The sequence below is a fragment of the Melitaea cinxia genome, chromosome 22 (genome assembly GCF_905220565.1).
Source record: "Melitaea cinxia chromosome 22, ilMelCinx1.1, whole genome shotgun sequence".
Taxonomy (NCBI): Eukaryota; Metazoa; Arthropoda; class Insecta; order Lepidoptera; family Nymphalidae; genus Melitaea; species Melitaea cinxia.
This window is the reverse complement of record NC_059415.1, coordinates 1,086,356-1,150,179: the sequence shown is the minus strand read 5'-3', so window position 1 is coordinate 1,150,179 and position 63,824 is coordinate 1,086,356. Positions and strand designations below refer to the sequence as shown.

Below are 63,824 nucleotides of genomic sequence, written 5' to 3'. Positions count from 1 at the left end.
TGTTAATTGCTTCTGTTAACGTTATAGGTAACGAAATTATTACGCTCGTATAATGTATGAAAGAGACAGATTCGATTTGTAATTTTCTTTATTGGTTTTTGAATTATTAGAGAATACGCCATATAATGTTTGTTTAGTGTGCACATATGTGATCTATTTTTTAAACAATGATCAAAACAATGATGGAATATGAAATAAGCTGTTCGTTGTGTATTATTATTTTTAACAAACTTGAAAAAAATAAGATATTCTCAATTCGATTGAATTTTTTGTAATGTGTGTTACTTCATAATTTATTTTTATTGGGTGGACCGATTTCGATAATTCTTTTTTTAATCAAAAGGTGGTGCTTGTTACATAGTCCCATTTAGATTTGATCAACTACTTTTCTTCTACTTTCGATTAAAGGTAAGACTCGCCTACTTTCTTTTGCGATTATCTCGAAACTATATTTTTTGACCTGGTACCTTCGAAATCTCGGAGACTAGCCGTCCGATTGCTTTCAAATTTTCACCGAATATTCTCAGATACATTATCTACAATGTTACGTAGGGTTTTTTCGATAACTTGATTAGTTTTTTTCTTATTAATGCTTTTGCTTGAAAACTATCGGTAAGAAATGATAATTTTTGTATTTGCGACTCCCATAATTTTTCTAACGTTCGAAAAACAAAACGGCTACGCTACATTGTAGTCACACTACATTGTAAGAACCTGAATTTTTTTGTTGTTTTTCAGATGTACCATAACCAAGTTCCAGGTGGGACAAGGACCGCGCGTATCGTGTGGAGGACCCCCGCGGCAACTAACGTCACGGCATCATTTTTAAATATTTTCCAATAAAATTTTATGATGTTACTCTTGAAACTCTTTATGATAATGACCTAAATAATAAAAATATTCCGACCGATAGTTTCAGATTTATTAATTAAAAAATAAAAAAGTGCATTTCTCGGTTCGCCAGGGTGGCCAGACCCCTTGAGCAGCGCGGGGAGTTCAGCGCGTTAAGTCGAAGATTTTCTGCACGGAGCGGCAACGTCGTAGAGGTATCGATAAAAATTTCGTTAATTCTTGATATTAGAGGTAACGTTATCAGTATCGTTAAAATCCCATTTAACGGTAAATTTTAACGTTAAAAAACGTTTTCGTTACCGAATTACCGTTAAAAGTTTTAACGGTAAAATAGGTATCTGTTAAAATTAACGCTATTTACCGTTACTTTATAATGGTAATTGGTAACGGTAACAAGTCCTGGCTGAGTAGACGTTTTGCAATTGATTTATAAAAAAACCCAAGATGCAGTTTCAAATAAAAGTGACGCTTAAAACTGTCTTTAAATAAACTATGGTCATGAGATAAACATACTTTATTGGAAATTCAACCTTACGCGCATAATTTAAAGTTGTTTTTACCTTATTAACCATTCTTAGTTTAATTTTATTTTACTCTCAAACTCAACGACCTTATTAGGTATACAAAGTTTACAAGTTTTAATATATCATAGCTCAAACTGTTAAATAATATAGCACTCTTTAGTTGTTAAGTGTAAAAACTTCTAAATCGCTTTTAGTTTTTAATTGGATTTCTAATTTGTTATGTATAGCTGTAAGTTTTTCTAAATAAATAAAATAGATATTATATTTAGTAAAAAGTAAAACAATAACTACTCTAGTATCTACTCATAAGTTGTATTCAGTTTTCTTTCATAATTTGTTTCATTGACTATTAAGTTGAATACTGTTATTATTCTGTTATTGTTTTGACATATCTAATAATATTTTTTGTACTTGTTTGTTGTGTGTGTGTTGTTTGTATTTGTTATTGTAGTCAGGTTGTTGTAGTATTTACTTGGCACCAACTTCAAAATTATAAAATATTTATTTAATCATTTCTGATTAACTAAATCAAAATACGAATTACTTTGTACGAAGTAAATTTATTTTTCACTTTTTAATTTACTTTTTGAAGTCGTTTTTTTTTTGTTAAAAATTATTTTATTTTACAATTTTTAGTGATGGGTAGACCTAACAAGGATGCTTTTTCTCTTATGTCGGGGGTTCGGAAACATACACAATACACAAGCACAAACACCCAGATCATGACAAACATCTATATGGCCAATACAAATGTCTGTCGTGCGCGGGAATTGAACCCACTAACGCCAGCGCAACAGCCGGTGCTGTGACCGCTGCGCCAACGCGTCGACATACTATAAGTAAAGTTCGCTATCAGGTGTACGTAATAACAACCGGGACTGACAGCCTAGCGTTTTCTCCAAGGCTAGGTTGGGAGAACCACAAGGATTAACAACTAGACCGAAAATAAATATTTGTATAAACATAAATATCCACTCCGAGCTGGAATAGAACCCGCGACCGTCGGTGTTTAGGCGCCGCCGACACGGCACATGCACCATTATATCAAAGCGGTCGTCAAACAGCAAAAGGTAACTGCTGTAAATTGTTGAGAAACTCCCTCGAGTGTTTATGGGCTCCATCATCAAACTTGGTCCTGCGACACAGATGATCACACAGCAGGTAATTGCTATAAATCGTTGAAAAGTTCCCTCGACTATCTTTCGTCTCCATCATCAGATTGTAATGGCACTTGTAACTCATATAATAATAATATAATAATAATAATAATATCTTTATTCATGAAATCTGTTTACAATATAAGTTACACTGAGTCTTCCCAATAAGTTATCGTAGATACTTGTTGTGGGAATGACTCGCAACTTCCCAAGTCTTTAACTAAGATTTCATACAAACGGCAACAATATGACACGAATTTTATAAAAAACAGAATTTTGTTAGAAATTAAAGTGCGCTTTATAAGTAAGTGAATGTGATCAAGAAACAATAAAATAAAAATAAAGAAATATAGGTGCAAAGTTCTCATCAATAGAAATGAATTAAGTTCAAACAGCAGGTAATTGATATAAGTCGTTGAAGAGTTCCCTCGACTATCTTTCGTCTCCATCATCAGACTGAAATGGCACTTATAACTCATACATATGCAAAGTTCTTATCAAAAGAAACGAATTAAGTTCAAAAACCAGGCAATTGCTATAAATTGTTGAAGAGTTCCCTCGACTATCTTTCTTCTCCATCATCAGGTCGACTCCAGACCTTTATTAAATAGTAGTGTTTTATAGTACTTAATGAAAACATGATTAAATGTACTAGTAACCCTTAAGATTTTTGAAAGTTTCCCTCGATTTCTCTGGGATCCCATCATCAGATCCTGGTTTTCTTATCATGGTACCAAACTATGAATATCTCCTTTCCAACAAAAAAAGAATTATCAAAATCGGTTCATAAACGAAGAAGTTATCTCCGAACATACATTAAAAAAAATATATATACGGTCGAATTGAGTAACCTCCTCCTTTTTTTTGAAGTCGGTTAATAAAATTTGATAATATATTTCCGATGCACATTTGGTAGTAAAAAATTGATTTTTATGTCGCAGAACCAACTTTGATGAATTTTTGTATAAAGATAGATATTGAGAAGATAATAAGCTACTCAAAGTACTACACACCGACGAAGTCGCGGGTACCAGCAGGTACATATATAAATATATACTGGTGGAGGATTACGCCCCGGCGGGGAGATCAAACGGCTGGGGGTTAGGGCTGTAGGCTGAGAAAAGTTGATTTTTTTTAAATTAAATAAATTTAATAGATATTATTTTATAGATACTATTTTTAACCGACTTCCAAAAAAGGAGGAGGTTCTCAATTCGACTTTATTTTTTAACCGACTTCCAAAAAAGGAAGAGGTTCTCAATTCGACTGTATTTTTTAACCGACTTCCAAAAAAGGAGGAGGTTCTCAATCCGACTGTATTTCTTTTTTTTTATGTATGTTACATCAGAACTTTTGACTGGGTGGAGCGATTTCGACAAATTTTCTTTTAATCGAAAGGTGGTGTATGCCAATTGGTCCCATTTAAATTTATTTGAGATCTAACAACTACTTTTCGAGCTATATCTAATAATGCATTTTTACTTGACGCTTTTTTCGTCGACCTACGTTGTATTATACCGCATAACTTTCTACTGGATGTACCGATTTTGATAATTCTTTTTTTGTTAGAAAGGGGATATCCCTAGTTTAGTACCATGATAAGGAAACCAGGATCTGATGATGGGATCTCAGAGAAATCGAGGGAAACTCTCGAAAATCCCCAATAACTTTTTACTGGGTGTACCGATTTTGATAATTCTTTTTTTGTTGGAAAGAAGATATCCCTAGTTTAGTACCATGATAAGAAAATCAGGATCTGATGATGGGATCCCAGAGAAATCGAGGGAAACTCTAAAAAATCCGCAATAACTTTTTACTGGGTGAACCGATTTTAATAATTTTTAATTTAATCGAAAGCTGATGTTTGTCATGTGGTCACATATAAATTTTATTAAGATCTGATAACTACTTTTGAGTAATCTTTGATAACGCTTAGTTACTTGACTATTTTTTCGTCGATCTACGTTGTATTACTCTTCGATGTAATTGAAGTCGGTTTTTTTTTTCGTTTGCGAGCAAACACAATTATTTTTATGTATGTAACATCAGAACTTTTGACCGGGTGGACCGATTTCGACAATTTTTTTTTAATCGAAAGGTGGTGTGTGTCAATTGGTCCAATTTAAATTTATTTGAGATCTAACTACTACTTTTCGAGTTATATCTAATAATGCATTTTTACTTGACGCTTTTTTCGTTAACGTACGTTGTATTATACTACATAACTTTTTACTGGATGTACCGATTTTGATAATTCTTTTTTTGTTGGAAAGGAGATATCCCTAGTTTTGTACCATGATAAGGAATCCGCATTACTTTTTACTGGGTGTACCGATTTTGATAATTTTTAATTTAATCAAAAGCTGATGTTTATCATGTGGTCATATTTAAATATTATCGAGATCTGATAACTACTTTTTGAGTAATCTTTGATAACGCGTAGTTACTTGACTATTTTTTCGTCGATCTACCTTGTATTACTTGTCGATGTAATTGAAGTCGGTTTTTTTTTTCGTTTGCCTGTAAACACTATTATTTAAATAAATAATAATTTAAATAATTTTAATTGTTATTGTTATTATCATTATATAATAAATTAAAATTTTAGTGTTAAAACAACATTTATAAAGTACAGTAATAATATGTAGTTTCTGGTAATTATTCTATTTATGTAAATATTGGGAATTTGGATTATCTATAATTGTGCAATGGTGGTATTTATTGCATAGTTATTAAAAGAAATAAGATAAACCTCATTAATTCCAAATAACGCATTAGAAAACAAATTAATTTCTTTTCAATAACTTTAGCTTAATGTGGTTCCCTTTTCGATTGAGATTTCAGCTTTTCTGTTGTTGTTTTTTTCAGTTTAATACATAAATTTGAGTCTAATTGAAATCTTTTCTTTAAAACCTTTAACGCATTACCTATTTAGTAAAATATTTTTTTTTTAACAAATCTTGAATTTTTCTTCCTTAAATTATGGATGACTTTATTCCTTCTAATTAACTTTTTGCGGCAGGTATGAAGTTGAACGCACACACGCACGCAAGCACGCACGCACGCACGCACACACGCACACACACGCGCACACACATACACACACACACACACATCACAGAATGAAAGAATCACATATCAACACGTGGTAAGAAATAGTGAGAAACTAAACAAACGTTAAAAATGCACATTTCCGCTTAAATGTTATTTTTAGTTTTAAATTTTTATAATATTAACTCTTTTTTGTGTCATTAAATTAATAATATTTAATTCCTAAGGGCATAAGTTGTTGTTAGATGTAATCAACGGGAGGATACTGGTATCTCTAACACAGTACTAGGTACTAGGTACTAGTGCAGGAGTCGGAGTAATCTATTTATTGTATGAATTATTATTGTGTCCAATAAAGATTATTATTATTATCACTGAATGTCACTCCGCCCGCCCAATACATAATAGATACATATATTATAATAACTACTTATATAAATAATATAGTAAATTTACTTATACTTACATATATAAATATAAGCGGGTGGAGGAATACGCCCCGGCAGGGAGATCAAACGGCCGGGGGTTAGGGCTGTAGGCTGAGAAACCGGCGGACAATCCTAGCCGAGTCAAGTAACACCGCCTTCTGCATCCTGGCTGCGAGTGAACCGTCCCGGATCCCCAGTTGCCTCAGATGGTGAGCGAGGCTAACCGGGATCAAACCGTTGGCAGATATTATGATAGGGATTATTTCAGCAGACCCCACACCCCACATGTCGACAATCTCGTGCGCCAGATCCAGATATTTACGTTTTTTCTCAGTCTCGGCTTTCACAAGGTTCTCGTCATGCGGGACGGTGATGTCCACTAAAAATACCCTCGACCGTGCCCTGTCCATCACCACGATATCAGGCTTGTTCGCCAGTATCGTCCTGTCTGTGGCGATAGGCAGGTCCCAGTAGAGCCGGACTCCGTCGCGTTCGAGTACTGGCACCGGTGAGTATTGGTAATACGGCATCCTCTGTTCCAGGAGACCGTACATAAGAGCAAGCTCTTGGTGGAGAATCTTGGCCACTTGGTTGTGTCTGTGCAAGTACTCAGTATTAGCAAGCGCGGAACAACCCGAAAGCACATGCCTGAGTGACTCACCGGGATGACGACAGGCTCGACAGAAGTCGGGAGTGCCATCCTTCAGGACGTGCTTTCGGTAGTTGTTCGTCTTGACCACCTGATCTTGTATTGCACAGACAAAACCTTCGGTTTCCCCAAAGAGGTCGCCGAATCGCAGCCACTGCACGGAGGCCTTACTATCCACGTGTGGTGCGTGAAGCGCCTTGTAGAACCGTCCATGCAGTTCCTTCTCCATCCATACGGTCTCCCGGTCAGAGGTGCTCAGTACGACCGGTTTCTGCCAGTTCTCTTTGGCCAAGGCTAGGGGGGTTAGTCCTTTGTCACACATTGAAACGTCACCATGCAAAGCGCTGTCCCGTCTCGTTTCAAAGTAGGCCTTGAGGCTGCACACCTCGCGGTTATGCATGGTCTTAGCGCTTAACATGCCTCGACCACCACACTTCCGCGGGATGTACAGTCTCATGACCGACGACTTAGGGTGATGCATGCGATGGTACGTCATAGTTGTGCGGACTCTTCTGTCCAGGGCGTCAAGTTCGGTCTGAGTCCATCTGAGTATGCCAAAGGTGTACAAGAGAGTGGGCATGACCCAAGCGTTATAGGCTCGGACCTTGTTGGCTCCAGACAAGTAGCTCCGAAGAACTTTTGTCAGCCGTCCAAAAAAGATTTCACAAACTGCCTGTTTCATGTCAACTTCCTTCACCCCTATGCATTGTGACATACCCAGATACCGGTAAGATTCAGCTTCGGAAAGGGTCTTGAATGATGTTAATTCGAGACTAAGCTGCGACGATTGAGTCACCTGACCCCTGTCCACATGCACGACCGCACACTTATCCACTCCAATCTGCATCCTGATGGAACTGCTGAACTCCGTAGTGATTTTCAGCAGTTCCTGCAGGCGTGCAGCGTTAGGTGCCAGAAATTTAAGGTCGTCCATGTAGAGAAGGTGGGAGACTTTAGTATCTCCTCTCCGAAACCGAAAGCCTGTCCCCGAACGCTCCAGCAGGGTGCTTAGAGGGTTCAAGGACAAGCAGAACCATAGTGGACTCAGGAAATCACCCTGGAAAATACCCCTCCGTATCCTGATTGGGTCATCCACACCCGTCATTCGCTCGCCCTGGAGACATAGGATCGTGCTCCATTGCCCCATACATACTCCGAGGAAGTCTCGAACTGCCTGGTCAACCTTGTACAGCTCGAGGACCCTCAGGAGCCATGAATGAGGTACCGAGTCGAAAGCCTTTTTGTAGTCGATCCAGGCGGCCGAAAAGTTCCGACGGTTGCGTCTGATAAGCTGGCCCGCCACAGAGTCGATGAGAAGGAGCTCCTTTGTACCGCGACCGCCTCCACGACATCCGTTCTGAGCTGCAGACAAGATATTAAACTCACCAATATGTCGTGAGATCTTACAGCTCAGAACGGACGTCAGTGTCTTGTAGATGGAGGTCTGACACGTTATGGGGCGGTAGTTGGTGGGATCTGCGGTGTTGGTGGACTTAGGAGCTAAGTGAGTGATCCCGGTAGTGAAAAGGTTCGGGAGTGTCTTCCGATCTATTGCCTCTTGGTATTGTCGAGCCAAGGTCGCATGGCAGACCGAGAGCCCTTTCAGCCAGTAGTGATGCAGACCGTCGGCCCCCGGACTTTTCCAGTTCGGAGCCCGCCGGACCGCACCACTGACGTCCTCCGTAGAGATGGCGATTGGGTTCATCGGTTCGATTTTAGCACATGCGTCCTGAACCGCCGCAATCCAAGGGCCCTCCTCGTGCTCCACCTCCCCTGACCATATGTTGCGCCAGGAGGCGACGAGGTCAACTGTACTCGGTTTTAGGGAAGCAGAGCTCGATATCGGGTTCTCCAGCTTTCTATAGAACCTTTTCTGATCACTCACGAAGAGGCGATTTTGTCGAAAGCGCTCAACTCTCTCAGAGTACCTGCGAATGCGCTTTCCCCATGCCGCGATTCTCTGCTTCAGGCCGTCGATGCGCTCCGTTAGTTTATCGGCTATGTCAGGCTGCAACAGAGCGCACAATCCTTGGTCTTGTGTTGCCCGACCTGAAAGCTAGCAGCCTACCAATGAGAGCCCTGGCCAGGTTGATACGGCGTTCTATTCTCCTCTTCCAGGCTGGTACGTCGCTATTCTTATGAGTAGCGCGTCCAGACTCCTGGGTCTTGGCTCCGACAAGGCAGTGCATCGCTAGAGCGGCGCCGAAGAGAATAGAACCCGTATCCTCCAAGCTGAGGCTGCCTTCCAAATAGGGCGGCAACAGTCTGTTGGCTGCCTCAATGGCATTCCGCGTCGCGGCATTGAGGGGGAGGCGAGAGAGTCGCGGTCTCATTTCCAGAGGAGCGCCTTGAGTCTCGGAAATCGCCTCTTGCAAGATCCCTCTCATCTGTTCTACTTTTTGGGCGACTGCTCCCTCAGTGATCACCTCCACAGGCGCTTCGCTACGAACGCCTTCTTGTTGCGTTGACACTTCGTTGCGCACCGTGGACACGGGTTCGACTTCAGGAGCAGCCTCACGTCGAAATCGTTCGAGCTCGGCGGCGTCAAATATGCCCTTTCGTTGGATGTACCGAGCTCGACCTGCCAGGTTCTGTTCCGTAACAGTTAGCGTAGGCTCAAGCAGTAGGAACTCGGGGTGCATTACTGCCCGGTAGCCAGTCCGCCCGGTTTCACGTCCTACAGCCCTATAGTACGCACGCATGATACTCTCGTTCATTTTCGGTGTCCATCTCATGCGACGTACTCCACCAGCGGTGGACAACGAATGCTGAGTCCCTTTGGACTCTGTCGTCGCCAAGCCAACTAGTGGGGATGGTGGATAACCCGACCGGTCAGGTGGTGGTGCCGGTCGGCGGGGTTGGCTGGCACGTCCAGCGCCAGCTCCAGACGCGCCCTGGCGTCCCCCAGGCAGCGGCCCTATGCGCCTTTCCAAATCGTCCTCCATCATTTTAGTTTTTTGAGTGCTAATATACTCACTTGGAGAGGCACTCACGCTCTCCGAGGAGGCTGCGTAGGTGTTATGCAGCTTTTGTTGCCCTTAGTCGCCTTTTACGACAGCCTAGGTGTAGGAAGGGGTGGTCCTATTCTACTCTGCCGGGAACCACACGGCTTTTATTATTATTCTATTCCTCATTTAACGCACATCAGCACAACGTGGACTTTTTAAGGTAAAAATTATTTTTTCAACCATCCACCTAGTATCCTCAAGGCTAGATTGATGTATTTATACCCACCTTCTCGGAGTCACAGTCCTGGATGAAGGTGGTCATTGAATTGCATTTGAAATGCCTCAAGTTTTTTGCTGAAGATGTATTCAAAGCTGTAAAGTTCTTCAGGGAATATTATCAAACTAAGACTGATTTTTAAACAACTCTAGCTATAGATTTAATAAAGTATATAGGTACTTCAATATTTATTTAGAAAATTTAACCTAAATCCTGAAATGACAGTCTTTATAAAACTACAATATGTAAATGCATATTTTATATTATCAATATATATATCATGCATATTTTATATTATCAATATATATTTTACATTTATACACGTATATTAATACTATTTTGATTATTTATGTATGGATATTTGTACTTATATGTGTATTTGTATGAATTAATGAATCTATCATACACTATTTTTATTCATCCTTAAGAATATTGTACACTTCCTATCCGTCACTACTATATCATGTCCTGTGCCCAAAGGTTATCTGGAAGAAATCGCTCTTCAGCGATAAGATCGCCTTTGTACATCTTTTATTTTGTAATTACTACTGTTTGTTTATATTTTGGTGTACAATAAAGAATATATTATTATTATTATTATTATTAAATCTATTATGTTGTGAATCAAAATCGAAAAATTAAAATAAAAAATTGCTTTATTTAAATAAGCTTCAAGAACATTTTAATTTATTAACTAATTCTTATTATTGTGCAGCAGTGCAGTTCAATTTTAATGACAAGAATCGATGACCTTGTTTCTCTTTCGAGGTCTAAGTACAATTCATTAACAGATAATATATTAATTACAACAAAATTATATAAAAGTAAGACAATATACAGTTTTAGATGAAATATCCAAAATTAATTTAGAAGGTTTTCATTTTGTTATTAGGTATTATTAAATTTTGTAAGCTGGTAGCACTACGTTGACAGTCAATCTGTCAAGTGTCATGTAAATGGTTTAGTTTTAGCTGCGCCGGCGCAGCGTTTAGTTCGTATTTAGTTATGAAAATCTTGTAAACTGGTTTTTAAGGTAAGACAATATGTAATTTAATATTTCTGGTAATAGGTAAAGGTAATTATGCTAGTATTATGTATTTGCTTCTAATTCCATAGTTTTTGCTGATTTTAAACAAGTTATATTCTTTAATATAAAATAAATTGAGTATAATTATAAACGATAATTTCGAAGTTACTTGATAGTAGTTCATACAGATATGACTCTTAATGTTCTGATTTGAAGCTGTGATAAACATTGAGGTGCTTATAATTATTAATTCTTTTTTTTTTTCTTAAGTGACTAGTATAAAATTATATTTTTTTATTTGCGTTTATTTTGTACCTAATATTTAGATATTTACCCGGGTCTACCAGTTTCTCTAATTATATAAAGACGTAAAACATATTTTTAATGATTATTTTTTATTAATTTGAATTTTACGATATAATAACTACTTGCAGAAATACTCTTGTTATACTTTTATTTTATTAAGAACCATTAGTTTCTTTTGAATATATAAAAAATTCATCATCGGATCATCACCATTATACGTGACCTATGTACACTTAAAAAGGTCAACTTGGCTTTGAAACAAGGATACGGATATTTCTGCGGTTTCCTTGATTTTTTTTCCTTATTTTTGGAATTATGTTCCGATTTGATAAATTTGCAAACACCTCTACAAATAGCACTACTTTATTAAAAAATTAAAGGTTATTAATTCACATTTGACGGTGAAATTGCGTCGTAAAAAAAAACCTAAAACAACAGAAATTTTTAGTCTGATAGAAACGTTAAAGTCTGATAAAGACGTTGGTCCCGTCTTTTTATATTCTCTCGGGCATGACGAGAAGACTAACGTTACATTCATGTTTTTAGAAGTTCAGTTTTGTTTACATAAGTTTAAAATTAATATTAATTAAGGCCATTTCACCAGTTGTGGATAATATTCTTTGAAGGATGATCATATCCAACAGATAAAAGCTTTTGGTTATTCGTTTTCACCAACGAATTTCACTGTACATCATTAATTAACAAAAGTAAGTTATTTGTAGGATAACTATATCCACAACTTGTGAACTGGTTAATCTATATAAATAAAAATGCATGGGTGAAATATATGTACGCGCTAACTTCCAAACGTCTACACTGAATTGGATATATAATTATTTTTTTGTTATTTTATTCGCGTTGTTCTTTATTGCCAGGACAAGGTTTTTATAAAAAAAAAATGTCGCTACAGATAATTAAAAATAAAATCAGCGATTGACAGATTACAAAAATATTGCAGTATGAACTTCTACATAAAACTATGATAACTAAGCCATACGAGCCGAGTACAAACACTTGGAACACAACGAAATATTTATTCAAATGTTAGTTTCTGCTCTAAATGTTTGTTTGATACTCGTTTAGACATAGAATCAAGCCCACGACCTTCACATAGACTAAATTATAATTCATTATGCATACATATGGTACCCGCAAATTTACGAAGCGTAAGATTACCAGTTTGAATCAATTTTTAACATCATCACTTTTATAATAACGTGCACTGACTTGTATCCGAGACTAAACCATTAAGACGAAAGGATACCGGCTTTTTCTCCATATAAACGTAGTCGACTGTTTCCTGTCTGAATAATGACACTAGATAAAATATTTTTGTAACATAAAACCATTACAGTCTTGCCTTTTTTTTCATATTCTTATTATCATAGGGAGTAGGAGTCCTCAAAAACTAAAATAAAACCTAATTTTTTTACATTTTGACTCATTAAAAAAATTTCGCATATTTACAAAAAAGGGGCATAGCTGAAGGTTTTTTTAGTAACATAAAAAAAATTGTCGTGTTTTTGGGAGGAAACAGTCTACTGACGAATACGAATATTAATTTGGTCAATATATCTATCTAAAACGATCTGAGCTGCAGTTCTCCCTTTCTTGGTTCGGGGCGTAGCGGCGGCATACAGCCAGATTGGAACATTTTATTCAAATAGGTACCTATATTTCAAGTCTTTCAGGAACCCTTTCCTCTTAAAGCGTAACGTGTAAGAAAACCAACGATAAGTGCTTTACATGTATTCAAATAAATATTACTAAGAAACTTGTTTAAAATGTTTGTACAATTTACGCTAACCTGCTGTGATGAAATAAATAAATAAATTTCATGTGTCATTAATAAATTTCATCAGTCCAGGATGTCATTACCTACAGAATAGAGACTAAACAATCCCATAAGACAAAGTACACTGTATTCATATCTGCTTATCTATTTGACTCTTTGAATCTCTCGCTTCTGTGCAATGGTTATTGCATACAATATATCAGGATTATTTCTTTAAAAGCCACTGATAATACTAAATAATCCATTTCACTGTAGCCTACCGCAGTCCACTGCTGTACATAGGCCTCCACAAGTTCACGCTAAAAATGGCAAAACTCGTGTGTTGCCCATAGTCACCACGTTGGGCAGGCGGGTTGGAGACCGCAAGCCTGACTCTCGCACCGAAGACGCTGCTGCCCGTCTTTGGCCTGTGTATTTCAAAGCCAGCAGTTGGATGGTTATCCCACCATCGGTCGACTTTTTTCCAAGGTGATAGTGGAACTGCGTTATCCCTTAGTCGCCCCTTACGACATTCACGTGAAGAGAGGGGTGGCTATATTATTTACTGTCCTAGCCACAGCGGATTATACAAAATAATAATACTAAAGACTAATAGTAACCACTTTATTTTACAGATGGGGAAGCTAGCAGTTTTTGTAGTCTTGGTTGCTATCATAGGTACAGCCACATGGTTTGCTCTGCCATCTATCTTACCAGCATCTCCTCCAAAACTTGATCCCAATGAATGGTGGGGACCTAGTGATTTGAAGGGAAAAGTGGACGCCAGCATCAAACCATTTCAAGTCAAATTTACTGATGAGGTGTGTACTTGGATAAAATTTACAGCACATTGCAAGACCTTATCTATCTCTTCTATTGTATAGTTGATGTATCAATATACGCGCGAAAGTTAATAAAGATTTATGTATCGGAGCATATTTCTAGAGCCGTCCGTTTCCGTCGGGTAATAAATAGTAAATAAACGCTTCACACTCAACGGACCCCAATAGGATTTTTTCCTGTGTCTGCAGACGTCAATAGTTTACAGTAATCGCTTACCGTCAGGTAAGCCGTAGGCTTGCTTGCCGACCTAGTTGTAAAAAAAAGAATATTTATCTATTACTACAAGGTTTATACACCAAATTTGAACAAAAATTTGATTTTATTCTACCTCAGACGACCGCTACGGTGTAATGGCGCGTGTGCCGTGTCGGCGGCGCCTAAACACTAACGGTCGCGGGTTCGATTCCCACTCGGAGTGGATATTTGTGTTTATACAAATATTTATTTCGAGTCTGATTGTTAGTTGTGGTTCTCCCCACCGTGCCTCGGAGAGCACGTTAAGCTGTCGGTCCCGGTTGTTATAATGTACACCTCATAGCTATCGTTACGATATTACAGGCTGAATGCTACCTCAGATAAGTTTTATACCAATGTCGCATAAAAATCTCTTGTCAAATGTCTTCAATGGACTGACCCTATCTGTTTTTTTTTCTCTTAGTAACATTTAATACAAATATTTAAACATTATCTATTTTTGTCCCAGTTATCTGCACTCAGTTACAAATCTTTACTCACCTCTAATTGACTTTCATATAAACATAATAAACTACACTTATATTACATTTAAACAATTCAGATAATTATTATTTTTTTTTTAGATTAATTCAGAATCATTATTTTCGATTTAATTAGATTTTTATTTTAGGGGTTTGATTGCGTATAACATAAATAACTTTTCTAGTGTTTACGGGAATTCTGTATGATAATATAGGAAATTAGTTCGAATTACTGAAAAAACCTAAAAACGTCTTGAGAACCCTAAGAGAAGACGTTTATGGCGCGTTTGTTCCAAGAAGCGTGAATGAGAGCGAGCTTTGGGAGCAGTCTGGTAGTTCTAGCGCACGAAAGGTGATACATTAATATGATACAAAAGTTCTTGAATTGCCTACTTTAGTTCCTTTGTGTAAATATTATATACTAGCTTCATCGTCCACGTGGAACAGTTTCTTTGGGCTAGCTTGGGAAGCTCTCAAAAGGAATAAAACTCCGATTATGAAATATTCTTCATTTGTGCTCCGCTTCAATTAGGCTTAGCGTGATGACATATATAGCCTATACCTATTTATATTTTCAGATGATAAGAGACCTCAAGACACGCTTACAAAAACACAAGAATTTTGTACCGCCCTTAGAAGATGTTGGTTTTGAATATGGCTTCAACACGAAACAAATGGACGCGTGGATCAAATACTGGTCTGACGAATACAAATTTGCAGAAAGAGAGAAGTTCTTTAATCAGTTCCCTCAATATAAGACCAACATACAAGGTCTGGACATACATTTCATCAGAGTTAAGCCCCAGGTAAGTTAATGTGAACAGTATTTGTAAACATAATTTGAAATTAACTTCATATGACATCAGCAGGAAATTTCCTGCGTAAAATATGGAGCACACCTCGGGTAGTACCTTGACCTTACAGAAGATCACAGCTAAATAAATCTGTTATCAAGCAGTGTTGTGTTCCTGCTAGGGAGTAAGGTGACCAGAGCTCCTGGGGGGATTGGGAATAGGGTCGGCAACGCGCTTGCGATGCTTCTGGTGTTGCAGGCGTCTATAAACTACGGTAATCGCTTAAGCTCATAAATATATAATTTTCATTATTCTCGAAGAAAAAAATTCTGACTTGAATTTACATCGACAAGTATAGTACAATCGAAACTACTCATTATATTTCAAATCTCAAATCCAAATGGAACAAGCACTAGCGTTCGAATAAAAAAAGAATTATCAAAATCTGTGCGCCTCGTAAAAAGATATACATAAAAAATACAGTCAAATTGAGAACCTCCTTCTTTTTAAAAGCCTGTTATATAGTTCCTTCTTAATATACAAGAGTTACAATTGCTTAAAAATGAATCTTCTAATTTTATATTTTTTTATTTGGAGTAAAGTTTTTAATTTATACTATTATATTAAAAATATCGCATCCCTTGTCAAAACCAATGAAAATTTAAATAAGGATTTTTTTGTCGCGATATTCAAAGGTCAACCAGTTATAGAATTTTATACTCGTGTTAGTTGATTACAATAGCACTTTGCATAAGATTCTGTTAATGAACTATAGACCTTGCTATTAAAATTTTCCGATATTTACAACGTGTGGATATTATTATTATGTCAACGCACACAATATTTGCACACATGTTTCCATTTGTCGAAAAAACTATTATGTATTTCTACATAAACTATTTTAAAATACTTCAAGAACGTTGTTTTTATTTATATTCGATTAATTTGATTTCATATTTGTTATCATCGCACACATTTTTAACTAGGTATATTCCAAGTATATTTAAAATAAAGAAAAACAAATTTTAAAATGATATTCACTCGCGAGATTAATTTCCAGGTTAAACCCGGTGTCACTGTTGTTCCTATTCTCCTCATGCACGGCTGGCCAGGTTCAGTGAGAGAATTCTACGAAGCCATACCTTTACTCACTAAACAGGCTTCTGGATACGACTTTGCCTTTGAAGTAGTCGTTCCAAGCTTGCCGGGCTATGGTTTTTCTGATGTGAGTATAATACTTTGACTGGATTAAAATTGCCTAATTTTATTGTTGGGACGATTTTATACCTTATCCAAATTCGTTTATTGCATACGAACCAAGAGTACTTCGAAATATATCTTTACTTTCGTGTAAAAAATAAGTTGCTAAAATCTTATAATGACATTAACATTTTTTTAAAATAGCCAATCATTCAAAGTTAATTAGCCAATCAACATAAAAAAGACCAATGTGCCTGAAATGGGACACCAAAAACATAATTATTTTTTATATGTTGGATAAATAATTGAGTTTGCTCGCAAACGAAAAAAAAAACAACTTCAATTATATCGACAAGTAATACAACGTAAAAAGACGAAAAAAATTAACAAACGCACTTGTCGTAACTACGATTTTCGAGGGTTTCCCTCGATTTTTCTCGGATCCCATCATCAGATCCTGGTTTCCTTATCACGGTACCGCACTTGGGATATCTCATTTCCAACAAAAAAGAATTATCAAAATCAGTTTATATATGACGAAGTTATCCTCGAACATACATAATATATCGACGATGGAAAGGCAAAATGTATTATCCGCCATCTAGTAAAATGTTCAAGAGAGACGATTAAAGTTTTAAAAACTTCATAACTCTTAAAGTATTGGAGATATCTCTATGAAATTAAGTGAAATAGTAATAAAATTTATTACAAATGTATACATTTAATAAAAAATAACGTATGTCCAATATTTGTATTATTTTATGGAGTTAATACAAAATACCATAAAATCTCAGATAGGTAAAATTAGTTTATATCCAAATATTAGATCCATAAAATGTGAAGCAAAGTGTTTTATATTCAGAATATAATTTAATATTTTCAAGTAAATTGTTTTATATCCAAATAAATGTGATATTGCTATCGCGTAAAATGACTTAAAAACAAATCCAATCATGACCAGAGAGAGGTAAACACTTTTATGTAACATTTTCATATCTATGCGAACCTGGTAAAACAGTTGTACAGACATCAGTGTATTCGAACAAAGAGGGTCAAGTAGCTTAACCATACACTTAACTACCATTTAAGCCACAAACCAAACTTTAAAACAAAACAAAAAAAAATGAAAAATAAATGTTTAACTCCAATATATTTATCATGAAGTTACAATTAAAAAACTGAATTAAACTTTCATATTGACGTTTACAAACATACTATATATATAACATATAATTATATTATTAAACTTAAATTAATACTTGATAAAAAAAAATAAGCTACAATGTGTTCTTTGTACAGTTTTAATATTTTCAGTATTTTTAAAAGATTTACAAAAAATAACTCAAAATCTTAACACCTAACTATTAAAAAACTTTTCAGTCCACCATAACGAGTGGTTTAATGAAACTTCTTAGGTAATACTCAGTTATCATCTATCTCAACATTAGGAATGTCTTCAAAATCTGAGTCTGGTAGAACATCTACCTTACTGGCGGAGGTACGAAGATTCAAATACTCACTATGATATCTTTGAGGAATGACAAATGGTCAGTTTAAATGCAGATTTTATTTGTAAAAAAAAAACCAAGTAAATTTGTTTTATTGTATTAAAATAGATTCTAGAAAGAACAGAAAAACGACTCAACGCATAATGTTACCTTATTTTGGATAGGTAAAATGTATTATCTTGGAAACAATGGCATTTTAGAGTAGAGTAAAATGTATTTAACTTACAATGACTAACATTTAAAACAGAGTAAAATGTTTTAATTCTACTGATCAAGAAAAGTCAAGTTGGGTATAATGTATCAATTACAAAAATGATAATATTATAATTTTGTAAATTGTTTAAACATTTAAATCTGGTTAAAGTCAAGCAAGGCAAAGTAGCATAAGATAAAATTTTTAGTCATGAGGTGTTTTAATGACAAAATCCACTATTTACTATAGAGTTAAAACACGAGAAAATATGAAAAACTTCAAAATCACTGGTGTATTAACGACCATAAAAGTCGTCAGATCGAGCTGAAACCAGGACCATTCGAAAGAGTTCATTCTCCCGATTCCAACGGTATATATAACTCGATATAGCCAAAAATGGCGGTTAATACATTATGCCTTTCCACCATCGATATACATAATTAAATATACATAATAAATATTCTTTTGCAGCTTGGGTGGCTTTTTGTACAACAAAATCAATAGATTTCTGCCTATATACAACCTCACTAAAAATAGGTGTAAACGGAAATTAACTGACTGGTTACAGAAATTGAACTATGATGACACGGAAGCGATTCTTTCTGCCCTTACTTAGAGTACTTCTAACATACTAGCACCCACACCCACACAACACACACACACACACACACACACACACACACACACACACACACACACACACACACACACACACACACACACACACACACACACACACACACACACACACACACACACACACACACACACACACACACACACACACACACACACACACACACACACACACACACACACCACCTAACCCATATCTTACCACGAATAACATAAAATATACTAACCTTAGTTAAACAAAGTTACTATCTCATATAATATTGTTTACAACAAAATTGTTAATGCCCGTATGATGAGAATTGAAATGTACTTTTTTAAGGGGTGGAGACCTGGTGTCCTGAAACACAGGCCTCGAGCCTAGCTTAGGCACCGGTCTCCCACAATATTAGTGCTCATGTTATTATGTACCTATCTAATGTCCTGTTAGCAATATTGTGGTGAGAAAATAAATAAATCTTATTATTATTATTATAAATTCAGACATTATGTACATCTATAGGCTGCAGTACGCCCAGGTCTCGGCGTTACACAAGTAGCAGTAATATTCAAGAATCTAATGAATAGACTGGGGCACAAGAAGTTTTACATCCAAGGAGGCGACTGGGGCTCGGTCATCGGTAGCAGCATGGCTACCTTGTTCCAGAATGAAGTATTAGGATTTCATTCCAATATGTTATTTGTACAGGTAATTAGATTTCACACAAGTTTTACCTCGAACGACAAATTATATTACCATAAAATAATAAAACTTACGGCTCCTGCTCCTTGATCGTATACCTTATTGGGTCGATAATACGTCCAAATTTTAATTTTTGGTAATTTTAAAGAAGTTAAGCCACGTTGGCGCTGCGTTTACAGCCACGGATTGTACCTGTTGCGCTGGCGGTTGCGGGTTCGATCCCCGCACATGATAAACATTTGTATTGGTCATACAGGTATTTGCCGTGGTCTGGGTGTTTGTGCAGTCCTTGTGGGTCTCCCCACCGTGCCTCGGAGAGCACGTTAAGCCGTCGGTCCCGGTTGTTATCATGTACACCTGATAGCGATCGTTACTCATAGTAGGGAATATATCCGCCAACCCGCATTGAAGCAGCGTGGTGGATTAAGCTCTGATTCTTCTCCTACATGAGGAAAGAGGCCTATACCCAGTAGTGGGATATTACAGGCTGAAGCGAAAGAAGTACCACTTATATTTTTCAAATACTATAGTAGTAAAATTATTTTGGTTTCAGAACAACTGTTCAACTTTAAGAACCATACTCGGCGCTCTCTTCCCGTCACTCATAGTCGAACCGCACCTGGCCGACAGAATGTATCCTCTGTCGAAATACTTCGCTTACCTAATGGAAGAATTTGGATACTTTCATATACAAGCCACTAAACCCGATACCGTTGGTAAGACTTTGAAATTTTTATCTTGGGTGTCAAATTATTTAATATTAACCCAGAGTAAACTGAATATTTTGTCTTCTACATATGTTGGTGGAATAAAATCGTCAAATTTATAGCTTTTAACCTCTCCAGCTCAACTTATATATTTTGTAAATTTCCAGGTGTAGCCTTATCGGATTCTCCTTCTGGTCTTCTGTCTTACATCTTGGAGAAGTTTTCAACATGGACTAACTTCGACAATCGCGCCTTACCTGATGGAGGATTGTCCTCTCGCTTCAGCAAGGACCAACTCCTAGACAACCTCATGGTCTACTGGTCGACCAACTCCATAACAACTTCTATGAGACTCTACGCTGAAACTATGAGCAATAAAAACCGAGCCTTGGGCATAGATACGTATGTTAAACAATTTCAATAGAGATTTAAATTAAAAAAAAATACAACGAACAATTTTAATAGATTAAAAAAAAATTGCAACATGTTGTGTTTTGAAAGTTTCCTCTTAACGACATACCTAAAAACGTCGTGCTTCTGTGCGATATTAATGATATGTTCATGGTTAAAGAATGTTCGTAATTGCAAAATGTACATTGATAAGTAACATACATTTACGGATATTTTTAGCTGTGTGGCTACGGTAATAAAGAATAGAGCCACCCCCTCTCTTCCCGTGGGTGTTAAGAGTGGGGTTTAAGAGTCCCCTCTTAACGGACTAAGGGATAACAGTTCCACTACCACCTTGGAACTTAAAAAGCCGACCGATGGTGGGATAACCATCCAACTGCTGGCTTTGAAATACACAGGCCGAAGACGGGCAGCAGCGTCTTCGGTGCGACAAAGCCAGTACTGCGGTCACCAACCCGCCTGCCCAGCGTGGTGACTATGGGCAACACACATGAGTTCACGCTATTTTTGGCGCGAACTTGTGGAGGCCTATGTCCAGCAGTGGACCTTTATAGTTTTACTTCAGTTTAACTTAGGATTGTGACTGATGTGAACAAGAGATTAAATACGCTATTGCATGCTCTGTTTGTGTACATGTTTTTTACATTACACTTTACTAATTGTAAAGATACCCTTGACTTTGCCATAACAATAAATTATATTGTCTTCTCATTTGTCAGATTATCCACATCAGTACCAACGTGGGCGCTTCAAGGTAAGAACGAACTGTTCTACCAACCACCCAATATCCTGAAGACAAAGTATCCCAACCTTCAGGGCGTCACAGTACTAGACGAAGGGGGACATTTCATAGCATTTGAACTGCCGCAAGTTTTCGCTGATGATGTCTTCAAATCTGTCAAAATCTTCAGAGAGTGGCACAAGACAAAGACTGAACTGTGAAGTTATTTAGTTTGTTTAAATATATTTTATATTGTTGAGGTTGATAGGTTTGGTTTTTGAAGTTATTGTCAGTTAAATCATTAAAATTGTTGTATTTTAAGATATATTTTTTAAAAAAGTTTTGTATAATATAAGCCTAATCAAATAGTGTGTTATTTATTTTTATTTTTATATGATTGAAATTTTCGTATAGAAAACATTCTGATTCGTCTCTAATCCTAAAATCATCAGTAAAAAAATTGTGAGGTAAAAAAAAATTAAAAATTGAAATCGAATTGTGAACCTCCTTTTTGGCAGTCGATTAAAAAGTTATTTTAAAATAATGTAAGTATGATACAGATAGATGGTTATAAAGAACGGAGTAATGTTACTTATTGAGCTTAGGGATACCAGGGTGTATCTTGTACAAAATCTGAAGCGGCATGGGTATGGCATGGTGGGCAGTGTGTGGCGTACAGGGCGTAGGCCCTCTGTACACGGGGAACTACCATGCAGAAGATCACCGCAAAATAATACGGCCCTCAAGTAGAGTATTGTTCCTGTGATGAGTAAGGTGGTCAAAGCTCCTGGGGCGGATCGGAGATAAGGATAGGGTCAGCAACGCGCTTGCGATGCTTCCGATTTTACAGATGTTTATATTGGCTACGGTAACCACTGACTATCAGGTGAGCTGAACGCCTGATTGCCAATCTAGTATGTAGTATATAAAGTTTTTAGATTGCATGGTTGCTCTATATATGTATTGTTATTAACCGTCTGAATTAAGTTAAAAAAAGAGAGGTAGAAATTATTATCTTAAGAATGCTATCTTTAGTAGACACTAGCGTGGACAAGCGTGTAGTTGCGCGCACAACAGCCTCATATCTTGAGATCGCTTCCCGGTTGCATGAGCCGTGTCAATACACCGATTGTATCTCCGTAAAATATCCTTTAAAATAACCGCATCCATCATCAATGCCAGCAAACATACATATAGAGCAATGGTCACTGACAGTGGTATTGCACACGGCGTTTCCGATAGCGTCGGATATCCGGAACACAACACCTGGTAAACCCAATCATTACATATAATAAAAATGTAACAGATCGCTGTATGTACATGAAAGATACGTGAGAAAAAATATTATTAGGACCTTTAAAAACGCAAATAGAACCCAAAACAATGATTGTTAGAATTTTTGTCTGTTTGTCTCTGCGTTTGTACACACTATTACTACTATATTGTGGCAAGCTTAGCTTAACATTTAGTGTATGTTTCATGTCAATCGGTTCATAAATAAAAAAGTTATGCCAATTTAAAGAATCGCGTTGAACATGTAAAGTCACTATTACACGCGGACGAAGTCGCGAGCACAGCTAGTTTGAAATATAAATCATATATAATAAGACTTTTGTATTTTATTTAAAAAAAAGAATAGGTAGTTTATAAAATAAACATATTAAATATATTAATATAATAATTAGAACTAGAAATAAAAAACAATTTAAATGTCTTGAAACTTTTATTAATATCAAATTATATATGAATAACAAATTTATGACTAGTATCACAATAACAGCCTCCGATGATGAAGTGATATAAAAATATACAAAAATATTTCGATATTTTTTGCTTTGAATCAACTTACAAACTAACATTTTTAATATTTATCATACAACGATATTTCTATGACAAACGAAGAATAATTAGCGTTATTTATATAACTTTAATATCACATACATATACCTACTTGTAACATACTAACTTTGAAAAATTGACAAATTTTCCACGGAAATTTTTTGATGTAAAAAAAATTAATACCGGAAAAAACTCTGTCATTCAATTATATCAATAAAATATTGCTATCAAGATTGTGTTATACTATGATTATGGCTTAAACAAACTTTAACAACTACTTACATAAGTTTTATTAAATATTTCTCATACACGGAAATTGAGAAGATTGAGATGAACAATTAAATCTTAATCTAAAGACGAACATTTAGCTACCATAATTATTTTCTATCCCTAACCAGTTCGAGAGTTTCGGTGCCCTAAATTAATAATCAATGAATCCCTAAAATTGTTGTGAAATGTTCATTTGTCTATAAAAATATTATAGATCAATGTGAAGGTTTCCTTAACACGTTTTCTAAAACTATAATACTGTGACGTTTATATCAGAACGCACCCATTAAAATAGCAGCAACACAGTCGCCCGCCTAAACCGCTGTCAATAACAAGTCAATAAAGATTTTAGAACATTAAGTAATATTTGTTGGTACGTAAATGTTATTAGGGATCGTTGAATTGTGGCTACTTATTGTTTAGGGCTACGCTATTTAAAGTGTGTTCTGAATTTCTTTATTTTTCCAATATGAAAAAACACAACCAGCGTCCATAGAGTTGCTAAATATTCATCTCTCACTTATTATTTATCATTGTATTCGATTTATCTCTAAGAGATTGTCAATTATAACAAAAACTTTTTACTTATAACAAAAAATTTATAATCACAACTACTTTTCAATACAGCTATAAATTTAACTAATTATTGATTTATTTAACTGAGTCTTATTAACAAAAAAAAAATAATACATATATCAAAATATTTATTCCTATTTAATTCGTAATGGAATTATAACAATAAATCAAATGCAGCGATTGCGATAATTAGCAATCAGTAAGCAATAACATACAATTGCAGATTGTTAAAATAATACAACTAATGCCTATCTACTAAATAAATGTTCAATTAATTATAATGAAGTGTTCAAGTGTAGAGTTAAATGTTATGTAACTAACAATAAATTGGTCGAAATTTCGCGCGGTTAAGAAGTAAGTTTATTATATACCTAAATTTTTATGTAGGTACCTATAGTTCATCCTAGTTTTTGTGAAATATTTACGGTCGTCTTTTCAGTCATTGTCTTTGGGTTTTAAGTAAGTTATTTTTGGGTATTAGGTCTTTGGGGAAGCAATGTAATGACGTATCATGCATATGTAGGTATATATTACATCTTATATGTAAAACCATGTAGGAACCCAAAACAAAAATTATAGATATATTTATACCTTACCAATGATAGAATATCTATGTATATTTTATACAAATTAAAAACAAAACGTAGTAAAGTTTAGTTGTTTCACATGATTGTATGAGGAAAATATTTCCGTGTAATCCAGGTCTCAGAAATTCTTAACAATTTACCATTTATAAAGATTTCATGAAATATCAAGAAAATACTTGTTGATATGATCAGTTCATTAGCTATACTTTTACATTATTTTGGTAATAATAATTCGAGCATTTAAGTAAATACATATTTAAAACAGTACAAAACTATGAATATGTATAGAGAAATTTGTCCACTTGTATTGTTAATGTCATTTTATGATTACTGTGTCAAAAAGACAGATTTAGGCTTACAAGTGGTCGCCCAGTGATCGAAATTCGACCATAATTAATTTAAATTATAAGTTTAAACATTATTAAGGTGTACAACAGTCAAAAACTATACTTCTATAATAATAACAAAAGAGTAGGTATATACGCGCGTGTGTGTCAAATACATGGCAGTGTGTGTAATTTTTTTTTATTGATTTCATGTATTTTTTATGCATTATTTAAAAAAAATATTAGCTCTAGCTTATTCTGCTCTCCTTCTATATATATAAACTATAAGTGTGCATTTAACACTCCTCCGTCCACGCAATTTTCTTAAAAAGGTTACAAAATTTTCGCTTCTCGTATTAATATATAGATAAATGCATCAGCTTTTCTCGTAGCTTAAATGCAATGGGCCGTATCCTAGTTGTAATTTTTTTAATAAATTCTGATTGCAATTAAATCTTCTGTTTAAAAATATTCTCTCAATTTTTTTTTAATACATAGCGCTGTCCCATATGTATTTTGTGCTTACATATACTTGACTAAGATTTCTTTGATATACAATATTGTAATTTATTATTTCCTTTGGTGTTACTAATTCAACTTTATATAAAAAAGAAAAACAGACTAAATGTTATCTTATAAATGTGATGAAAATACCTAAATAATTTTTTCTGTATTTAGTTATTTACATATAAACGGACCAATGGCTTTCTATCTCATTCTATCACATTTAACAAACATATGAACGAAAGAGATGATAATAAGGCACCATTAGTCATAGTTAATGATTTTTTCAGCATTTTACTAGTCCTTAACATTAATAGCAATTTATAATAATCATATCATTAATCATATGAAAATAGAAGATCAATATGCAATTAAATATAACGTAAATTATCATTTACCTAGAATTTAAACGAATCCCGTTCTCTTGGACATCTCAAGACTGCTAGCTTTCGAGAATGTTCCTAAATGTTCCAAATTTTTCGACAATGTTCCTTTCATTGGAATCCAAATGCCAAAATCAGTATTGGAACGGCAATAACACAAACAAGATACACAGATGTACGAGGCTCACATTCTGATAATATCACAAATTGTTCGTTCCATAAAGAATCGTTGTTACGCAGTGGAAGCTCCAAAACTACCTGAAAATGAAACATATTTTTGGTTATTTATTTTGTTTTTCATCAGTATTTCATCATTATCATTTCAGCTTATTGCAGTCCACTGCTTGACATAGGTATCTACAAGTTCGCGCCAAGAATGGCGTGAACTCATGTGTGTTGTCCATAGTCACCACGCTGGGCAGGCGGGTTGGTGACTCATGGAGAGGTTTCGAGACCATCAGCTTCAGTTCCAACCGTCCATAGTCTACGGTAACCGCTTACCACCAAGCCATAAGTTTGTTTGCTACTATTGCCTTACAAATAAACGAGTGAGCCTTAGACCACACGACTGAAGTAAAACTTCTTTAGCAATAGGCCTGCACCTTAGACATACAAAACGTAACTGGCTATGAGAGAAAGAGAGAAATAAAATGTGTTTTCGCACCTCTCCTTCTTGTTTCGTTCGCCTCACCCGATCACACTTATCGTAACGCTCACTTCACGCTTTTACCAGCTTACTCCACAAGTCAGGGGTGCAAAGAAGTTTTACTTCAAAAATAAGAAGTCAGAATTCATTTCTACCTTTTGGCTGGAAAATATGTCGAGTGGCAAGTCGCATCTTTCAGTACTGTTAGTACACTCTCTAAGAGCAGTCCTGGCTACGTCGTAGCGCGTCTTCTGCAAGTCGAAGCGGGCGCGAATGAAGTTCCTCTGAACCTCGTTCTCGGAGTTGAACACGAAGAAGTAGTAGCCGTTCGCTGGAACTCTTTTATTTTACAAAAATAAAATTATATTAATTAATTTTTGGCATCATACCAAAATATTTAGGGTGTACCAAAAAAATATTTAAAAATAATTTTTATACTAGAAGTGACAAAAACAAAAGAAAAAATAATTGCACGCCTCCAAGGGGGCTTTACTCTCACATAATGAAAAATAAGGAAAGCGAAATAGTGAGAAAAGAATCGATTAAATAAATATTATGTCAACATTTTGGATGTACGGATGATAGCAAAATCACTTGACAAAATAAGCGGTTTTTAACCAACTTCAAAAAAGGAGGAGGTTACTCAATTCGACCGTGTGTATAAATATAATTTACATTGTAATATAAATTTAATTTGATTGATAATTTAAATTGTATGTATAAAATAATCTACATTGTAAGAAAAATCACTTAAACCTATTTAAAGAAACGACAATTTATGTTTATTATTTATGATTCTTACTGTATTAATTATATTTTAATATTATTATCCGTTTTCATCAGCCACCATATTTTTCTAATTTAATTATTTTTCCATGTCATCTCACAATGACACTTCAAAATACTAAATTTAAATATTTAAAGAGAGGATACTCTTTATTTTATATTTTAATTAAGAGATTATATATTATTTGAATTAAGAAAGACAATAATGATTACAATATAGTCAAGAACATACCTATAAGTCAAAGCATTCGCTCTAGAAGCAGCGAGAGTTTCCTGATCCGAAGAACCAGGCTGGCATGAGGAGTGAGGAGTTAAAGGTAAGTTCAGGATAAGTCCAGCACATTCCAGCAACGCTTCCTCACTGCTACTGAACGATGACCAGAACTCGGAGTTTGACATGTCGTAGGGTGTGGTCTCATTGATTTGGTCATGATGTTCTGCAAAGCCATCTGGTTCAAGTCCCTAAAAATGTGATAAATTATTTTGTTAAGAAATTAGTTACTGATTTAATAATAAAATTATTTCATCGAAGTAACGTCTTAATTGTTTTATTTTTAATATATATTTTTCGATTAAATGCAGTAGAACAGAAAAAATATTTACTGGTAGCCTCCCCACCTTAAAAAAAAATCAGCTTCAATGTTTTTAAAAAGTATTTTAATCAGGTTTTCTTGGTTGACGGTCATCACAGAAGTAAAACACCAAAATAGTTTCCAAAGCTTAGTTTATTTAACTGACAGTCAGTCAGTCAGTAACAATGTCACATTTTTTTTAGATTTGAATTTTTTTTAATTATGTGATATATCCACAGGCTTATTATGCCCGGATGCTTTTGTTATTCCATATATTATTATTATTATTTTTAACATGCATCGGTACTTCACCGCAACTTTAGAATCTAGAAGCCTTCATAACTAGTCTTGAAATTTCTAAAAGTCGACGCGAGTCCACTGACCAAGACTATTCTACATATTGCTTTTGTATATTTTTATATAGTAATTATTTTTATCTACACTAATGTTGTAACATTCTACTTATGTTTCCAATACTTGACTTATAATTACTACTGTTATAGCGCAGACAACAAAACACTCAATTTAAGCAATTTCACATGATGGTATAATATCCACATCGATATCGTAAAATCTCATTATAACATCGCGCGCATGCGCGCAGCTGCGCTCTCATTGGTTAGATTTTAATGGCGGCAAAATCACTGTGACAATACACGTACGCGTGAATTTAATTTAATAAATTAAAAGTTAAAAATGGATAGCGACGATGATATTTGTACGCCTCCGGATATTCTAGAATTGGCAACAAAATTAACTCACAATCTTTTGCCAGAAAAATCTAGAAAATTATATGAAAATTAACATTAACTTTCAGAATTGTACCATCCAAAATTTGAACAATTATTATAAATAAACTATTGTCAGCTTTTACTCTTGTTGTTTGATTAATTGCATTAGTGAAGATAAAGTAGTGTATGCAACTGCATATAACACGGGTATTAAAACACTCGTTACTATTATGAAACTCGCTGCGCTCGTTTCATAAACTCACACTCGTGTTTTAATACCCTTCATTATATGACAGTTGCATAAACTACTATTATTATATTTACACTTATTTGCTAACTACAATATATGTACACTTATTTTCTAACTACAATATATTTACACTTATTTGCTACTTACAATGTACACTTAACCTATGTTATTGTTAGTAGTTAGGTCCTTTTTTTGTGCTTAGAAATCGTTCTATCTATTTAAATTTCTTTTTTTTTTTATTTTTATTAATATATTATATGACTAATCCTATCTTATTAAGTAAATATATAAAGCCTTATCATTATAATTACATTATTCTATTCCTATACTATTACATTTAGATTTGATTAGTGCTGTTGGTCTTATCGGCCTTGACAGCGTCGCCGGAAGGGTGGCCGGTCATGTAACACACTGAGTGTGGCCCTATTTACACTTCATTGCACATAGGTACATGACCACTCCGACGACGTTCTAAGCCGAGGTGGATCTCGCTAGGACTTTTTTTTTTTTTTTTTTAATTACGATATGGGCTTACTCTTGACCTCAGTCTAGCTCTAGAGCACAGATGAGGTCGAAGATGGAGCGAGTTCGCCCAGAAGAAGCCTGTTCACTCGCGCTTTAAACATGTTCGGGTTATATGAACTGACGGACGAGGACTGATGACTGATGATGAGGACGGGCGTTTCTCCCCGAGCCCTCCCAGAGGGCTCCTCTTCTTTCTTCGCGACCGCTGTCTATAGTACCCGATCCCTCACTCCGGTGACGCTGTAAAGTCCTATAGGGCCAACCATTCTCGATTCGACAACTCTCAACTCGACAACACTCGACAATTCGAAAAAAAAGTAGGTATATGTGTACGTTAAGTATTCACACAAGCTTCTTCACCAGTCGGGCTGCTCCAAATTTTTAGCATGATATTTCTTGTTATGTCGTATCGTAACATAAAATAAATATGCCTTCTATGCTCAGATCAGCTTTATAAAACTTACCTCTTCAGCGGCGTAGTCTCGAGCTTCGTCGTCTTCATTCAGCTGTTTCTGTAACTCTAAACGTCCAAGCATCAGTTCTCTCTTCTGTCTTGCATCCTCTCTTGCTTCACGACGTTTTTCTGTACAATTTTCAATTATTCATTATTACGAAATTTGATTTAATTATACGTTTTAACTGACTTCAAAAAACGAGGACGTTTCTAATTTTACTGTATATTTTTTTATGTTCGTTACCTCATACCCATAACTTCGTGTACTAATTTTGATTATTCTTATTTATTTGAAAATGGTGATTGTATAACTTGTTTTTGAATTTATTTTTTATTACCTTGTCTCTGTGCCTTAGTTTTCTCCTCGTCGATAGCTTCGACAAGAATGTTACTCAGGTGATCAATTTCTTCTTCACTTCCAGTCAATGTGATTGTTTTATCTGTCATCTGAAATTAAACGGAATTTATGCTATTAGAAATCTTTCGAAATTTAAAAAAAATAAGGAATTTGTCAGCGTTCGCTAAAACTTTCAATTCCGTTCGCAATTTTTTTTTCATATACTCAATTAGAAATAAAGTAATTTTTATCTACTAAACATCTGTTTAGTAGATAAAAGACAAGTTTGTTTTTATACTAAAACATTTTAAATGTAAACTGTATCAAGTTAATATTAATAATCTAACTTAATCTGGATACAACACTAAATTATCTTTGATATCTGTACAAACATTTACACAATTTGTGGTTTGTATATTTTTATATGGTTGATGTTTTAATTATAATCCCATGACATACTTGTGTATACGCTTCAGCCTGTAATATCCCACTGCTAGGCAAAGGCCTCTCTCCATTTATGAGAATGATCAGAGATTAGCATAGGCCTGTTTCTCATGTAGGGGAAGGATCAGAGCTTAATCTACCATGCTGCTCCAATGCGGGTTGGCGGATATATTCCCTACTACGTAACGATCACTATCAGGTATCTATGATAACAACAGGAGCTTAACGTGCTTTCCGAGGCACGGTGGGGAGACCCCCAGGACTTGTGTGTGTGTTATTAGTTTTTTATTGGGATTTGTGTCTCACCTTAGTATCCTCTGTCACTCTCATACTTTCATGTAACCTCGTCAAAACTCTTTTCCCTCTATCTCCTAATGATTGTAGCTGTTTCAACACTTTTTCGTATACTTCCTTAGAACTGATTTCTTCATTGGGTTTCTGAAACTGATATCTAATTTGTATTTTTACTTTATAATTTTTGTTATTCTATTTAGGCAAACATCTTTCAAAATATATATCTACGGGCTGTGACCGATTTATTTTTCGACCGATTAATTTTTACTTAAAATAACACAACTGAAACTGAGGACACAGCAGATAAGGCGACCAGAGCCTCCCGGGGGGATTAGGGATAGGGTCAACAACGCGCTTACGATGCATCAAGTATTGCAGGCGTCTATAAGCTATGCTAATTGCTTACCATCAGGTGAGCTGTACGCTTGTTTGCCGATTTAGTTATATGAAGAAAAACCAGAAAATTTTATAACATAAATTAATTTAATTAATATTGGTAAAATGCATTAAATATTTATATATAAATTTATCTAAAATTACCTGAAACAATTGTAATTGTGGACAAGGCCGAACACACTAAAGCTACAATAAATTTTATTTATTACTAGCTGCAGGTACCCTGCGCGCGTTGCTATGCTTTTTATTTTTTAATTCTCTAAAGGATATACAGACAAAGATTCATTTTTATCTATATAGATTGCAAAGACTATGGGACCGTTGTAATATTTTGTTGCAGACTATTTTGCCATCCCCTTTCCAGTTTTGATAAATGTGTCTTAAATTATTTTTATATCTTTTAATTTATTTCATATATTAGAGTTTGTAATCAGCATTCAAATATAACAAAATCTGTTAAATTATATAATTTATTATCTTACGATCATTATCATCATTTCAGCCTATCACAGTCCACTGCTGGACACAGGCCTCCACAAGTTCACGCCAAAAATGGCGTGAACTCATGTGTGTTGCCCATAGTCACCACGCTGGGCAGGCGGGTTGGTGACCGCAGTGCTGGCTTTGTCGCACCGAAGACGCTGCTGCCCGGCTTCGGCCTGTGTATTTCATTGCCAGTAGTTGGATGGTTATCCCGCCATCGGTCGGCTTTTTAAGTTCCAAGGTGGTAGTGGAACTGTGTTCTTATCTTACGATATATTTTTTTTATTTATCTAATTTATATCGACCAGATGAATCATAATAATTAATGACACAAGTTGACACATTCTTATAAATAGCACAAAATAAAATAGTTTTTTTACAAGAATTATCAGTAGACGATTCTCTAATATAGATAATTCCCATAGAAACAATAGTTTTATAATATCCACAACTCATAGCCTTAAAGTAACCGTTATCACGATATTGTCAACCATGAATTACACCTAATCTTATAAGCTTGAAATTATTATAACGCTTTGTTTTAAATCTCTGATAAGAATGATAGTGTTATGTTAGACAAATTTTCCATTGTTAGGAATTTATTATATTTTTTATCTGTAGGATCTAGAAACAACGGAGTGTAATCTTAATATGCAGATCAATATGTGTGAATTGAAACTGTACGAAATGATGTTTATATTTAATCTATATTTGAAACATTAAATAACAATCTTCTTCTTCTTCTTAAAATGGCTTTCAATAGTGCCAAACGAGCACAGATGATTTCGCCAATGTCACGTAGAAATTAAATAACAAGTTATGAAGATTTATACTTATAATAAAACTGTCATTTGTCTAATTTTGTATTTAAATGATATCTTTATTTTTTTCATGTATTCAGTAATTGATACAGTACAACTATCGTTTTACATTTCACGTTTGGTTACGAATCCTACCAAACCTCCTACCGAACCTTATTCTTGCAGTTTAATTTTTTTTTTTTTATACAAATAGAGCGGCAAACAAGCGCGGGGCCCTTCTGATGGTTAGCGGTTATCGTCGCCTATAGACGTCTGCAACACCAGAAGCATCGAAATCTCTTAAGGAGCTCCGGCCTTAATTACCACAGAAACACAACATTTTATGAGATTTTTTTTTAAATTTAATTAAGGGCTTACTCTTGACCCCAGTCTAGCTCTAGAGCAGAGACGAGGTCGAAGATGGAGTGAGCTCGCCCTGAAGAAGCCTGTTCACTCGCGCTTAAAACATATTCGAGTTGTATGAACTCGGAAACACAGACGCCGGCAGAGAATTCCTTGACCGTGCGCATTAAAAAAGATGACTCAAAGCGCTTTGTACGTATGAAGGGTATATCAATATATTATATATTGAGATCGATGTTATTTAGCTGTGATCTTCTGTAAGTTCGAGGTACTTCCCTAGTCGGGGTACTCCAGACTTTGAGCAGGATAAATTCTGCTGTACCCTACCCCGATAATGAAACCAAACATGATATGAGTTAAAACACTTCAAGCGTACTTCAAGTGATGTTGATGATCATTTCAAGTAAATTTATTACACTGAAGAAAACTTATATGAAATGTGCCAGTTCGCTGTTGAATTAATCGAAGAAAAATTCTTCTGGTACTAATGTGTCATGAGTTTTGAGCATCGTTAATGGTACGGGGATATATTTTAAATCGCAACTATATAATATATATTTTTATTTAACGGCAAAACAAGCTTGCTTAAACATAGACTGCCTGACTTCATATTTCTCTTTATCAATAGATAAATATTTATGAGTAATATATATAAAAATATAATATTTGCACACATCAATTTTATCTTGATCGTTTACGTAATGTTACAAAATATATCTTGTAACAAACTTAATCGGGAATATTACAATAAGATTAAAAACTATTATATGGCAAGCAGAAGAGTGTTGATGAAGTCATAACATAATTGGCACAAGTTCTTTCAAATTTCCAAATTGAAATAACGTACTACATTTTTATTATAATTATAAAGGTGTTATTAAATTGGTACATTTCTATTTCACTTAAACAGTAATAAAGGGATGGATAAAATTCAGTGATGAAAATTTAGATTATTTTGCAAATTTACAAAATCATAATTAGATACTTACGACTCCTTGATTAGTTTTGTTTTCTGTAACTTTATCTTCTACTTTTCTTTCTACAGCTTTGCTCTTATTAAGTTCATTGTTGTCAGATTTAGTATTTAAAGTATTAATAACACTAGTTTTACTGCTTATATTACTATGGGCTTTTACTTGCTCTTCGGGTATTGTATTAGGTTTCAATATTTGTTTTTCTGTTGTTGGAACTGGTTCGGTGATGTTACCATCTATGTCTGTGAAAAAAAGGGATATAATCTATTATCAATGTTAAAGCTGTTTCGTACTACAATATGCTTCAGCAAATCAGCAAGTTTTCTAGTAATTTCTTCCATCGGAAGTATCTTTACTATAGTGCAGAGGGTGGGTGCAACTGTCCACCGGATTTTTCTGGGCACCGTGCCCTACCGCAATGAAGAAATCAATTGTTTGAATCTCTTAGTATTATTTTATTCTGAAATCTATCAGCCAGCAAATGCAAATCCTAAGATAAGGTATATAACATACAAGATGGATAATATTTCTTATTATTTGCGGTGAGATATTATTACCAAAAAGTCATTTAAACGATACTGCTTAATCGGCAAGTATTCTTATCATATATTCGCAAGATCTTTTTATCGTGTAACGCGTATATATTTTATACTTTGTATTACGAGGCTTGAGGATTTCACTTATTGATTATATAACCTTTAGTTATATAACTGTTCATCCTTAAAACAAAATATCTTAACTTATTACACATTCTTCGAAAATTAACGGTGAGTCAGAATTTAAAAGACTTCTTTTAGGTTTATTCAAAAAGCTAGATCTAGCCTTATCTTTCCCAGGTTTTAGACTACGACTACTTCCAATTTTAAATTAATCGCAATCGCCTAAAATGTTTGGTTGTGAACGCTAATATGACTAGAAAAATCTTGCAACTGTACTAAAAAATCGGTTTTAATTATATCATTATCGTCAGCATTGTCATTGTTTCGTTTTCAAATGTTTGTGTTTAATGAGAATCCTGTGTAGTCTACAATGATATCTATGAAATTTTCCATTGAGACATAATGAACTTATCAGTCACATCGGAAATACACCAGAGAAGCAGCAACGTTTCGTCTATTATTTTACAGACTGCATACGTAATAAAGTGTGGGATAGACAAGATAAGACTATTGTCAATTTAAGACGAAATGTGTTTATTCTGGAAAAAGACTATTTTTTTTCATATCATCTTTCAAAGATTAGTAAAACATGCGATTTAAAAACATAATTTTTGTACACTAGCCTCCAGCTCCAGCTTCGCACGGGTATTTAACAAAAATTTCAAAATAATTTTTCGTTTCCCTTTTTTTTGAAATTGTAATATGCCGCTTCACCCACGGATAGTGTAGCTTCCCAACAGTGGAATTTTTTTAAAATCGGTCCAGTAGTTTCGGAGCCAATTCAATGCAAACAAAACCAACAATAAAATCTTTCCTCTATAACATTAGTATAGATAACATTGCATTGCCTTCAACAACTTTCTTTGGAAAGTGTAGCCATTCACTTAAGTCAGGACGTTTGTAGTATTACTTCAAAAATACTCAAATATCTTTGTTTAATAGGTATAATTTTTAATTTTACTGTTATGATAAAACTCATATGTCGTAGCATTATTTCGTTTTATAACGGGTTATAGGCGTTGCAAAAGTAGCAATAGGATTAAGATTTACAAGCATTTATATCTTAAAATTTTACCCCAATAAAATTATACATGTTTAGATAGAGATTATGATTGTTAATAAATATATGCCTAAAAAGATCTGATAACTATTATATGACAGAATTTCAGCAAACACTAAGGTGAGTTGACAATAATTTAGATTAAATTTCCATCACAGATTATGCTACACTTTACTAAAACGACTCCATTTATACATTGTTACCAACTCTACTATAAATTTCTAACCTAATGATCTCAGGCTCAAGATCCATGACAGCATAATTTTGGTCGGTGGACTCACGTCTGCATTAGGGATACTAAGATAGAATAACTAGTTTTCTTAATGTAAGCTGCAGTAGTGTAACAAGTGAACGATCACTAACAAAACTAAAAATCGGACTGACAAAAGTACGGGCGTTATAAGCCTGTGGACATAACTTTATATTTAAAAAAAAACCTAATGATCTCCAGTTTTATCTGTTGCTAAATCTAATGATATTCAGTCAAGATAACGGCGCTTAAATTCAAAATTAGGTAACAAATTAAGAGCGCTTAATCTATACTTTAGAAGTATTGTGTCGAATTATGGACGTAGAATTGGACGTTTGATTGACCAGTATTTTGTTACTTGGAATTTGAACAGTTATTACCAGTCTCCTTTTGTAATTTAAAGGGAACGACCGTCACCGAATAAAAGAAATAATTATTTTCCAGTTGACGTAATATTTGTGGATTTCGCAAAAGCATTAGACTGTCTAAATCATACTAAAATCATAATTCTTAAAAACTTACTTTGTTGAATACAGAAGACTATTCTTCTGTTTTGTTCCGTAAAAGTAATAATATAAGCTATGCTGTTATCAGCAGTTGTAATTTATGAGAATAAACTTTATGTATCATTTTACGGGTGTTCTTCAAGGCTCTGGTACAAAATGATAAAACTACTTGATTTGACGATGAACAATAACATCAATAATACCCATTACCCAACATCAATAGAATTAACCTTTGTCCTACAAGTACGAGTATGTCAGAATGTTAGAGTACGTGGAAAATGTTATATTGTTTGAATAAATAAGACAATGTTTATATAACGAGTTCTTGATTGATATTACTTTAGTAGGTCTAATTTAGTGTCCAGTGTTACATCTGAATTAAAGTAGGACTCTGAAGGCGTCGTATAACAACGGGTAATTTATAAAGTTCATTTATTATTATTTATTTATTTGTTTATTTAACCGTACAACCAAATAGAGAAATTTCATTTAGATTCTGGGTAGATTTTGCTGAAATTAATAAATTATTTTTATTCCAATGTACCGACTATATTTTCTTATCTTTATTGGTATCTTTATCAGAGTAGAGCTGTTAAAAAGATAACATAATTCATATCGAAATTAAATAATAATTCAGAAAATATTTAACTTTATGAGGATTTTTGTTTTTTTTTTTAATAATTAATCTAATAGGTACACCAATAATTTTAGGACACAGTATGACGCAGTATTTACTACCTCTTTTGCCCCAATTAATTATTACCTATCACCAAGTAATTTGTGGTTTATCTTATGTAGTAAGGCATTTTCTGGTGGTGACTACTTAAAATGTGGTGATTAGTCTTTCTTTCCGTTCTCTAGCTACTTTAATAAAAATTTACTCATGTTTCCATACCTTTGAATGATAGAAATGGTCTTTCTTCTCGATCGATGTTGGGTTCTCTATGTCGATGGAGAGCTGGTAGAGACATAAGATGTGATGGGGGGTGATAGTACTTCAGAGCTTCTGTTTTAGCAGCCTGTCGGATAGCGTGTAACTTTTCGAGAATTTCACGGAGTTCCTGTAATTAGAGTAGTAGAATATTTTATGGCAAAATGCAACAGTCAAAACTATAGATAATTTTTTAATAATTCAATTTTAAAAAATCTCCGATCTTTGTAAAAACGAACATAAAATCTAGGAATTGGTTGGCTTTATCTCTCAGAGAATGTGTCTCAATTTTACACCACGATCAATATAATTATAATTGCAAAACGAGAATACAAAAGTCGTTTTGAAACCTACTTGAATGAGAACATTTCAGATTTTATTTAATCTGTGAACGAATTGAAATTATTTCACCATCATAAGGTCATAAAATAACTCCAACGTTTTTGGCATGATATGCAAGTCAAGATAAAACATTTGAAATATATATCTAATATAGTTGTCGAGATAAAATTGTTGTCAATCTATGAGTAATTCAATAAATATAAACGGGACTCAAGACGTCGCCTTCAAATTTTACCAACCAAACCAAACCTAACCTAACTACTAAATTTTATGTATACTAATGTTGTTTTACCATATATGTTATTAACCCCCTTAACCCCCCCCCCCCCCTAATAACTTAGAGGTATGAAAAATAGATCTTGGCCAGTTTTTAGACCTACCCGATATACACACAAAATTTCATAAAAATCGGTCCAGTCGTTTCGGAGGAGTAACATTGTGACACGAGAATTATATATATAAGATTTACCTCTTCTCTATCTAGCAATGGAGTAGCGTAGTAGATCAAGCTCCAACCTTTCACCTTTTAAGGAGAAAAGACCTTTGCCCAGTTGTGGGATGTTCACAGGTTTTATACTACTCGATATTCAAATAATTATTCAGTGTTAAAAAAAATGACATTCTTTTGGGTGAATTGAGTTCTATATTTTTTTCTTTCCTAAGAACATCTGAGTACTAGTCAAAATGTCATCTTATTGACAATAAGTTATAGTTAAGTAAAGTTTTTCTTCTAGCATTTCTTATAGCAAAATAAACAGGTCACCTCTTTCTGCTTTTATAATATTAATGGTAGAAAATGGAGTATTAATAATGGAGTGTTCAGATAATTGTGTGAATTTTTTACATTTATTACATGTACAGACGAAGTAGGACAGAATTTATTACCTTAGGGTCGTGGTCTGTGACGTCAGCAGTGGGAATGCTGTCCGATGACGTAACATTTGTCTTGTGCTTCGGATCATGGAAATTTATGCCAGCTTTGTGTCTTTTCATTGTTCCTAGAAAGTGGATTCCAATCAAAAAGAAATAATGTTAGCGATTAGAATTTATTTTGATTCACTTCAGCCTATCGCAGTCCACTGCTGGACATAGGCCTCCCCAAGTTCGCGCCACACATCCCGGTCTTCCGCAATCCTCATCCAGCCTACACCAGCAATCTTACGTAGATCGTCGCCCCAACGGGCCGGAGGACGTCCCTCCCTCCGTTCGCCAAGACGTGGTTTCCACTCCAGAATACGTCTGTATTATTTAGCCCTAATCTTCTGTAAGCTGAAAGTACTCCTCCAGTTGACCTGCTTCAGATTTTACGCAAAATATATACATATATCTGTGCACTACCACCATCAATCCTTATGCGTGCAAGTTCCTAAGAAGTAAAGTTAAAATAAACTCACCAGGATCATTTGCTTTTCCATCTTCTTTTTTAAGCTTGTATATCTTCTCTAACAACGTTGCATTTGTCAATAGTCCAAGTTTGTGAGCCTCTATCAGCTCGTCAAGTTCTTCTGATGAATCGTCGCCGATGTATGCGCATTCTTGAAGGTGTTTGTAGCCTTTGATCATAATAAGGGATGCTCCTGGCCATCTATAAAAATATGGTATTTTACTGTCGAAAATGAACGGAATGATTTGGATGAAATTAGAGAGTTTCAATCAGAGATGAGGATTAAGATGAACGAGCAAATCCGGGAGTAAAAAGAGCTTAAAGATTATTTCTAATGAAACGGAATTAAAACATTTAAGGAAAATTTTGAAGGTATTAGAAGAAAAAGCTAACAAAGTGGAAGTATTTGAAAGAATATTAAAAATACTGATTTAGTAAAAAAAATTGAAAAAATTAGCGGCGTAAAAATAAATAAATTAATATTACTATTATGTTCTCGTAAATACATTATGTATCTAATTGTAGTAGAGTACAGACTAGTAACACCTAAGACTTACAAGAGTTAATGACTCTTGTAAGTCTTACGTGTTATACATAGCCTAGCATATAGTTGGCTACTAATACTGCTTAATACTTTTCTTGCTTTTTGAAAAGATATTGATGAACTTACAAGCCCAGAACATAAATAATTAAATTTCTAATATATCGATACCTGACGCAAGACGAAACAGTCACAGCTGAGCCCTGGAGCAGATAGAAGCCCCAATATTCCTTCATATCATCTTCCAGTTCCAATTCTCTGGTCATTGAGACCGAGACCAATTCATCTGTCAGCTCTGGAGGTCCTGGCACCACGAAAGCATTGAAGGTTGCATTTGATTTTACTACTTGCCTCTGTTGAAGGATTAATTTGTTATTTTTTACTATACGGTTTTAAGCTAATCTGTGGGGTTGTAGGAATAGGGTCGGAGCCTAATCCACCACACTGCTTCTAAAATGAGCAACGATTGCTGTCAGGTGACTGTGATAACAACCGGTACCGACAGCTTAACGTGCTCTCCGTAGTACGGTGGGGGGGGGGGGGGTACAAGGTCACTCAGACTGGAAACAGATATTTATACAAATACAATATTATATATGGGAATCGAACCCGCACTGCCGGTGTTCAGGCGCTGACACGGTACACGCACCACTACACCAGAGTGGTCGCCGTGTATAAAATATGTGTAACCATAACATAACTTATTAAAATAAACGCTTGAAAAGTTTAATAAATATTGGTATATCTGTCGCCAGGAGGTGAGACAAAAGTGTGTCGTACGCATCTGTGAAATAAGGCTGTCGTAACAATTATATTTGCCATAAAGATAAGTACTTCTTGATAATTTTTATTATTTATATTTAATCGTTTAAAATTAGGACGCGGTTGAAATCTTATTTGTTGAACAATGACGCTGAGACCTGAGATATATTTTTAAACATCACGGAAACATACATTTTTATTTTTTATAAATATTTAATGTGTTACCTTAAGTATTTTTTTATGTCTTAATATATATAAACTAGCTGACCCGGCGAACTTCGTATCGCCTAACACAAACTTTATCGTATGGTATTAAAGTTCAAATTGACTTTTAAGTATTATCACAAATCTTTTGTATGGGTGTATAGAAAAGTGTTGTTTTTAGTCTTTTTCAGGAAATTATTTTATTTTATTTATTTTATTTATTTATTCGAAAACCAACAGCGTTACAATTCGTATATATATGACATTTAACACAATACTAACAATAATAAGGCCAGTAATAGGTTTTCCTCTCTATACATCTTAGTACTGTTACAAAAGGGCAGTATTAAGAGCCGATATTAAAACGACTTAAAAAATAAAACAAAATTAAGTTAATAAGATAGCCACGTAAATGATAGTAACATAAAAGATACATGACCCATCACACTAAGCATCAAAGATTAACAACAAGACGTAGAATAAGTACAGTGAGTCCAAACGTATACAAATAGCCAATGTAACATAATTTTTATATATACTTAACAACAGACATTGCAATTCCATTCATCTGTATAGATAACAAAACCTTGTAGTATATAACAAACACAACAACATCTACATGCAGACTTATAACTTGAATGTAGCTATTACATTCATTTCGTTTATAATGATTGCATATGAGATTCCTAATTTACTCTTTTAAAATTTTTATTAAACTTTTTTTTAATTGAGATTTCGAGTTTACGAAAATATCCATATCCTTACACATCTCATTAAACAGACGCGGCAGTCTAGACAGAACAGAGTTGGCTGAGTAATTGGTACTACATTTGGTCACATATAGGAGTGGAGTATGTCGGGTACGACGCTTGGGTGCACAATATGATATTGCTCCTACAAGCTCGGGACAATCCACGCGGCCGTGGACAATGTCATACAATAAAGAAAGACTAAGCATTTTGCGACGTTCCTCCAGTGTTAGAAGATTATTTAGGTGACAATTCTCAGAATAAGATAGGGACGGTTGTCGACTTCGGTACAGAATGTGTTTGATAATTTTTTTTTGGACCCTTTCAAGACGATCAATATAAATTTTATATTGTGGGGACCAGATAGGACACGCATACTCGAGAACACTTCGTACATACGAGATATAAACAGTTATAATCGCATTCATGTCATCAAAAGGCCTACATGCGCGCAGAACGAATCCTAGATTTTTTAAAGCTTTTTGCGTGATTATTGAGTTGTGAAGCGAGTATGTCATTTTACTATCAAAATACACACCAAGGTCCCTTATGTGGTTAGTACGATCAATTATTTTACCATCAAAATGATAGAAGAAATTTATAGGATTCAATTTACGCGTGAACGTTATGCACTGGCATTTTTCAATGTTGACATTTATCTTATTATGTGCGTAGTACGCATAAAGTGAATTCAAATCCGATTGCAAACGATAGCAATCTTTCAGGCTCTTTATTTTTATGTATACTTTTTTATCATCGGCATACATCAGATTTTTGGAATGCTTTAAGCAGGCCGATATGTCAAACAGGTAGGAGTTATACAATAGAGGTCCCAAGTGCGATCCCTGAGGGACGCCTGTAGGTATTTTAATGAAATTAGATTTGAAACCACCTACTACGACTGCCTGTGAACGATTAGTAAGATAGGATTTTATCCACCTTAGCAAATCCCCATGTATTCCCAACCTCTGTAGTTTGTATAGAAGTATCTCGTGATCCACACGGTCGAAAGCCTTCTCGAAATCGGTGTAGATAACATTAATTAATAAAAGATGTATGAGTGTAGATAAAATTAAATTTTTTTTTTTAGAATTTTTCTCTCCGTAAGAACCATCCTCGTACTTCAAGGAATATTTAAAGAAAAGAATTAGCGAAATCGGTCCAACCGTTCTCGAGTTTTGCGCTTAGCAACACATTCAGCGATTCATTTTTATATTATAGATTACCCGTCACGTTGTCCGCGATGGAGCCCTAACTACTTAACCAATTTTAAACAAATTTGCATAGCGTATGCAGTTTGATCCAACTTGAAAGATAGGCTATATTTTATTTTGATGTATGTAATTATTATATTTAAGAAACAAAAAAAAATAATAATAAGGCGATACGATGTTCGCCAGGTTAGCTAATTCTGTGTTATAACCATTGTAATACTGTAGGTTTGCCCGAAGAATGAGAACACAAAATGATAAAATGTAACTGTCACAGACAGTTAGTGTAGTCATTAAGGCGTGTATAATATGGAATTATTTACAACAGTAATAAGTTATTATTTACTTGCACAATAACAAACATAACGACCGATAACATTATCTAATAAATGATAAAACTCGTATATAGCTCGACTGTTGTGTTGTTGTAATTGTTGTTGCTATTGTCGTCGTTAAGTCTCGTGATAAGAAAACGGAGATATCACTTTAAGTAGTTTATCTGACAAATATCGATTTTATTAGAAAATTAAAATCAAAATCAATAAAGATTATTCAAATAGTCCATAAAAGCACTTTTGAATCGTCACTGTACAAATTAAAATTATATTTGTCTTAGTAAATTAATTATGGTCAAAAGTGAAGTCATTACCGATTCGGAAAATAGATTCTGCAGAGACAAATCGGCAAGAAACTCCGCAGTTACCGTTTAAATAAACCGGGCATAGTAAAATTAGTAATTTCTTATTTGAAATATTTATTTATTTATTTATTTATTTATGCATTAACAAAAGCTTAGAACTAACATTACAGTAACCCAATGCGTTAGTTAAGTTGATCACAACAAATAACATTAAATTTAACAAACAATTTAAACAATTCAATAAAAACAAAATAATAAAAAAATATAAAATAATCAATGAATAATCAATAAATATAAAATAATCAATAAATAATCACACTTAAAAAATTCATAAAATTTATAAAAAACAAACATAATAATAATACAAATTATTACATTTATATTAATAAAATTAAAATCAATGTCAATATGTAACATTAAATTCATCAAATAATTAAAACAATTTAATAAAATCAATAAAAAGATAATAATAATTTTACGTGTAATTAATCATTTAATCAAATCTAAAAAAAAAAACAAAATTCATAAAAACAAACATTCAATAATAATAACACAGATTAGTATATATTAATACAATTAAATTAAATTTTTATATGTCAGATTAAATAAATAATGTCGCAATTGATCAATTTTTAAAGAATTAAAAGATTACCGAAAAAAAAATATAATAGAGCGCCATAAATCGATATATTTACCATTAATATCGAATAATTATTAAGATTTATTAAGATTAACGGAAATTAGTTTTTGATGATACCACATAGTTGAGTGTCCAACGCTGGTTGGTTCACTGAGTCTAGACGCTTCTTAGCCTAGCAGATATAAAGATGCATTATTATACACATATTTACTAAACGTTTCTTATCTAAAGCTCTTGTGATACACATAATACAAATGTTAGTCAATTTTACTCGTCTGAATCTTCCACCATTATGAATAGATTATCAATACATAAATAATAAAAATAGCCTTTTAATATGCCTATGTAAAATTTCTGTGTCAGTCTCATTCTTATTAATATACCCAAATTCTTATCAGTGGTTGACATATCCTCTATATAATGGTCTTGATCTTGGTCGACAAGGGTGCTTAGCGATAAGGCCACCAATTGTACATAATCTTCTTTATTATAGGTACACCAAAACGAAGAAAATCAAAAACCAATACATATAAAGAAATATGTACAAAGGCGGTCTTACCGCTAAGAGCTTTTCCAGACAACCTTTGGGTATAGGAAAGAACGGTGAAAAAGAGAAGCGGTAGGGAAGTGTACAAAAGGCTAAAATCGAAAAAGTGGCATAAGAACAATTTATAATAACAAATGTATGAACGAAAAAGAATTATGTGAAGACCATTCAAGCGAAGATTATGGCATTTACAAGATACTTTCTTTGCTCGATTATCCCACGTGTGGATGTCGATGTGGGCGAACAGTGGGATAATCTGACGATCCTTAGTCTACTAATAACTAAGTCTTACAGTCTTTTACTGTAGGATAATGCTACAGATATTGGGACTGTATTTATTTTGCAAAAAAGGCTATTACGCGGTATTTACTCGTATGATCTTGGAGCTCGAGTCTACCTGCGGGATGTTTTTCATAAGGTAGACATATTGACAAATGCGTTTATAACAATATTGTGTATATTCACAAGAATATCGATCTCTTTACATAAATAGTAATAATCACAGAGTAAACACGAGAAGGAATAACAAAATTGTAACTCAGAGTTTCCGACTGCGCAAAGAAAGAGTTTCCTTTTAGGATTATGGTATTTGCATGTGTAATAACATCCCTACGATTTTGAAATTGTCTGAGAATAAATTTAAAGTTTGTATGGATAAGAAATTAACAGCTAAGGCGTATTATTCGGTACAGGATTACATACATAGATGATAAAAATGTGTGGACTTAGTGACGCTGTACCTACTTCATGCGAGATATTACCAAATTTGTACAAAAACACAGTTTATTGGGCTATTGTACAAGATTATATACTGTCTGCCTTTTCTTTCTTTCATCCAATGAAATTTTATTCTTCTTTCTGACTCCTAATATGCCAGGGCTGAATCTTTTCAAAATAGTAAAAAAGTAAAAAAAAATAAAAAAGTATGAAACCCATAACAAAAGTAAAAAAAATACAAATCTTCCTTTGCTAATAGGTTTCAACTTGATTTTTTTGTCAATTTTTTTTTTTGTCTCAAATATTATCGACCCTGGCCTGGCCATCTTTAATAATTTCGATTCATCATGTCATGTGGTCTGGGTTTAATAGCAATCTCGGAAATTATATTTATCTTTTTCACTCACGTGAGTTTCTATATCTGCTCTTCTTATCATTAGATATTAAAATTTAGTAAACTTGACATTTAGTACTATCAACGGCCATAAGTTTATGGGTCAAATGTATAACGAGTAACGTATTATCTACCGATATAATAAAAATAATTATCGTAGATAAATAAATAAATAAATTCAAAATAATTTTTGGCTCGATTTGGCTTGATGGTTTAGAAAAGAATAAGTTATCTTAGAAACTTTCAGACGAAAGTTATGAGAGTATAATTGTGTTTGCTTGTAAAAGCTTGCAAGACAACCCTACGTAAGTCTGAACATTTTTCAACTACCTACGTTTGATTACTTGTCGTTTTTATAATACTTGTTCTATTTTCGACGCAATCATGGCTCGATCGATATTTATACACATTCAAATATCATCATCATCACTTCAGCCTATCGCAGTCCACTGCTGGACATAGGCCTCCCCAAGTTCGCGTTGGCGTGAGTTCGCGCCATTTTTGGCGTCATGACTGGGTTCGGTCCCTATTCGGCCTGTGTATTTCAATGCCAGCAGTTGGATGGTTATCGCGCCCTCGGTCGACTTTTTAAGTTCCATGATAGTAGTTGTAGTAACTGCGTTATCCCTTAGTCGCCTCTTACGACACCCAGGGGAAGAGGAGGGGTATTCTTTACTGCCGTAACCACACACCATAAATATAATAAGGCTACTTTAGTAATATTTGTTACAATATACAATACAATAGTTTGATATAATAACAACAAACTATTGCGGATTGCCATTTTTAAATTTTAATTTTTTTAAATTATTTTAAATTTTTTGAATTTTTGAATTTTTTGATTTTTGATTTTTGATTTTACTTTTACTTTATTTAATTTTATTTTTACTTATTGATTTTTTAATTTAATTTTGTTTTGTTTTTTTTATTCTAAATGTTGTTTTATTGTACTAACCCAATATGGACTTAAAATCTAGTCTGAAATAAAGTATTATTATTATTATTATTAATAAAGAGACAATCAAGTACGAGTGCTGTGAGGACCTGCTTTAAAAGACCCCTTAAGTATATAAAGACCACCGAAGAGTTGGACTACTTATTTTCACCGACAGCAGCAAAATAGAAGGAAAAGTTGGACCTGCGCACTATGTTGGTAAAGAATCCAGGTACTACAAATTTGGAGTGGAGTAGCACTGCCTTTTTTAGAGATTTGTAAGGGACTTTCTAGGGTCGCAATATAGGTAACTCAAAATTACCACAAGTTTTATATATAAATCATATTTACTTCTTTACTTCACTTCAGCCTATCACAGTCCACTGCTGGACATAGGCCTCCCCAAGTTCGCGCCACACATCCCGGTCTTCCGCAATCCTCATCCAGCCTACACCGGCAATCTTACGTAGATCGTCGGTCCAACGGGCCGGAGGACGTCCCACACTGCGTTTGCCAAGACGCGGTCTCCACTCTAGGACCCGTCTACTCCAACGGCCATCGGTCCTGCGACACAGATGACCAGCCCACTGCCACTTCAACTTGCTAATTCTGTGGGCTATGTCGGTTACTTTCGTTCTCTCGCGGATAGTCTCATTTCTAATCCTGTCTTTGAGAGAGACCCCAAGCATAGCCCGTTCCATTGCACGTTGAGCGACTTTAAACTTGTGGACCAGTCCCTTGGTCAGTGTCCACGTCTCGGCTCCGTATGTTAACACAGGCAGGACGCATTGCTCGAAAACTTTTGTCTTCAAGCATTGCGGAATCTTCGAAGTGAAGACTCGACGGAGTCTGCCAAACGCCGCCCAGCCCAACCGAATCCTCCTATCGGCCTCCTTCTCGAAGTTGTTGCGGCCTAGTTGGATAGTATGGCCTAGGTAAATATAATCCTGAACAACTTCGAGAAGGGTACCATCGACCGATACCGGTATCGGTATGACTTGGTTGTTAAACATAACTTTCGTCTTATCCAAGTTCATACAGAGACCGACACGTCGGGAGGACTCGTTTAGGCCGGCCAGCATTTGGCCTAACTCATCCAGCGTCTCCGCAAAGATGACAATATCGTCGGCGAAACGAAGGTGAGAGATGAATTCACCATTGACGTTGATGCCCCGTTCCCCCCAATCCAAGGTCTTAAAAACATCCTCTAGCGCAGTGGTAAACAGTTTCGGTGATATTACATCCCCCTGTCTTACCCCGCGCCGGAGGGAAATAGGTCTTGTTCTTTGGTCATTGACATGAACGGTCATCGTCGCCGCGTCGTACATAGATTTTAGTACCTCGATATATCGCCAGTCGATATGACATCTCTGCAGAGAGTCCAGGACAGCCCAGGTCTCGACGGAGTCGAAGGCTTTCTCGTAGTCCACAAATGCCATACACAGCGGTTGATTATATTCTTCCGTCTTTTGGATAATCTGCCGAACAGTATGGATGTGGTCCACGGTGCTGTAGCCATTTCGAAACCCAGCCTGCTCTGGTGGTTGGAATTCGTCGAGTCTTCTGGCGAGACGATTCGTAACAACCCTCGAAAACAGCTTATAGACGTAACAGCACCACCACACTCCTGGACCACGCCTCCGGCGTGGTACCTCGGTGGATGACGGCGTTAAATAGTCTTGCCAAGGCTTTCAGGACAGGTCGCCCTGCGGCTTTAAGGAGTTCAGTGGTAACTCCGTCATCCCCCGGGGCCCTTCCGTTTTTAAGCTGCCCGAGCGCTGCACCAATCTCATCCTCTTCGAAGTCCGGGATACACTCCGAATAATGGCGCAACAATGGTGCCCGTGGATCTTCGGTGTCCCAAGTCGCAGGCTTGCGTGCGCTCGACGAGTACAGCTGTCCATAAAAATTCTCAACCTCTTCTCGGACCTGAGGGCGAGAGCAGACGGTTCTGCCATCTGCTGTTTTAAGCTTCGCAAGAAGGCTTCTCCCCAATGGTCTTTGGAAAACTTTGGACCCCCTATTCTGCTCAATCAGAGTAGCAACCTCTCTCGTATTTGAGCAGCGGAGGTCTCGGCGAATAATTTTCCGTACCCTCTTGGAAAGAGCCCTCTGTTCTGGCGAAGCAGCCGGCAACTCGCGCCTCTGCCGCATCAGATCCAAGGCTTCGGGAGAAAGTTTGGACTGCTTCGTTGGCTTTGTTGGTGGAAAGTGCCTGCGACCCAGTGTACACACCGTCTTCACCACGTTGTCGGTTATCTCGTCCACGTCGCTAGTAGTTTCCAGCGAATCGAATCGGTTTTGGAGTTCCAACTGAAACTGCTCGGAGCCACATAGTATTTGGGGCAGCGTAGGTCGGAGAGTAGATTTCATCAAGCGGGTCCGCTCCTTTCGGAGACATATATTCAGAGTGCCCCGTACTAGCCGGTGGTCGCTGCCGGTGTTAAACCTGTTAACCACTGAGACATCTCTGAATATATGCCTTTTATCCGCTATGATGAAATCTATCTCGTTCCTCGTCACAGTATCGGGGCTTTGCCATGTCCACCTCCTTTGGGGCTTCTTCTCAAAAAATGAGTTCATCAAGAAGAGCCCCTCCGATTCGAGGAAGTTGACAAGCGTCTGCCCCCTGTGATTCCTGTGCCCCAATCCGTGTGGTCCGATGCTCGATCCGTCGCGGCCTTGTACTCCCACTTTAGCGTTGAAGTCTCCCATAACAACGCTGTAGAAGGTCGAAGTAGTGCCATGTATGGCCCTTGTAATATCTTCATACAAGGCTTCGACTTCATCGTCAGAGTGTGCCGAGGTCGGCGCATATACCTGTATCACTTTCAGGGAGTACCTGTCGGTGAGCTTAAGTACAAGGTACACTACCCGGGTCGACACACTACTGACTTCCACAACGTTGTTAGTGAGAGTCTTGTGAACCAGAAAACCGACGCCACCTTGGGAAAGCCCATCACCTTCACGGAAGTAGAACAAGTGCCCGGAGTCCAGGATCATCGTGTCCTCTCCCTCTCTTCGGACTTCAGACAACCCCAGTATGCTCCACTTAATGTGACTAAGTTCTACCTCAAGTTCGGTGAGGTGATGGTCCAACCGTAGCGTGCGTCCATTATACGTAGCCAGGAATATTTTTCTATGGCAGCCTCCCGTACCCCGGTGATTCTTAGCACCCTCTACCCCACCGTTACCACGGCCGCTGCCGTAGCCGGGAATAGTGGGGCTGCCGGGAACTGAGGGCCTTATTTTTAGGTTCGAACTCATGGGGATTTTTGCCCATAGTCACCACGCTGGGCAGGCGGGTTGGTGACCGCAGGGCTGACTTTGTCGCACCGAAGACGCTGCTGCCCGTCCTCGGTCTGTGCATTTAAAAAGCCAGCAGTTGGATGGCTATCCCGCCATCGGTCGGCCTTTTAAGTTCCAAGGTGGTAGTGGAACTGTGCTATCCCTTAGTCGCCTCTTACGACACCCACGGGAAGAGATGGGGTGGCTAAATTCTTTAGTGCCGTAACCACACGGCACATATTTATTATTTTTATATATTTACTTAACAACTTTATAAAAATATAAAATAGTTAAAGTAACACTATCAAGAATTCTCATTTATTAGGCTTAACTAATTAATGTACAATGAATAATTATAATCGATTCGTTACAATCTACACAAATTCTTAGAATTCTCATAATTTAAATGACTGTTTTTTTGCATTATATACTAATTATAGAATTATTTTTAAATTTCCTACAAAACTATTTTAGAGGGAAAATCAAAATAAATCCTTAATATGGTATAATAAATAATTAAATAAATAAATGAAACATCTAAAGCTATTTAAAATTAAAATAATTTAAATTGCCTTTTTCATATTGACCAGTTGAAGTAAGCCCTTCAGACGGCGTTCTAATTTATTACGATTAAATTGGTCAAACGGTGTCGTTAAGGTGAGTGACAGAGTTGAGTCAAATTTCTGCTCTGATCCTTCTCGTACATGGAGAAAGAGGCCTATGCCCAGCAGTGGGGTATAACAGGTTGAAGCGACGAATACTTTTTGCGCTATCCCAAATAAAGCGTTTTTTAATTGATTATATTTTTGGCTACATATGTTACAATACACAATACAATACTCTTTATTGTACACAACAACAATCAACACAATAACATCTATACATATAATAAAATGGTAGGAAAGTCAAAACTGTACATTGAATATTTTTTTAAGAGAATACTTGGGGTGTGATCTACAATCGATACCGAAGCCAAAAATATAGTTTTTAGAATTTTTGTCTGTTTCTCTGTATGTATGTCCGGGATAAACTCAAAAAGTACTGCATGGATTTACTTCAAATTTGGCACGAATATTATTAAGAAGTCGGGTCAACATATAGGCTACGTAATATCACGCTATCACCTACGGGGAACGAGCAGTGAACCTTTACTTCTTCAACGCATTCTGTAACAACGTGTAATCTAACGACGCATATTTGAATGTTGTTGTTATTATGTTAATAACCATGCTATAAGCCAGCTTCTCGCTATAAATAAAGACATTATGTAGTATATTTAGTATCAGCATTGCACCCGTGCGAAGCCGGGGCGGGTCGCTAGTATTTCATATAAAAAACAGTGTACAAAAGCGGTCTTTTCCAGACAACTTAAACTACTAACTTGTATAACTCGCCAATGTAAAATGAAGTCATATTTTTTTTTATCTTTCAAAAAGCTTCAGAATATGTCACCTGTACAGACCTACCTGGCACCAAGTGGGTGATATCTTGCTGTCGATCAGACGCATGTCAGTCATGCTCATTGGGTACATCTGACCGGAAAACACGCGGTATCTGAAAATAAAGTTTTTTTTTACAACGTGCACACGGTCGTTTGTTCCTAGAGTAAGCAACTTAATGCTTGTGTTATAGGTAACAGCCGACTGGTATAGCTACATTTTTTTTATTCGATAAACATACATACATATAAATAGTACATATAAATAAATATATATATTACACCCAGACTCGGGATGGGAATCGAACCCACAAACCCCGGAGCAGAAAGCAGGGTAGCTACAAACTGCGCCAACGGGCTAGTCAAATGTGTTTGATAATGTATATATAATGTAAACTAATATCGTTGTTATTTTATATCATCGTACAACCAGACGCTCTGCGTTACGCCACCCATATATAGTTGAGATTCCCCTTATACGCACTAAGCGATTCGCTAGTACATTCTTGATCCGTACAGCCAAAGAATGGAACTCTCTACCAGCGTCTGTGTTTCCAGAAAACTCTAACCTGGGGAACTTTAAGTCGCAAGTGAATAGGTTACTTCTAGGTAAGCGTGCTCCATCTTCGACCGCATTTTCACTTATCATCAGGTGTAATAGTGGTCAAACGCAAGCCTATCATCGTATAAAAAAAATCTTTTTTATTTTAAATAAACTCCTAGATATCAGAAATGTTCTGGATTCGAGGATTTCTTACACAAGACGAACTAACGGAATACTATTATCATATACTAGCGACCCGCCCCGGCTTTGCACGGTTGCAGAAACTATCAGTGTTTCTACTATATCATACATGTATTTAAACATAAAAACCTTCCTCTGCAATCACTCTATTTACAAAAGAAAACCGCATCAAAATCCGATGCGTAATTTTAAAGATCTAAGCATATTAGACATCGAGAAGCGACGGGAAAGTAAAAAAAAAATATCGGAGAAGATGTTGGCACTGCGGATTAGACACTCGTGTACCGTAGCAGTTATATAGTAACAAGTAATTTAAATAAAATTAATTGATATGCATGATGAAACCTTAGCATACATAAAACTGAGAAATAGAGAACATAAATGAATAAAATAATAAATAAATATTCGCTCATCTTACCTCATATACAGTGGCATAAATATGAAGAAACACGGCAGTACAATCATGAGAGCTAACAGACGACACAACCTGATGGGTCCTTTGTAACACGATCGTGAGGCATATTGACTGAGCTGGCGTGTGGGACGGTGTCGGGGAAGTCCAGCTGAAACGTACATTTTACTTAAACCTACAGTTACTTGAAGCAACCACATCATACACAACACAATAACACAAATACATACACGCACACACGCATATGCACTTAGCCTCGTCGTCAAGATAAAAGATTTGAATAGTCTAATTATTTTATAATTTTCTTTTTTATTTTTATTTTTTTACGATATAGTAATGTCTCTAAATCTGTGTTATAAAGAATAATAGCGACATACTGGCTGAGAAGGCTCAACCACAATGTATTGTATAAAAAAGTTTATAAAAAATATATATATAGGGTGTCCCAGAACTCAAGTCAAGCCAAAACGGGGTGACAGGATTGATTGTAACCATCATGAGAAAAATCAGAAAAAAAAATCTATCCCATGCAGTTTGAAAATTATGGGCATTTAAGAGAAATCTAGACATTTGGTCAAACTGTAACCATTTTTCGGTTATTGTGTTTAATTTTTATTATTTTTGTTCATTTAAACTTTGGAAACGTAACCTTAAATAAAATTTCAAGAACCACAGTCAAAAATAATGACAGAATTGCACCAAGTTTTCTAGAATTAAGACGCGTTGCAGGCGTTTATAGGCTACAGTGATCGCTTACCATCAGGTGAGCCGTACAATTGTTTGCCAACCTAGGTGTATACAAAAATAACAGTAAACATATAACAAGGATTCGCTTGTTAGCGCAAAATGCAGCGTCACTGCTCTCTGAGGTTGTGGATTTAAGGTGAGCAACTTAATGCTTGTGTTATAGGTAATAGTCTGACTGATATAGCTACATTTTCCTAAATAAATATAAATAGATACAACACTCAGACTTGGGGCTGGAATCAAGTTCACAACTCAAAGCAGAGTCACTGCAAATTGCGCCAATGGGCTAGTCTGTAATCATTTTAATACTAATGAATATAATAATATTGATAAATAAACATATACATACAAATACATCAACTGTATACTCACACTCCAATGGTACTAATTCTTGAGGATCCATGGTGTGACGTAAGTTACGTTCATAGTATATGAACAGTTCCACGTTTACCACTTACACAACATTCATCTAGCGCTCGGTACCTGTTTGAACAATAAAATACGTATTTGTAATATTAATTAGATACAAGAATAATTTATTAAGTTATTTTCCCATCAATAGATGTATTAATATTGAGGTAGGTCAAAACAGGCAATACAGAAAGACAACCCTACAGACAATAATTGTATTTGCTAGCAAACGAAAATAAACCGACTTCAATTACATCGACGAGTAATACAACATAAGTAGACGAAAAAAGGTTAACAAATGCTCTAGTCGTCACTTCGATTTTCGAGGTTTCCCCTCGGTTTCTCTAGGATTCCATCACCAGATCCTAGATTCCTCATCATGGTACCACACTTGGGATATCATCATTAAAACAAAAAAAAAAAGAATTATCAAACACGGTTCATAAACGCCGAAGTTATCTCCGAACATACATAAAAAAAAATATATACATATAAGGTCGAATTGAGTAACTTCCTCCTTTTTTGAAGTCGGTTAAAAAAGAGTATTTAACAATTAACATATAATTAGAAACTCTGAATCACAATTTATTAATATTGAACTTTCACGAATATATTTAATAATATATTTAATTTTATTTTAATACATAATGTGCTGTCATACTCATATAAAATAACCAAACCAAGCGATTTATTGCAAAAAAAAATGTTATTGAACAAAAATTTAAAAATAATACAAAACAAATCAGTTTTTTGTTTATGAATTTTTATTAGTAACTAACTAGGCACGAATTCTTTTGAAAGATTTCTTGATTCAGCCAGTAAAATCCCACTGCTGGGCATAGGCCGCTTTCCCCATGTAGGAAAAGGGTCAGAGCTTTATCAACCAGGCTGCTTCACTACTGGCTGATGTGTTCCATACTTTAAGTAACGATCGCTGTCAGATATCTATGATAACAGCTGACACCGATATCACTACACTCAACTATTAAAATGTATTAATAAAAAAAATATATATATAGATGAAGTAATAATGTGTACCAGTAAAGGTTAATTTGTTGGTAGTTTAAAACATTAATTATTATCATCGAGATAAATGACAAAATAATTGTTTATTGAATTATGACAAATGGATCAGTAGCATATGTTATAATACAAAATACAAGCGCATTAAAGATATAAATAACAGTTTAGGCATCGCTCAAATCAAAATCAACACTTTCTTCATTCAAGAACGTTTCAAGAGCACTTTTTAACCAACTTCAAAAAAAGGTTAAGATTCTCAGTTCGACTGTATTTTTATGTGTTACCCATGTGTTACCTTATAACTGTAAAACATACATAAAAAAATACAACCGAATTGCGAAACTTCTCCTTTTTGAAAGTCGGTTAATAAAAATATAGTAGAATTATGAATCTTCTCGTTTATTGAAGTCGATTAATGAACATAATTAAAAATGTGATTGCAATGAGCGTGTTAAATTAATTTGATAAAAAAATAAAATGAAAAACCACGGTTAAAACCGGCTAAAAACCACGCTTCACCACTGCTTAAGTTTTATGTAACAGCCGACTGATACAGCTATATTTTTTTTTATAATCACATCACATCATCACATCAGCCTATCACAGTCTACTGCTGGACATAGCCTTCCCCACGTTCGCGCATCATCCCGGTTGTCCGCAAACCTCATCCGAGGCTGGATGGCAATCTTACGTATAAAAGATTTTTAGATCCCTGACCTACCGCCACCGATAGTATAGCTTCCCAACAGTTAAAGAATTTTTCAAATCGGTTCAGTAGTTTCGGAGCCTATTTAATGTAAACAAACAATCAAATCTCTCCTCTTTTTAATTTTAGTATGGAAATTCATTTTTGATAGAACGAAGCAACATTTATAAGTTGTTTATGAGCTGTACTGCGGAAAAGTTAAGCAATTGTATATCTATTAGTCATGTAATTAATGTAGGAATTACGACATTCGCGAATACGAATGCGTTTGCTATTGACTTCTCAAACAAAGTGCGCTTAAAATATTTGACAGGTATGAAATTTTGTTTAGGCCATATTTAAAAAAAGCACATTCGAGCCAAGACAGGTAGAATGACCCATATTTTATAATGAGGGTGGCAAATAATTAACCTGTATCTGATAATAAATCTTTACCGTCACCGATAAATTATCGATCCTGCAAATTATTGATATCAATAAAGATATTTTTAGTAATTAGGCAAATATTCCGCAGCGCAACACAGAATATGTTCTGCAAGTTACGAATCAGGAAGCTGATAGGTCTTAAATGTGACCTAGTTATAATGATAATGCCAATATTCTTACTATGTTTAATATTTTGCATTCTTGCAACAGTTTCAATGAAAAACCTTTGTCCAAGGGGTGTCTGGAAAAAGGCAGTTATAGAGACTGCCGATAGAAGTGAAAACTTAGTACTTTCAACAATAATCAAACAAAAACACTATTTCAAAAATGCACAGTATATACACATTGAACTTTTCACTAAATCCATTCAATTTCACTTATAAGATATACACAGCACTAATGTTGCACAATACGTCAGATGTAGCTACAGATATACTGCTATAAGCATGTCGGTGACGCGAACCCATAGATTTTCCCCTACTAAAAAGTGCCCAGCGTGGGTAAAGAACTGCCCTGCGGTCACCAACCCGCCTGCCCAGCGTGGTGACTATGGGCAACACACATCAGTTCACGCCGTTTTTGTCGTGAACTTGTGGAGGCCTATGTCCAACAGTGGACTGCGATAGGCTGCAGTGATTAAAGGATAATAAAAGAAAGGATAGTGAAGAAGAAAGGCAGGATAAAATTAAAACGGAAGTCTCATTAGATGGCCTTTATAATGACAATACATTATCACAGTGGTCACACACACATTTGTAAAGGTCATACAGGAGTCTGCTGTGTGCTTACGGCAGTAAAGAATTTAGCCACACCCTCTCTTCCCGTGGGTGTCGTAAGAGGCGACTAAGGTATAACGCAGTTCCACTAACAGCTTGGAATTTAAAATGCCAACCGAGGGCGGGATAACCATCCAACTGCTGGCTTTGAAATACACAAGCCGAAGACGAGCAACAGCATGTTCGGTGCGACAAATTCAGCGCTGCCGTCACCAACCCGCCTGCCCAGCGTGACGACTATGGGCAACACACATGAATTCACGCCATTTTTGGTGCGAACTTGTGGAGGCCTATGTCCAGCAGCCGACTACGATAGGCTGAAGTGATACAGAAGTTTAGGATTGTCTGGGCGTTTGTGCTTGTGTGTATTGGCGGACCCCCGACACAGGAGTCAATCTTAGTGAAAGCAGTAGTAAGTATTTATTTTTAGTCTCGAGAGTCTATGAGCAGACAGACGGTCAATATTATGAGAAATATTGGACGGCTTATCTTATCAAATCATTATTTACGTACATATGTATGTACATGTCAATATAAATGCATAGTTAAGAAGTTATTTGTCCAACGTTACTCGCTTCAATTAGGTTATCAGCTCTTCAGACATCGCTGTGATAGTAGGTTATTGACTTTAGTTCAAAATATGTATATTAAAATAAGAAAACATTTTGTTTTTTATATAACTATGTTAACAAACAATCGTACGGCTCACCTGATTGTAAGCGATTACCGTAGCTTATAGACGCCTGTAACACCAGTAGCATCGCAAGCGCGTTGCCGACCCTATCCCCTATTCCCCCAGGAGCTCTGGTCACCTTACTCACTAACAGGAACACAACACTGCTTGAAAACAGTATTATTTAGCTGTGATCTTCTGTAAGGTCGAGGTACCACCCTAGTCAGGCTACTTCATATTTTGAACAGGAAATCCTCAGTTAAATTCGTAAATTGTTTTTATTACGATTACCTAATAAAAATATAATATGTATGTAATGAGGAGTTACTACATAGTATAAAACAAAGTCGCTTTCTCTGTCCCTATGTATGCTTAAATCTTTAAAACTACGCAACGGATTTTGATGCGGTTTTTTTTTAAATAGATAGAGTGATTGAAGGAAGGTTTATATGTATAATACATGCATAATATAATAGAGGAACACTGATATTTTTTGCAACCGTGCGAAGCCGAGGCGGGTCGCTAGTCTTGTAATATACTGGAGTATTTAACCAATTGTTTTAAGTAAAATCCATATTAAGATATCGGTGGAAGCAACACATTAACGATAATTATTTAATTTATACTATCTAATTTGTAAAATGACAACAAAAATGTGCTTAAAACCTATTTATACTAAGGCAGGTAACGCAACAGTATAAACAGGCCTAACATAAATATTGACACGGTCACACACATAAAAGAATATTATATAATTAATAAATGGTATTATGGGGCTGGCATGTCTGTGTAGACAAAAGTCCCTAAAAAAAAATTAAAGAATTAAAAAAAAATGGTATGATAGTAGCATGATGTACTTCAGAATTAAGTCCAATTTGTACCTAGTTACCTACTAATAATGTCGACATCAGTGATTATGTGTGTCTCAATGTAATGACTCTTAGCATGAAATTTGAAGCCTTTTTTGTCATTGTAACCAATCATTTATTAGTTACTTGATTTATCTATGAGTGAAAAATTTATAGAAATGGGTTGAACAGTCTAATTTCAGTTCATCGTGATCACTTCAGCCTAACACAGTCCACAGCTGGACATAGGCCTCCACAAGTTCGCGCCAAAAATGGAGTGAACTCATGTGTGTTGCCCATAGTCATCACACTGGGCAGGCGGGTTGGTGACCGCAGGGTGGCTTTGTCGCACCGAAGATGCTGCAGTCTCATTTATATTTTGAAAATTAAAATAAAATTTTCCACGTAATGTTTGGATTAATATTTCTTATCGTATTGTTTTAGTAATAAATTTTACTCCAGTTTGCATTTAGTTGTTTAGAGATTTTTTTTTTAATTAGATGTGATAATTTACTTAGTTAAACTTAAAAATTTTCTTATCTATACGAAAACACGAGTAAAAAGTTTGTATAGTAACAAAATATATGTTAAGAATTGTTCGTTTAATTTTCTTTTGTTTAATTAATGTAATTTCTATTTCTCTTTTTCAAATGTCTAAAATAAAAATAAACATAATTATTAGTACATGTTGTAGTATTTATTTACATGAATTACTAAATGTAAACTACAATAATAATAATATTAATTTATAATAAAAACAGTAGAAAAAGTTTTTTAAGATACGAGTAGTGTTGTGCCTGAAATATCCTGGTTAAAATTTTTAGTAGCTCGGCTGTAGAAGTACCTCAACTTTACAATATTACAGTTTTTACTTAGGGAAAATGACATAGCGTGGTGGAAGAATAATACCTCGAATAATATTGACAATTTCGATGATGATTACTATAAACTGAGTACTTTTGATTCTACAGGAGTTACTACTTCAGAAATGTTGCAGAGATCGCGGCAGACTCACTTGAGTGTCGCCAAAATATCGGAAACTTCAAAATGAAAGGAAATCACTTCAATTTTTTTTAGAAATAAATAGTATTCATAGGAACCATAAAAACATATAAACTGACAACTCTTTATAGTTTTTTCTTTTGTTTTGATGAATATTTAGCTAATAGCTATATCAGGCGTCTGTCAAAATCAAAATCAATAATAATTTTATTCAAATAGGCTTCAAAAGCTCTTTCGAATCGTCCTTTAACAAATTATTTTTTTTAAAGTGACTATTATATTTAAATTCGGAATGTAGATTCTGTAGAGAAGAATTGGCAACAAATTACGCAGTTACTCTTTTGATAATGACTGTGTTTTAGTACAAAATTAGTAATATCTTGCATGAAATACAGCGTCACTAAGTTCACACGTCTTTATCATTTATGTAATCCTGGACCGAATAATAAGCTTTATCTATTAATTTCTTTTTCATACAAACTTTAAATTTATTGTCAGACAATTTCAATATCGTTTGTGGAATTTTATTATTCACGCGAATACCATAACCCAAGAAAGAAACAAGAATATAGATCCTGAGGGGAATTAAAGATAGGATAGGATGTGGGATTTTATTATACATGCGAATATCATAACCCAGAAAAGGGACGTTTACTTTGTGCAGTTGGAAAATTGTAGTTACAATTTTGTTATTTCTTCATATTGCGATAATTACCATTTATATAAAAACAATCAATATTATTGTGAGTATACATATTTTCTTATAAATATAATAAATACAACGCAATTGTTAATATGTTTACCTAATGAAAAACGTCCCGTAAGGAGACTCGAGCTTCAAGATCGTAAATGCCGCGTATAGCCCTTTTTTGCAAAATAAATACAGTCTCAATATCTGTAGCATTACCCCACAGTGACAGACCGTAAGACATAACACTATGGAAATAGCTAATATATATTAGACGTGCAGTTGTCGGTTAGCTGTCGGTCAGTTGTCGGTCAGTTGTCGGGCAGTTATCGGTCAGTTGTTGGTATGTTGTAGGATGGTTGTAGGCCAGTTGTCGGTCAGTTGTCGTATTTTTCAAACTGCGAATGCTGCGGAGCTGAGTTTACCATTCAAGGATGACAAATGAGAATTCCACCTAAGTTTTGAGTCCAAATTAAAGCCTTATTTATTTCAAAATTATAATTCGGATGCTTAAAATTGGGCAACGCAAACACAACGCACTAGATTTTCTTGGCGTTCAAAAAAAAGTTCATTGTTTTAAACCAACAGCTACTAAAAACAGTGTAATCGATCGATATTAAAATATTCATTACAGATTAAAAACGGCACAAAAATACGGACTTATTACGTTAATAATATTAAAATATGGATAAGACCATGTTATATCCACATACAATAATTATTTAACATACACAAATATAATTAATATATAAATATACACAAACACGTGTAAAGTCCCTCGTGGTATGAATCACTAATGGATGTTTAGGTATGTCATGATATTTACTTATTGTTTGATTGAAATTGCGTGTGCTTGTGTTATTACTAGCTATTTGCCTAGATTTGCTTGTATTTCTATTAATTTGCGTAATAAATTTCAACGGGATAGATCTAGGAATTCTGTCCTCTAACTAAGGTTACCTAAAAAAGATCACTCATTTTAGGATAAGGTCACCTTTTTAACCGACTTCCAAAAAAGGAGGAGGTTCTCAATTCGACTGTATTTTTTTTTTAATGTATGTTACATCAGAACTTTTGACCGTGTGGACCGATTTCGACAATTTTTTTTTTAATCGAACGGTGGTGTGTGTCAATTGGTCCCATTTAAAATTATTTGAGATCTAACAACTACTTTTCAAGTTATATCTAATAATGCGTTTTTACTTGACGCTTTTTTCGTCGACCTACGTTGTATTACTAATCGATGTAATTGAAGTCGGTTTTTTTTTTCGTTTGCGAGCAAACACAATTATGTGCATCTCTTCTTTTTATTGCTCCATAAATTTTGTTTACAAAAAAAATTATAAACAAAAAAACAATTTAATTAACTTCACGCTTCAGCCTGTAATATCCCAAATGCTGGGCGCAGGCCTCTTTCTCCATGTAGGAGAAGGATCAGAGCTTAATCTACCATGCTGCTCTAATGCGGTTTGGCAGATATAACGATCGCTATCAAGTGTACATGATAACAACCGGGACCGACGGCTTATAAACGTGCTCTCCGAGGAACGGTGGGGAAACCGACAAGGACTGCACAAAGATCCAGACCACGGCAAACATCTGTATGGCCAATACAAATGTTTGTCGTGTGCGGAGATTGAACCCGCAACCGCCAGCGCAACAGCCACTAACCAGTGCTGTGACCGTTGCGCCAACGCGTCGTCGTAAATAACAATATAAATAACATTATCAGTGGTTTGCATTATGTATCAGTGTTTGAAGGGTATAGTCGAGTATATGGTACCAATAGAAAAGTAGCAGAAAAGTGTCAAGTACTGTTATCATTGACATTGTACTTATGATAGTTATCCGCCAAACTTGAGAGCGAACTGTCTATTGTTGTTATACTGCCGGCACACTTGTACAAACTCTTTGTAAGAATAGAATTCAGATTTAGCAGCTGCTTGGTTTCAGAGACATGAACGCAGCGTTATAATTACTATTGCTTTACTTAGGTTTTCAATTTCTCCAAAAGAACGAGTGATACAGCGAGAAAATTAATTATAAGTGCTCTTTTTTTATTCTTTTCTTTTTTAGGGATTTTGTCTACACAGACATGTCAGCCTCATCATACCCTAATTCCCAATATGTCTTAGAAATGAAGAAAGAATCATTGATGATGTAAGACCATATTAACTAACAAATTTTGCTGCATCAGACAATGGTTCTGTTAACACAGATAAAAATGTACCCATATCAAATTTATTTATACCAAACCGTTTCATCAATGATTCTCTCTCCCTTTCGTATTTAACACATTCGTTTAATATGTGGTGTACATCATCTAGCAAGCCGCATGTATCACAGTAAGGTGATTCAGCTTTTTTCATTAAGAAGGCAAACTTTTCGGATGGAAAATGGCCTGAACGTAATTTGAGTGCTGTAGTGATGTACTTCCTACCAATCCTTACTTTTATAAACCAAAGTAAACGTGGGGTCTGAATTTGAATAATTTTGTACCATATAACCTTTTCTCTACTTCTTTGGTCGAAATATTCTTTAAGATTTTAACAACCAAGTTTAAATTTGGTCTAACTTTCTGAAAAAGCAAGTAAAACATGAAGATCCAATCCTTCATTTATCTTTGCTAGACAGTCAACTTTCTCGTTACCACTAAGACCTATATGCGATGGAACCCACTATAAGTGCTCTTAAAAATGTAAGGAATATTTACAAAATCTATTCAGCTCTTTCTAATAACCATTAGATTATATGCTGATATTTTTACATTTTAAATAACATTATTAAAATAATTGTTTTTAAAAAAATTACTACGTTTATACGTAACTTGCAATAGTATATAATATAAAATGATTAAAATAATTAATTAATATAATAATACAAAAAAAAAAAAAACAATTCTCCTAATTACCTATGAGTTGTTTTTATTATTTATTTAACTATTTTTTGTTATCATCTTACTTTAATTATAAAACTAATATATAACTACATAATATTTGAATAGACGCTAGACCATTGGTGCAGTTTAACCTAACCCTGCTTTTCTGCTCCACGGATTTTGGCCTCGATTCCCACCCCGAGTCTGGAAGTATAATAAATAAATATCTTATCGAAGTATCATTTATTAGTATGTCTTTTTGTATTTACAAGTGAATTTATCACAAAATGTGTATCTATATTAGCCGGCTGGTACCGAACATTTCAGGGCCTCAGGAACAGATGACCGTGTGAGTATGTTAAGCACACCTATTAAAAAAATAATCGTTTGTTTGTTTTTGTCTTCGAATTAAATACAATAGGAATTAATATTATTTATTGTATACTAATAGTAAACAAAGAAAAATTAAAACAATGACAAAATATACAAATGTGCAGAACGTGACCTTATCGCTAAAAGAGCGATCTTTTCCAGACAAACTTTGGGCCAAAGACACGAAGGCAATGAAACGCAAAGACTTTGATTATATTATGATTGTCAAATCTTTTGGCCGTACAGACGTTTGTCGTAGTCTGGACGTTTATATTGGGTGAGTTGCACTAAAGGCCCCCAACGCCATCAAACACGACAGTTGAAATTGGCGTTCCACTAACGTAAAAACGCCGCAGGCTTTGTAAGTGTATTTTATAGGTGGAACGCATATTTGAACGCTGTGTGCTCGCAATATAGCGGCATGGTAAAAAATGCAGCTGTGGGGGTTTTTGAGTAAATATTTCGCAAGGATTGGCCGAATCGAATGAGAGATAACATTCTGACATTGACAGTTGTTTTTTTAAAATTCCCGCCACGTTTGATGAAAGCCAACTCTCATCCACTTACATTTTGTGGGCGAAGTGGGCGCGATGTGGTCGCGAACAGAGACGTCCTCTATGACGTCGAGTGGTCGCTCGCGACGACCACAGACTTTAGGTGGAACACTAGAGTGGGTAATCGGTCGCTTAGTGGAACGCACCCATTGTGCCACTGTGTGTGCTACCGGCCCCCGACAAATAATTCTATCCTACCTACTGTCGGCCGTTGAGAAGCGCCTGATATATATCAATGGAAACAAGCCAAAACAATTTGTGACCGATATTTCATTAGTGTATTGACCGATAAAAAATCCGAGGAATTCAATCCATTTATTTCTAAATTTACACTTATAAAGAGAAAGAAAGAGCTTAAGAACTATTGTTGCGAGCCTTTTGTTTTATTTTTAGATTCTTTGTTCTTTTGTTTTTGGGTTAAATAA

General features: G+C 35.2%; 2 protein-coding genes across 2 annotated transcripts; one reads left to right on the top strand and one right to left on the bottom strand.

Moving 5' to 3' along the window:
• Nucleotides 1–10,843: 10,843 nt before the first annotated feature.
• Nucleotides 10,844–21,769, top strand: LOC123664513 (juvenile hormone epoxide hydrolase-like). Its single transcript, XM_045599048.1, has 8 exons — nucleotides 10,844–10,919; nucleotides 13,629–13,814; nucleotides 15,131–15,358; nucleotides 16,407–16,571; nucleotides 19,383–19,568; nucleotides 20,116–20,278; nucleotides 20,437–20,671; nucleotides 21,400–21,769. The coding sequence occupies exons 2-8, from the start codon at nucleotides 13,629–13,631 to the stop codon at nucleotides 21,620–21,622; spliced, it is 1,386 nt and encodes a 461-aa protein (XP_045455004.1). The 5' UTR covers nucleotides 10,844–10,919; the 3' UTR covers nucleotides 21,623–21,769.
• A 3,530-nt stretch (nucleotides 21,770–25,299) lies between these two features.
• Nucleotides 25,300–53,445, bottom strand: LOC123664378. Its single transcript, XM_045598922.1, has 14 exons — nucleotides 53,415–53,445; nucleotides 52,302–52,446; nucleotides 51,167–51,254; nucleotides 39,786–39,967; nucleotides 39,084–39,274; nucleotides 38,575–38,687; nucleotides 37,312–37,477; nucleotides 33,957–34,183; nucleotides 30,938–31,075; nucleotides 30,189–30,297; nucleotides 29,861–29,979; nucleotides 27,551–27,780; nucleotides 26,688–26,871; nucleotides 25,300–26,144 (listed from the first exon to the last, which is right to left on the bottom strand). Exons 1-14 carry the CDS (start codon nucleotides 53,443–53,445, stop codon nucleotides 25,998–26,000), a joined length of 2,070 nt encoding a protein of 689 aa, XP_045454878.1. The 3' UTR covers nucleotides 25,300–25,997.
• Between the last annotated feature and the right edge of the window lie 10,379 nt (nucleotides 53,446–63,824).

What these genes read in the sequence shown, in the direction of transcription:
- LOC123664513 (XM_045599048.1), top strand. Translation starts at nt 13,629, where the DNA reads ATGGGGAAGCTAGCAGTTTTTGTAGTCTTGGTTGCTATCATAGGTACA. An exon ending in AAGTCAAATTTACTGATGAG is followed by an intron (nt 13,815 to 15,130) that starts GTGTGTACTTGG and finishes TTATATTTTCAG; the next exon opens with ATGATAAGAGACCTCAAGAC. An exon ending in CGAGCCTTGGGCATAGATAC is followed by an intron (nt 20,672 to 21,399) that starts GTATGTTAAACA and finishes CTCATTTGTCAG; the next exon opens with ATTATCCACATCAGTACCAA.
- LOC123664378 (XM_045598922.1), bottom strand. Translation starts at nt 53,445, where the DNA reads ATGGATCCTCAAGAATTAGTACCATTGGAGT. An exon ending in TGGAAAAGCAAATGATCCTG is followed by an intron (nt 38,688 to 39,083) that starts GTGAGTTTATTT and finishes TCCACTTTCTAG; the next exon opens with GAACAATGAAAAGACACAAA. An exon ending in GAGACTACGCCGCTGAAGAG is followed by an intron (nt 27,781 to 29,860) that starts GTAAGTTTTATA and finishes TCACATTTTTAG; the next exon opens with GGACTTGAACCAGATGGCTT.